Source organism: Rutidosis leptorrhynchoides, chromosome 1 (genome assembly GCF_046630445.1).
Source record: "Rutidosis leptorrhynchoides isolate AG116_Rl617_1_P2 chromosome 1, CSIRO_AGI_Rlap_v1, whole genome shotgun sequence".
NCBI lineage: Eukaryota > Viridiplantae > Streptophyta > Magnoliopsida > Asterales > Asteraceae > Rutidosis > Rutidosis leptorrhynchoides.
The window spans coordinates 184,541,220-184,613,308 of NC_092333.1; the positions used below are offsets into that span (position 1 = coordinate 184,541,220).

At 33.7% G+C, this 72,089-nt stretch overlaps 1 protein-coding gene across 1 annotated transcript; it reads left to right on the top strand.

Moving 5' to 3' along the window:
• Positions 1–15,486: 15,486 nt before the first annotated feature.
• On the top strand, positions 15,487–40,412 carry LOC139867481 (MLO-like protein 3). The gene is given in 15 exon segments (XM_071855849.1): positions 15,487–15,618; positions 15,805–15,862; positions 16,363–16,640; positions 16,764–16,880; positions 37,147–37,207; positions 37,364–37,452; positions 37,579–37,653; positions 37,777–37,865; positions 38,011–38,060; positions 38,144–38,184; positions 38,717–38,890; positions 38,992–39,027; positions 39,140–39,207; positions 39,804–39,864; positions 39,965–40,412. Coding segments are annotated over 15 exon segments (1,584 nt in total). The 3' UTR covers positions 40,220–40,412.
• The last annotated feature ends 31,677 nt before the right edge of the window (positions 40,413–72,089 follow it).

The following is a 72,089-nucleotide window of genomic DNA, read 5'->3' on the forward strand; positions in this document are numbered from 1 at the left end:
AAAGTATTGTGTGAAGAATTGTTGTGTAGTATAGAATTAAATGATTGGGTAGCTAGTTTAACCGATCGATCTTTTATTAGATTTTTGTTAGGAGGTTCGATGCGCCACATGTCTTTACTAGACATGGCTCAGGCTTTACGTATATATACGCCTGAGGAGTTAGCATCTGCCGATTGTAGAGGGTTGATACTAAATGGTAGAAAGATAGATGAAAATTTTGATACACACGGTGTGTGGAGTCAAATGACAAGCCATCACCGATTCAAAGGGGGAAATTACTCTTATTTGGATATAGATAGAGATGAATTAAGAGTGATTCATAGGTTTTTAGCTAATTCGATTACACAAAGAGGTAAGAACAAGGAAAAGGTAAATGAACAGGATTTGTTTTACCATATGTGTATTCGAGACCCACAAAGTGCTGTAAGTATACCTTATTGTGTGGGTTATTATTTATCAGCTATGGTTAGGGGGATGAGACCGCATAGCATAATAGGAGGTGGTATTTTTATTACTTTGATTGCTGAATATCTCGGTGTGGATATAAGTCGGGGGGGATTATTAGTCGAAGAACCAGAACCCCGCGATACTATAGGTTTAAATGTATATCATGGTGCGAAAGTTTTGAAGAGGCGAAATAACGCCGCAGTACAATACCATGGTAGACATCCACAGGTTGAGAGAAACCAACAGCAAGGTAATGTAGGAGGGGGAAATGAGATGCAAGAAATGCAAAGGTTTATAGCTGCACAGGAGTACGAAAATGCTAGACAGAGAGCATTTGAAGATTGGCAAGTTCATCAAAACCAAATCATAGCTCATTGCCAACATATAGGTAGAAACTATATTCCTACACCAAAACCCATATTCCCTCCCTGGTCTATAGAGATGCAACCACCGTATCCTACGTATAACCCTGCCGAAGCATTCTATAGCACCTATGGTTATGCCTGGAACCCCTATTGGTATCAATATCATCCCTAGTCTACTTAGTTTTATTTATTTTGTAATTTGTAATGTTGATACGTTTAATACTTATGTTAATATTGTAATAGTTTTTATAATTTTCTAACTTTTATTCTTAGATTTTAATAATTTTTGAATGTGGGGTAATATACCAAACTTCAAAAATATGTATATATGTTTGCAGTTTATCTTATGTACACAACAGGGTAAAACAACGCATTTTTAAAGACTGGCATTAAGTTCAGCAAAAGCAACTAATTTTGACGACAAGATGCAAAATATATGTGAAATAACAACAAGACGGAATGAACAAATGATGTGCACCATTTATCATTCAGCAAACAAACGCCAATATATTTGGAAACTTAGGTAAAAATTTAATCATTTTCACACAAATCACCATCAATAATTTAAACTGTTACTGATTTCTTGCAAATGAGGGCATTGCAAGATCTTAAGTGTGGGAAGGGGTTAAATTCTTTCGGATTTTAAAATTTTTACTTTATACACTTGGTTACCATTAGAAATACTAGTAAAGTAGTAGTTGTATTAGAATCTAGTGCTCTCTGATAATAAAGAACAGCCCTAGTCTTATATACTGACTACCCAATTCTAGTAAAAATTTTCAAAATTTTCAATTAAATGAACTCAAAATCATGTTTATACATATTTATGAACAATAAAACTAGGTTTTAACACCGAAATTATTGTAACCTCGGAAAGGACATAAATTGAGAAACAAACCAAAATGTTAAAATTCATTTAAAATGGAATAGAGGACTATAAAAAGGAAAATAAAAGCCAAGTGTGGGAAAATTTACCAAGTTATCTTAAACATATGTCACATATATCTTTAACAAATAACTGAAAATACTTTTGCTTTGGACTAAACTAAACTGTTTTACCCGATGAAATAAAAGAAGAGATGGATCTACACGATGAATCAATTCCATCATTAAAAGGAAGTAAAGTCTTCCGAAAAAGACACGCGCTTCTTGATTTAGGTCAAGAAGTTGTCGTCCAGACCAGCTGTAGGTTGACGAAAAACCTAGAAAAGTCATCTCTAAAATCAGCAGGAAATCCACGGACCTCAGCATCAAACAGGGTCGCCATGTGGTCAGATTTATCCTAACCATGAGAAGGATTTATCTCGTAAAATGGGGGGCACCGTGCAAATTAGCTGGATAAGACTAATGAATCAGATCCCCAGAAAGGATAATCTCCTTAAAGATTAAAAATCAGCTTTTAAGCCTGATATTACTAAATCCTTGAGATTGACCTTAAAGATTGAGAATTACAAACTCATGGAATTCAATGATATCTAAACTCGAGCTTGAACGAGAAAATATTTTGATCAAAATTACAAACCGATTTGTTTTCTGAAAACCCATTTTCAATGCGTTCATTACCTTTGAACGTAAAATCCTAGGAATTCACCTGGAATTCATTAGGTCACCTGAACCAAATCGGATGTCAACCGTAAGAACGGTGGTTGCATAGTGGTCAAAGACAGGACCTTGTGCCAGACCGAAAAATCATAAGGGTGAGCTTTACTATTGCTCCTACCAAGGATAGTAATTGCGTCCGACACGTTATAGACCATAATTAAAAGCATGTCAGGAGACATTGCCTTAACAGTTGCTTGTTCAACGCTTTCCTTTACAACCGGACGGTAGTTTACCGAAAGGTAATATACGGGACAAGTAAACTGGACGTGTTGCTTTCCAAATACAAGGTTAGCAAGTGGGTGACACAAAACCGCAAGTTTTGAGCTAAAATTTTCAAATCTGAAACCCACCAAACCCACAAAAATATTTTGCAAACACCGGTAAAGGGTTATTCCGGAAAACTTATCTAGGGTAAAAACTAGATTTAATTTTCAAAAAAATCAAATGTTTTCATAAAGATCCAATTTCCTTAATGGATCTAAATTTTTATAGTCATGTGGGACTGTAAACCATATCGTTACTACCATTGTTTATACCGCCGTATAGAAATCACTGATGTACAAAGTGTGAAGAATAAAGAAGTGATTCTAGTATTTCAAGACGATATTGCTTGAGGACAAGCAACGCCCAAGTGTGGGAATATTTGATAATGCTAAAAACGAACATATATTTCATAGCATTATTCCTCAAGAAAGACAAGCTTTTAGTTGCAATTGTTCTATTTACAAGTGATATTCGTTTAAATAATAAAAGGTGAAGACAAAAGACAGATTCGACGAATTGAAGACGCAAACAACCAAAAAGCTCAAAAGTACAAAAGATAATCAAAGAGGTTCCAATTATTGATAAGAAACGTCTCAAAATTACAAGAGTACAAGATTCAAAACGCAAAGTACAAAATATAAAATTTTACGCAAGGACGTTCGAAAATCCGGAACCGGGACCAGAGTCAACTCTCAACGCTCGACGCAACGGACTAAAATTACAAGTCAACTATGCACATAAATATAATATAATATTTAAATAATTCTTATAATTATTTAATATATTATATTTATTTATAAAACCGTCGGTAAACAAAGAGCCAAACTTGTGTGAGCTGTAAAAGCAAACTCCGCGACTCGCGGAGTTTGAAGGCCAAAAGGGCCGCGAGTCGCGGAGCCCCAAACTCTGAAAATCCCTATAAAAGCAAACGAATTCTGATCGCAAAAATCATCTTTTTTTCCTTCTTCTCTCAATATATACGTAATATATATTTATAATTTATATTTTAATTTTAATTTTAATTTTAATTCTAATAATAAGGGTATGTTAGCGAATATTGTAAGGGTGTAAGTCGAAATTCTGTCCGTGTAACTCTACGCTATTTTTAATCATTGTAAGTTATGTTCAACCTTTTTAATTTAATGTCTCGTAGCTAAGTAATTATTATGCTTATTTAATCCGAAGTAATCATGATGTTGGGCTAATTACTAAAATTGGGTAATTGGGCTTTGTACCATAATTGGGGTTTGGATAAAAGAAAGACACTTGTGGAAATTAGACTATGGGCTATTAATGGGTTTTATATTAACTAAACAATACCTTGTTAATTTAATATACAAACTTATAATTCGACGTATTTATATATAACCACATACGCTTGACTGGGTATGGTGGGCGGGATATCTATAAATACCAATAATTATTCATTTTACCGGATACGGAACTAGATTAATAGTTAATAGACTTGTTGAAACAGGGGTGAATTACATTCAAGGGTAATTGGTATAATTGTTAACAAAGTAGTAAAACCTTGGTTTACACGCAGTCGATAACCTGGTGTATTCATTAAACAAAGTATTAAAACCTTGTTACAATTCGAATCCCCAATTAGTTGGAATATTTGACTTCGGGAATAAGAATAATTTGACAAAGGCTTTCGCTCTTTATATTTATGACTGATGGACTATTATGGACAAATCCGTATGGACATATTAAATAATCCAGGACAAAGGACAATTAACCCATGGGCATAAAACTAAAATCAACACGTCAAACATCATGATTACGGAAGTTTAAATAAGCATAATTCTTTTATTTCATATTTAATTTCCTTTATTTTATATTTAATTGCACTTCTAATTATCGCATTTTTATTGTTATTGTATTTAATTGCACTTTTAATTATCGTACTTTTTAATTATCGCAAGTTTATTTTATCGCACTTTTATTATTCGCAATTTCATTATTTTTATTTACTTTACGCTTTAATTTAAGTCTTGTATTTATATTTATTATTTTACATTTGGTTTTAACTGCGACTAAAGTTTTAAAATCGACAAACCGGTCATTAAACGGTAAAAATCCCCCTTTATAATAATAATATTACTTATATATATATTTGTATTTTTATAAAAGTAAACTAATATAGCGTTAAGCTTTGTTTAAAAAGATTCCCTGTGGAACGAACCGGACTTACTAAAAACTACACTACTGTACGATTAGATACACTGCCTATAAGTGTTGTAGCAAAGTTTAAGTATATCCATTCAATAAATAAATAAATATCTTGTGTAAAATTGTATCGTATTTAATAGTATTTCCTGTAAAAATATAAGCTATTTTATATACTACTCTGCTAAAACATCAAGGTCCATGAACACGGCAGGTGCATTTGTTAAGCCGAATGGCATCACGAGAAACTCATAATGACCATAACGGGTCCTGAATGCAGTTTTCATCACGTCACTTTCCTTCACCCTCAACTGGTGATAACCGGATCGCAAATCGATCTTTGAGTAGACACTCGATCCTTGTAGTTAGTCAAAAAGATCGTCAATTCGTGGAAGAGGATACCGATTCTTGATAGTCAATTTGTTGAGCTCACGGTAGTCGATACACATACGAAAGGATCCATCCTTCTTCTTCACAAACAGAACCGGTGCGCCCCAAGGCGAGAAACTTGGTTGGATAAATCCTCGGTCTAACAGCTCTTGTAGTTGACTCTGTAATTCTTGCATCTCGGAAGGTGCGAGTCTATAAGGTGCGCGAGCTACAGGTGCAGCTCCTGGCACTAAGTCAATCTGAAACTCTACTGCTCTCTGCGGCGGCAATCCAGGAAATTCCTCTGGGAAGACATCGGAAAATTCGTTCACTATTCGAACGTCGTTCACGCTCTTCACCTCAGTTTCTACCGCTTTCACATGTGCTAGGACAGCAAAACGTCCTTCATCATAATCTTTTGCGCTTTCACGCAACTAATGAGGTTCAACTTCGAGGTACATCTCTCTCCATAGATAACCAGTGGTTCGCCATTTCCTTGTGGTATGCGAAGTGCTTTATCTCCACAGATAATATCGGCCCTTATCTTACTCAACCAATCCATACCGACGATCACGTCAAAACTTCCCAGTTTGATAGGTATCAAATCAATTTTGAAATCTGCACCAGCTATGTTGATAATAACTCCACGACTAATATGGTCGACCTTTTCAAGTTTTCCATTTGCGACCTCGAAAAGCATACTTTCTTTTAACGGGAGTAATGACCAATTAATCTTATCGCAAAAATGTCTACATACATAACTTCTATCCGCACCAGTATCAAACAAGACAGAAGCTAAAAGATTGTTGATTGTGAATATACCTGTCACCAAGTCGGGGTTATCGCGTGCATTCATTGCATTAACATTGAAGGCTCTACCTCGGGGTGGTCCGCCGTCTTTTCTCTTGTTTGGGCATGCATTTCTAAAATGGCCCATCTGCCCACATTCGTAGCACTTCTTCGGTCCATTGGTGTTTAGCTTCCCATTCAAAGTGGTGACCTTGCAGTCTTTCCCGATATGCCCAGCCCATTGGCATTTCTCACAGACAACATTGCAATATCCAGTATGGTGCTTGTAGCACTGCTTGCATTGTGGTAAGGTTCCTTTGTAGTTCGGGTTGGTGTTGGTGTTGTTGTTGGGATTAGGGTTTCCACCGTTGTTGTGCCTCTTGGCTGGGGTTTGATCGTAGTTTCTCCCCCTGTTGTTGTTGTTGTTGTTGTTGTTGTTGTGGTTGTTGTGGTTGTTATCCCATTTCCTCTTTTCGCTACTACCAGCTTCAAACTTAGCCTTCTCCGGCTCATCAAGGATGATTTGATTCAATAGAGTATGTGCCATGCGCATTGCTTCGGGAACATTCGGTGGTTTGGATGAGGTGACATTTCCTTTGATGGACTTAGGGAGTCCCGAGAAGTATTTCTCCATACGCTTGAATTCGGGGGTGACCATGGTCGGACACATCAGTGCTAACTCCAAAAACCTACGATTGTAACTGTTAAGGTCGTTCCCTACGGCCTTCAACTGCATGAATTCAATTTCCATCTTCTGAATTTCAGTTCTCGGACAATACTCATCAATCATAGCCGCCTTGAATTCCTCCCATGGCGTAGCATACGCCTCATCGATACCTTTCGCTTGAGCTAACGTGTTCCACCACGTTAGCGCGCCATAAGATAGCGTGCAAGATGCAAACTTGGTCTTATTGTCCTCCGAACAGTTGCTAACTCGGAATACTGATTCAAGTTTCTCGAACCATCTGGTGAGACCAACTGGTCCCTCGGTGCCGCTGAAGTTATGCGGTTTGCAGCTCTGGAATTCCTTGTATGTACACCCATTTCGAACGGGTGGAATAACCGGTGGTGGTGGCGGTGGAGCTTTGAGATTTCTTTCTCCTAGGGCTGAAGCGACCCGTTCGTTGATCATGTCCTCAATCTGGGCGGCGGTAGGTGTGGATCTTCCGTTAGCCATGATATTCTAAACAAAAATTTTGACCCAAGTCAAAATCCAGAATTCAATATAGTAATAATATAGTATATAGCAACCAATATGGAATCAATACATCTCATGTTATTAAATAACGCATCTAGGTACAAATACCACAGAATCATCGTACAGTAATGTAAATAGAACATCGCGCAAGAATTTAATAACGCAAAGTTCCATTCATTAATAATAATAAGTTTCATACATCTGAAAAAGTTCGTACAATACATATGAAATACATGAAACTATATCTAGATTACATCATGAAATCTAAATACAAGGTCCTACGGTGAAGGCGGGTGAACTGCTACTCGAGCCAACTGCTCCTCGAGCTCAGTGACTCGAGCTCGGAGGATCTCAACCTCCCTCATCAGTTCCTCGTTAGAGGGAGCTGGTGGGGCAGGCGGTGCAGGTGGGGCGGGTGGTGCCGGTGGTGCTGATGTAGATGGTCCAGCTCCGGATGTAGACGGTACGTCCCTAGATGTAAGTGGTCCGTATCTAAATCTAGGTGGTACGGTTCCAGGAATAGTCAATACGTAACGGGGAACCTTACGTATCTATGGGTCGGCAGGGTATGGCACAACTCGTTTACGAGCAGTAACCCTACGACGATGGCCAAATGCGTCAGTAAAAGCATGACCTCCATTCAACCCTGGAATGACGGTGCCGTCGAAACGGTACCGCTTCTTCGGCGGGGTGGAGGGTGCCTGAATAGGTCTATCAGCAGGATCCTCATCATCGCTGGAGTCGTCTGATGATGAAGAATCGGCTGATGATGAGTCATCCGAATCGTGTGGTGGTGACACTGGTGGCTGAGCTGGTAATCCGAAGTGTCCGAAGGCGGCCAACATCTGTCTGTGTCTGCCTGGCGGAATCACGACTTAACGTCCATCGGGAGTGCGTCGGCAAGGCGTGCGCATGTGGTTACGAAACGGCCCTTCCCCGAACTCCGCGGGGATCTCAATACCACCAATGCGGGGCTGTGACCTCGAGGGTCCGGGAGCAGACACTGGGGCAGGTGCACTAGTACCAGCTCCGGAAGTGGAAGCGTCGGGATCACTAGTGGGTGTCGGGGCCGGTGTATCGGCAGTAGCAGCAGCAGGTGTAGCAGTAGGTAGGGCGACGGGGTCTGAGTCTGTACTGCCCGAAATGCCAGCAGGTGGAACATCCGACATCTGAACAAGTAAAAATAAATTTTCCATGTCAGTATGTCATAAAGCAAGCAAATAATAGGCCAACAATTTAAATCATGTATAACGGTAACTAGCATGGCAATAACAGTAATTCGTATGAAAGTAGCATGCAATCGAAAGCAAGTAGCATCATGCAGTAGTGAAATCATGTGGTAGCATACGGCATATAGCGGAAAAAGTAAGCAGTAGCATGCAGTAAATTCAGCGGAAACAAATAAACTAGCAAGTTGTAGATTAGTCCTATTAGTGAATCCTACTCGGGTCGGTCTTAGACTCACTAATGCAACCTAATTCCCTACAACCAATGCTCTGATACCAAATGTGATGCCCCGTACAAAACCATCATGTACGAATCATCAACAACAGGATCATTTCAAGGTTAAGTACTATATACTGTAATTAAAGAAGTTGCATTCACGATAAAAAGGTGATGTCATAACTGACATCAAATGTTTTACATTTCAAAAGCATGCTTCACTAAGTAGAAGCAAATAATAAGTGTATGTGACCACAATGGTCGTTACAAGTCATAGTTCAAAAGTAATAAAGTTTGAATGCAAGGTAAAGTAGTTCATGCGATGACAACTCTAAGCAGCGGGTGTCTACAGCACGACTAGTACACAGCGGAAGCTAACCTCAAGCACCTGAGAAAAACATGCTTAAAAACGTCAACACAAAGGTTGGTGAGCTATAGTTTAAGTATAACAGTATGTAAGGTAGGCCACGAGATTTCAGTGCTTCAAACAAGCGTTTCAAATCAGTAATTCAAATCAGTATGATAAAGTATATGTATAACCGTGGGCACTCGGTAACTAACTTAACGTTTATACCCCCTGAAAGTACACTTGGCAAGTGCGTATGTCTACGAAGTATTAAACACTCGTTAAATGCTAGCGCGACTAGCCCGAGTGGAGATGTCAAACCCTATGGATCCATATCTAAGATTCGCGTTCACGGTTCAAAAACCAATGATTAAACGTTACCGAGCTAAAGGGAATGTTTATGCCGTTGTATAACCCACACATATATAAGTTTAAGTACTCGTGCTAGTATGCCGTTGTATAACCCACACATATATAAGTTTAAGTACTCGTGCTAGTATGTAAAACATAAAATCCGCATGTATTCTCAGTTCCCAAAATAAGTTAAAGTAAAAAGGGAATGCTATACCTCACAATGATAATGTAGTCGTAAAGTCGGTTCGGAAAAGGTGTGCAAGTAAATGGTCCGAAGTCCTCAACCTAAGTCAAATAGTACTAAGTCAGTAAATCGTCTTAATAAGTTTAAAAGTATGTATTTAATGTCTTAAGGGTCATCATCATTCATCATTAAACAAAAGGCGTAAAGTAAGTTTCGTTTATGAAAGTAGTTTTCAACGAAGTCTGACTTCAGTCAGTCACCACGGCCTCTAACCTTACTGAATTAAGGTGAGACCAGTGGCCATGGATCCGTCTATGAGTCCCTTAAGTGTGGTAAAATTTACAGAAGCAAACTCGTCTTGGTTTGACCGTGGCGATGGTCTAAGTGCGAGTAGGTCAGAAATTTCTGCACAACGTTAATGGACATAGTAACGATCGGAGGGCCATAAATCCTAAACCGTAACTCGGATTAAGACGAGTCCTATATAAAAAGTTATCTAATCGAAAAGATCTATCTAAAAATCAAGGTTAGAACAGCCCAGGTCTACTGGTCTGTTCCAGAAGCATCAGGTCAGAAAGTTTTGGACAGAAACAGTAAGTTTAAAAGGGTTCCGGTGGTCTTGGTGTTTGATGTTCATCATGGTTCTCATCCTTGATGCATATAGCTTCAATTGTACAACTCATGGGTGTGTTTACGTCATCTTAACCAAGTCTTGACCATCATAACACTAGTGCAAGTCTAAGACATGAAGCACAACTCACTTAAGAGTTGCATGTAGTTTGATGAACCAAAGTTACATCAAAGTCTTAGATCTAACACATACATGGACTTTAAAGCTAATAACAAGTTACAAACTTGAAAGTAAACTAACTAATCAAGATCATAAGTAGTAGAACATAGTTCTTAGTTTGATCTTGAAGATCCAAGACTCAAAAGTCTAGATCCAAAGTTATATTTAAAGAAAACTTATTTGTGTGTTCTTGAACTTTCAAGGTTAACTTAATTTGTTCAAGAGATATGAGATCAAGACTAACTTGTAGTACTTGACCATATAAACTAACTACATGAAATTAAAGTGCATAAAATGAAGGTAAACATGTAATTTGTTCATGGTTGTTCATACTTTAAAGATTCAAACCAAAGTTTGATCTTTAGAAAGTAAACTTTAAAGTTTACTTCATGAACTTCAAGTATGTTTTCCACAACACATGAACTTAAGTCTTTGAAACTTTAAAAGTAGAACATAAACTAGTAAGTTTATGTTCTTAAATGTTCTTGTAAATACAAGATGAATGAAGAATCAAACTAGTAAGTTTGATCATGTAACTAGTAAAGAACAACTAACAATTACATGTAACAAACTAACAACAAGTAATCAAACTATAAATAACAAAAGATGATGATGATTAAGGGTGTATGGTATTCGGTTTTGTTTAAGAAAAAGGAGAGAAGAATGCTTCAAGTTACTTACAAAAGTTAGAGAGAAAGGAGAGAAAATTGGAAACTAGTAAGTGTGTGTTTTGAATGAGAGATTACAAAATGAAGAAGTGAATGAAAAGTGAAACAAAACTCCCCATATGCTTGAGGGAAACCGACGGTTTGCTTAGTAGGGGAGGGAGGATGGCTTTGTTCTTTGGTCACTTGCAAGTAAAGCTTCAAAAGTGTGGTTAAAATGGGTGATTACATGGGGATTACATGCAACTAGATTCCTAGTCTTTCAAACTAACTAGTTAAACATGAAACTAATACTTACAAGTCTAAGTGGACTAGTTAATCCATTTAAATGGGTAGGGTGGGCTTGTAAGCCCAAAGTCATAAGTCTATTAACTTAAAACAAGCCCAAGTTCCAATAATAACAAGTTAAGCCCAACAAAGCCCAAGTAACTAACTAATAACCATAGTTAATCAAAATGATTAATAAAACTTAATCATGAATGCAAATAATATCTAAAAATATTATTCGTGAAGTTTCGTGTGTCACAAAGACGTTTCGGGCACTTAAAAGTCAAGTACGGGCAATCAAGGCAACATGTAAACGTAATAACATGCATTCATTTAATCACACGTATTAATAATAATTATTATTAATAAATACGTGTTGGAAAATCCAGGGTCGTTACATATAACAAATGAATATAGTGATATATGTATATTAGATGTACATATTGTTTTTGTATTCATATATGAATGTCGTATTCTTTGTAAAAATAGTGTTCTTTCAAAACAATATTTAACAGATATTGTTTTTTAGCAATATAATAAGTAATATTACGAGTAACTTTCTATAATAAAAATTAGTAATATTTTTCGGTAACAATAGAAAAGAATATTAATTTTTTAGGGCAAAATTTATTCGTACAGATGAACGTTGAAGAAGACATAACCACTTCATGTTTAATTCAATTATATATCCTTACATATCCAAAAATTGTTTATAGATTTGTACATCCCAAAGTAACAAATGTAGTAAAATTGTAGATGACATAACCAAGTAATTTTGTGTGTATACTTTCCTAAAATAATAGTGATATTTTTAGGAAAAAAAATATTATTCTTTGAAAAGGATATTAATTTTGTGGTGGCTCGTGGTGGTTTTGTGGTCGGTCGGTAGTGATGGTGGCGGTGGTGGATGAATTTCATTTTTTTGAAAGGATAATAGGGTGAAATTGATTAACATTCTTCATAAATGTTATTTTTCTAGGAAAAAAAATAATGAACATTAATCGAAATTATTAAATATTCTTTTGAAACAATAGTATTCTTTTGAAACAATAGTATTCTTTGAAAGAATAGTATTCTTTTGAAACAATAGTATTCTTCTAAAAGAATAGTATTGTTGGTGGTTAGTGGTGGTGGAAGGTGGTGGGAGGTGGTGGTGGTTGATGGTGGTGGTAGTAGGTGGTGGGTGGTGGTGGTGGGTGGTGATGGTTGGTGGTGGTTAGTTGGTGGTTGTGGTAGGCGGTGGTTGGTGGTAGTGGGTGTTGATGGTGGTTGGTTGTAGTGTGTGGTAGTGGGTGTTGATGGTGGTTGGTTGTAATGGTGGTTGGTGGTGGTGGTGGTGGTTGTTGGTGGTGGTTGGTGGTGGTTGTTTATGGTGGTGGTTGGTGGTGGTGCTAGGTGGTGGGTGGTGGAGGTTGTGGTAGGTGGTGGTGGTTGTGGGTGGTTGTTGGTGGTGGTAGGTGGTGGTAGTAGGTGGTGGTAGGTGGTTTGTGGTGGTGATAGGTGGTTTGTGGTGGTAGGTTGTAACACCCTAGGCAAATCCCACATCGCCTACGAACATGAGTGATCATGGGATTATAAGGTAATACTCAAGCTTAAATGACACAACGCGTTTTGGGATCACAGGCTGAGTAGAAGTGCGAGTACGTTGTGGTTAAGCGTGCTCGGGCGAGAGCACTACCAGGATGGGTGACCTCCTGGGAAAGTGCTTCTCGTGTGTGGTCGCCAAGAAAAAGCCGTGCGTCTGCGGGCAAAGCGGACAATATTGTGGTCATGTTAAGCTGGGGTGTTACAGAATGGTATCAGAGCCACTCATGTGCCGTTGGGGGTGGTGGGGCAAACCTCATCGAGGACGATGAGTCCCTAAGGGGGGGTGAATGTAACACCCTAGGCAAATCCCACATCGCCCACGAACATGAGTGATCATGGGATTATAAGGTAATACTCAAGCTTAAATGACACAACGCGTTTTGGGATCACAGGCTGAGTAGAAGTGCGAGTACGTTGTGGTTAAGCGTGCTCGGGCGAGAGCACTACCAGGATGGGTGACCTCCTGGGAAAGTGCTTCTCGTGTGTGGTCGCCAAGAAAAAGCCGTGCGCCTGCGGGCAAAGCGGACAATATTGTGGTCATGTTAAGCTGGGTGTTACATAGGTGGTGGTAGTAAGTGGTTGATGGTGGTGGTTAGTAGTGGTTGATGGTTATGGTTGGTGGTGGTTGGTGGTAGTGGGTGGTGGTGGTTGATGGTGGTCGGTTGTAGTTGGTGGTGGTGAGTGGTGGTGGTAGTGGTGATGGGTGGTGGTGGTTGGTAGTGGCGGTGGGTGGTGGAGGTTGTGGTATGTGGTGGTGGTTGTGGGTGGTTGGTGGTAGTGGTAGGTGGTGGTGGTTGGTGGTGGTGGTTGGTAGTGGTAGCTGGTTGGTGGTGGTGGTAGGTGTTGGTGGTGGTGGTTGGTGGTGGTGATGGGTGGTGGTGGTTGGTGGTTGGTGGTGGTGGTTGGTGGTGGAGGTTGTGGTAGGTGGTGGTGGTTGTGGGTGGTTGGTGATGGTAGTTGGTGGTTGGTGGTAATGGTAGATGGTGGTGGTAGGTGGTGGCAGGTAGTGGTGGGTGGTTGTGGTAAGGGGTGGGTGGTGGTAGTTGGTGGTGGTGGTGGTTGATGGTGGTGGATGGTGGTGGTAGTGAGTGATGGTGGTGGTTGGTGGTGGTGGTGGGTGGTGGGTGGTGGTGGTAGGTGGTGGTGGGTGGTGGTGGGTAGTGGTGGGTGGTGGTGGTAGGTGGTGGTTGGTGGTGGTGGTTGGTGGTGGTGGTGGTGGTTGATGGTGGTGGATGGTGGTGGTAGTGAGTGATGTTGGTTGTTGGTGGTTGGTGGTAGTAGGTGGGTGGGTGGTGGTGGTAGTGGTTGGTGGTGATAGGTGGGTGGGTGGTCGGTTGTGGTAGTGAGTGATGGTGGTGGTTGGTGGTGGTGGTGGGTGGTGGTGGTGGTAGGTAGTGGTGGGTGGTGGTGGTAGGTGGTGGTGGTTGGTGTGGTGGTGGTTGATGGTGGTGGATGGTAGTGGTGGTTGGTGGTAGTAGGTGGGTGGGTGGTGGTGGTAGTGATTGGTGGTGATAGGTGGGTGGGTGGGTGGTTGGTGGTGGTGGTGGTGGTGGGTGGGTGGTGGGTGGTGGTGGTGGTGGTAGGTGGTGGTGGGTGGTAATTGGTGGTGGTGGTAGGTGATGGTGGTAGGTGGTGGGTGGTTGTGGTGGTGGTGGTGGGTGGTGAGTGGTGGTGGATGGTGGTGTTAAGTTATTAAATATGTAAATGTAAATTAATATGTGTAATCTTTATTAAATGTTAAAGGACAATAATACCCTTATTAATTTCCAACAATATAAATCGCGGAACATGGGAATATGATGGACTAGCACTTGATTTTTAAAATGAATGGTTGAGATCGCTTCCCCTCGCTTCCCCCCAAAGTGTTACATCCCCATTGATCCTATATATATATATATATATATATATATATATATATATATATATATATATATATATATATATCAAATGATCCGGTGGTTACAAACAATTGCAGATTTGATGATCTGTAGTACAAACACATTGAACCGAGCCTAAATACATTGACGCTCGCACTACACGTCTCAATACATTGTTTAATTAAGCTAAAAATAACGTTAAGCTATCTTGCGGGCATAGCTCAACGGTTCTCTCCATGTACTTCGTGTCATGGGATAGGGAGAAGTCATGAGTTCGATCATTAAGGATGACATGATTTTCTTTAAAACAATTGAGCACCAATAATGGTGGTATATATTGACCATGTAGAGAGGTTTTACCGGATTCTTTCACGGAACTCTACTCACGAACACTGCCTGAATGGATGTGTTCCCAGGTACCATCGATCGGGTTCGGGTTTCCGCCCGAACGTGTGTAATACGTGCAAATGATGAGGGTCGTTGAAATAAATGATCTATTGATGCCAAAAAAATCGCCGTTAAAAAAAATTAACGTTAAGCTATTGAACCTCTAATTCAATGTCTATTAAGTTGCGGTCTTCCTTGGTCAATATCACCCTCAATATATAGTCCCTACAATTAATTAAAACTTGTACATTGACTTCCTTGAACTTGTCTAAATTCTTCTTTTTAAGGTCCTATTATACTTCACTATGTATGTCATATTTTCTTCTCAATCAATTTCTAAAATCATCTCCAACATTTTAGTTTTTTCCTTTCACACAAAAATGGTAACAGGAGGAGGAGCAACCTCAACCCACACGCTACAAAACACGCCCACTTGGGCATTGGCAACCGTTTGCTTCATCTTCATCTTTTTAGGACTTCTCATCGAACATCTATTCCATATTGCCTCACGGGTTCGTATCCATCTAGGATTAAATTCTAGTTTGTAAATTCATCTTTCATAAGATTAAGTCTTGTGTACGATTGTTGAACTTTATATTAGCGACGTCGTTAGCTTTATTTCAATTTAGAGTTCTTAGTTATGTATATTAGCTAATGACTTATGACTTATGTCTACTATTTTTGGTACGGTGTTGCAGTGGCTGAAGGCACATAGAAAAACTGCATTATATGAGGCAGTAGAGAAGCTCAAATCAGGTGAAAATATACTACTCCGTATTAGTTATTCAAATGAGTTTGATTAGTCGAATTCATAACATGAAAAATAATATGATGCTGTATACTACAAAAAAGTTCCATTTTTTTGGAAAGCAGACTCCTTCATTATTTTTGACGCATTAAAATATAAATAATTAACATGTTTTTGACACATTTAAGTGTCACAAATTTTTTTGACACTTAAAAGATCATAAAGAAAAACTTAATGACACTTAAAAGTGACAAAAGTTAATAATACGAAAAAACTTTGACATTATATTTTTTTTTTCACGGTTTAAATTTTTAACATCGTATTTTTCCATGTTTCCAACTTACATGTCGCATTTATAAGCTGTCATAAATATATTTAAAGATGTTAAAAACTACAAACTTGTAGTGCTAGTAGAACAAGAAAAACAGAAGGTTAGCCTATATGAAAACTATATATTAACTGAAGCTGATTCAACCTAGTAAAACGTATAACGGTGTCTATATATCAGGTTTGATGCAGTTGGGATTAATGTCATTGATACTAGTAGTTACTCAAAGATCAATTGCCAAAATTTGCATACCAAACAAAGTAGCAAATTTAATGCTTCCATGTCACAAAATCTCGGATTACACGTATCAAACAACTCAAGCGTATGAACTTCATTATGACTTGTCACCCCGATTTGAGCGACAAGCATCTGAAGACAACAACATGGTGCAACAACAACAACAACATAGACTACTAGCTTCGGTTTCCACAAACACGTCTGATCATTGTGCTTCAAAGGTAATATTTGGTTTTTGACTAATTTTTTTTATTTGATACTCCGTATAGTATCTTTAAAGGTAGCGAATTCTGATTTTTTTTTTTTTTATTTAATTCTTTTGGGAATATGTCTTGTGTGCACAGGGGATGACATCTTTTATATCAGAACAAGGGATTAACCAACTCAACACCTTCATATGTGTTCTAGCTATCATGCAAATAGTACATAGTGTGGCAACAATGTGTTTGGGAAGCGCCAAGGTACTCATTGTGCCTTTTTGTTCATTTCTAAAAACAAAGGTGCTAATTTGGAAAATGTTTAAAAGTTAAGTGCTGATGTTGAATAAAATAGAATGCTAAAAGTTTAAAATTACATTCAGCTCCTTAAGTATACTAAAGTATATATAGTAGTCCCTCTCTCTCGTATATAATGTCTAGTATACTCTTTCATCCCAAACTAATCATTCACGTCCATAAATATATAAAAATAAAAGGATAAAGTTTATTTATACCCTTAAAATATGGAAAGGGATAAAATTAAAAGGTAAACATATTAGTTCACAGTATTCAACTATGAACACCAGACTCTCAATAGAACAATGAATATGAATTATAAGAACAGACAATTGAGAGAACACGAATTGAAAATATATGAAAGACAAAGTATTTCGTGCAAAGATACATCATCATAATGAACCGTACCCCTATTTATACAGAGTTAAACCAAATCTTGAAGATTTGGTTTCCTAAACTACTTGACTAAAACTTAGGAAAAGATAAACATAAAACTAACAAATATTCTAAACAATACAAAGTTTATCTTCTAGAGATAACACAGAATCAAAACACAATCTTCTTAATATTTAAACAAATCTCCAGAATTTTCCATAGCTTAATCATCAAGTAATCAAAACGTTGACTTTATCAAAATCTGCAACTTCAGACTCTAGGACTCCAGACTCTAACTCCTGCAAAACACTTTGAGTCATCAGATCATTTTTCCAACAATCTCTCCCTATCTGATGATGTCAAAATCACCTGTTCACCTATTCCTTCAGTTTTGCGAACTCCCTTTCAATCAATTTGCACTTGCTCTTCATAGACTTGAAACTCTTCAACATAGAAAGCTTACTGTACAAGTTCTTCACCAATTTAACTCTGAAGGGATGAGTCTGCTCTGTCACACATCTAGTCAACAAGCCAAGCAACAATTCAATACCTGCTCCTTCAAATTGATCAACTCTTATCATCATTCTTTGATTACCAGTTGTTTTGAACATTAAAGCATCTAAATACTCGACATAACTATCATCAACAAACTCTAGATGCTCTGGAACAGAATACCTTTCTACATGACCTTTAACTCTCCTCTCCATCATCTCTAACTCAAACATACCACAAAATACTTCATAATCTTTGAACCTTATAAACCCTTCTTCAAATACTAAGTGTACCAAACTAGATACCCTCTTCAATACTTCTTGCACTATAGCTTGATCATCTGCACACTCCTGGATACACACAGCTAACCCTTTCCATTCACAGAACCCTAAACGAACAATTTGGTTCAACTTAACTCTTAACCTTCTATCAGAAAAATGTGTCATAGTTAACAACAAAGTTACATCTTCAAGCTCTGATTTATCAATCTCAACCTTGACCACATCCCCTGCATACCTTCTGAATTTAAATCTTTTATTCATCTGAACCCTTAATTTATCTTGCATAGCAGCAACAACAGTAGCATTCTCCTGATCATTACCAATACCACCTGTTTGAACACCACCTGTTTGAGTATGACTAGCAACCACCTGAGTTTCAACCATTTGAGTATCATCACAAACAATCACTTGAGTTTCAACTCTATCAGCATCCTCCCCCTGAATCTGTTGCTCCCCCTCAACCTGAGCTGTCTTTGATGACTCCCCCTCAATACCTTCACCATCTAACCTTTTCCTTTTCTCCTCCTTTTTGACATCATCCACAGAGAGAGTAGACAAAAAATTCCAAATTTCAGCTTGTTGTTCTTGGAGTGTCTTAACATCAGAAGCAAAACCTGTAAAACATTGCCTGATTTCATCAACACCTTCCAACCTCTTCTCTAAAGCATTCAATCTATCACCAATATCTGTTACACCCATTGTATCATTAGAACCACCCAAACCCTGCATATCCCCTACCATCCTCCTGACCTCCATCAACTCATGTTTAGAAACAAAATTATTATTCAAGTGGAGATTAATTTTATCAAATTGAGACTGCACACCCAAAAGTTTGTCATCAAACTTCTTAGTCAGAGTAGTCAAAGCCTGATGCAGGCCAACCACATTGACTGGTGCCTCAGCCTGTGAAGTGGAGCCAATGTTTAGGGGTAAAGTTTTCATGTCCTCACAACCTTTCTGGTGATAAGTAAGTCGATCCCTGGACATAGAAGGGTTTGAGTCCTGTATTTCATCCTGTGACATGGATGAAACATTGGCAGCCTGTGCTAGCAAGTGTAAGGATTGGATATTTGGAGAGAGGAGTGGCAGACTTGTGTCTGAGGTAACTGTAGGTTTAGCCATTGAAACTGGAGTATGAATTTGGTTTGATGAGTCCAGGATTGGGACTTCTTGAATTAAGTTAACTGAGGGGGTTTTCTCAGCAACTGTAATGTGGGAATCCAAGCTTACTGTAACAACCCTTCCTTATCCACCTGAACGAAATCATCAACATTTGGTCACATTGCGAGGTATTGTCCTAAAAATGCAGGAATGGCTCCAAGTAATATGAGCAAATGCACAGCGGAAGACTTTTTTCATACCTGAGAATAAACATGCTTAAAAGTGTCGACCAAAAGGTTGGTGAGTTCATAGGTTTATCATAACAATCATTTCAATATTTTAATAGACCACAAGATTTCATAATCATAAACATAATACACTCGCAAGTGTATGTAAAGCATTCTAAGTGGTTGAGCACTTGGTAACCATACTTAACATTTAATCACGTCGCATATTCCCTTTATTATGAAATCTCACTACACCGTACCAAGTGTAGTCACCGAAATGAAGTATTGTGCAACCGTTGAATACTGGTCGTCCAGTCCGGTTGGGGTTGTCAGGCCCGATAGATCTATCAACAGGATTCGCGTTTACAATACCCATGTAAATAGTAGTTACCAAGCTACAGGGAAATATGCCAGTGGTACAACTCAACGTAGAATATATTTTTAAGTACTTGTGTCTATTTTGTAAACATTTATAAAAGCAGCGCATGTATTCTCAGCCCAAAAATATATATTGCAAAAGCAATTAAAAAGGGAGCAAATGAAACTCACCGTATGTATTTTGTAGTAAAAATACATATGACTTTATGGAATTATGCAGGGTTGGCCTCGGATTCACGAATCTATATCATTTGTGTATATATTAATACATATATCCGTAGTCGAACAACTATGTATATTATCAGTAGTTTAAATTTTAATATCAATAACCTATATGTTTCATTATATTCATTTTATTTATTTTAATAAATAAGATATTGATATAGTTTACTTTTGTGTATTATATATATTGTTATATGAATATTATTTGTTAGTTAATTTAATGAAAAATATTAAGATATGGATAATAATAATATTAGATTTGATAATAATAATAATAATACAAATTTTATATAATATGATAAGTTTAACAATATTTATAATATTAATGATAATGATACTACTTAGTTTTTGATAAAGTTATAACAATGATACCTATAATGTTAATAATAATGATTATCTTTAATATTAATGATAACAGTAATAATTCTGATATTAATAATAACTATATAAAAATAACTCTTTTGTTACTAAAGAAAATAATTTTTAGTAGTAGTTCATTAAATGATACATATGTTAATAATAATAATAATAATAATAATAATAATAATAATAATAATAATAATAATAATAATAATAATAATAATAATAATAATAATAATAATAATAATAATAATAATAATAATAATAATAATTTTGAATTTATAAAAGAAATTATAACCATTATCATGACAATAATATTAACTAATAAAAATAATAAAAATCAAATTAAAATTTGAAATCTACCTCCAATATTAGAAATAAAAAAAAGAATGCCTCGGCTGGGTTTTGAACCCGTGACCTCTCGACCTACACCATCATCCTTAACCGTTGGGCTGATGCCCTTTTTCTGTTTCATATCTCATCCGTATACTATATAACTCGTATAACAGGATCCCTAACTTCCTCTTCTTCCTCAATTCCCATTTTCATTCGATTCATCCTCTAAACTTCCAATATCATTATTATTTGATATAACATAGAATATCTAATTGCTATGTCATCTAATCAGATAAAATAAATAAATAAAGAAATTGTACAGCAGAGTGGTTACGGCCGCTGCTATGATCTTGAAAAAAAATTTATCTTGCAAAAGGTTACGATTTATATGATGGTTATAACACAAATTAGTTTGTAAAATGTTTATAAAAAATAATGGAATCATAAATTTTATCTTAATCATAACATATAACACTAATTTAAGTGAAGAACAATAGTTGACTTTTTTTAACAAAACTTTGACTCGAAAATTAACAATCGATAAGAAGAATTGGAAACTAATATTTTGCAGAAAGATTGAACACATGATTCCTAACTAAACTGCATTTAAGGATTTTGATAATTGCATCGATTCTTAATTTTGGCAAAAAAGTAGATATATAGAGAACCGTGGGTAAAAAAAAAAATTTCTTCCTCTCTTTTTTTTCAATTGCAGACAAGGTGTAACAGAGTATAAATGGGTTTACAGCTGCCACAGATTCGTTTCAATTTGTTTTGTAGTCTTGATTGGTACAAACGATTTAAAAGAAGGAACAGCGAGTGAAGAAAAATTAGATAAAGTGATAGTGAGATTTAACTGCACTTGTTTTTATCTGTACAATATATTCAATATCATTAAATAATAAATATAAACATATTATTAATAATAAAAGAATAATAATAATAATAATAATAATAATAATAATAATAATAATAATAATAATAATAATAATATTAATAAAATAATAATAATAATACGAATTTATAATAATTTTATTAATGATATGATTTTATTAGTAATAACATTAATAATATTGTTAAGGATTTTAATATTAAAAGTGGTAATATTATCATAATAATATTAGTAACTTTAATAACAATATTAATAATTACATTAATGTTAATAATATTAGTCATAATAATAATAATATAACAAATTAACTGTGTTAAATTTCATATCCATATTATTTATAATAAAGCATATAATACTTAACATTTATCTTAACATTAGTATTAATAATAATAATGAAGGTAATAATATTACTATAATTACCATATTCTTAACATATAATATATTAACTTTATATTTTATTACTTATATGTCACTTATAACAATATATTTGGATTGTTAACATTTATATATATTATATATATTACAATATAATAATTATTGTTGACGACCATATATATATGTATGTATATCTATATAAATTCATTTTAAATCATTTATTTATTTTGTATCTTATTATTTTAATTTATTGTGTGTGTCTATATTTATATTATATACCTATTGAGTTACAAATATTTGTTCTTGAATCGTCAGAAACAGTCAAAGAATAATTGATTATATAAAATAGTTCAAAATTTCCGAGACTCAACATTACCGACTTCGTTCATCGTGTCAAAGATATTAAATCGTATCGAGAGTTTGGTTTAAAATTAGTCGAAATTTTCCGGGTCGTTACAGTACCTACACATTAAAGAAATTTCGTCCCGAAATTTGAGTGAGGTGGTCATGGCTAACAATAAAAATGTTTTTATGACGACTATGAGTTGATAAATAGAGTTTTATCATTATTGATTTATATAGATAAAACGATTCGATTATGCGAAGAGTACAAATGAAGCTATCACAAAAAGATGAAATGAGTAATTATAGGTTTGTCGTAACCGGTGACGTAATCACGATTGATTTTTCCGAAATTCCAGGGATTTAAAGATAATCTTCGAAATCTAAAAGATTTGATTCTTCGGTGAATAAGGTAATTAAGATCTCTATAATTAAATACGGTGATCTGCCTCGATTACTCTGTATAATATTTCCATTATAAATTAAGCTTCTCCTGTTCCAATGTTTTTCACGTCTCCCACTTTCTATACTTTAATTCATATTTCAAAATCATCAGTCAATATGCTTCATCCAGTTTTAATTCTGGATATATTCATGACTTTCATATCTGTCATTCTCCTTTTTCATCTACCACCAGAGGAATCTGTCTACTTCTACTATGCTCTTGGGTTTATAGTGTTTTTAGTTCTCCCGAGTCTTTATATTGCTATTCGTATTAATATCCACGGTTTGTGACCTCCACCTTGTTATTGGGCTTTGTATTTTCTCTTATATTTTGGAGCTCTTTGTCTTTTTATTTTCTTCCCGACCTCTAATAAAGCGAGTAATGGTCCAGAATTTGTATGTATTAAGTTTCAAATGAACTTAATGTTCTAAACAAGAGAGAATGTAATAGCATGATTTGATTTGTCAGAATACCAGAATCACTGAAAATAGAACTATCAAGAATATACTTTCTTGATATGTTCAGAAATTAAGCATAATGAAAGAGTTATGTAACATGGCACATGATGACGTTATGTTCTGTGAATCATCACGTCCCATTAGGAACTCAGCATGACTTACTGTAATATAACCACGCTGGCCAAGCGACATTATATTATACTAACTCATGCTTCAATTCCCAACATTTCTCCACAATTCATTCATAATTTATACTTAGCTCTCATAGAAGTTTCCAATATAATGGAATACAGAAAACACGAAGAGGTAGATAATTTCGGACAAGAATATTTATGAAACTTTCCTCAGAAATATCGAAGATATTTTATGATGATATTTTGGAATTTCTAAGTTCGAAGGTTGATAAAGAAGATTTTATCATGACTTTGGAGCAAGATATTCTCTAAAGATTTCATCGAATAAAGAATTACCTGGATTCTTTGAAATCAAACTTATTCTTCGTGATTTGTCCACGGCTTCCTTCATAGTTTCACATAATCCTCTTTTCGGCACTAAATTTTCTATTGAGTGTTCCCAACACTCCATTCCTTATCACCAACTCTTGGCCATTTATACCATTTACAACATGCTGCTTCGTTAGCATTTTCAGGAGAATTGTGTTTTTAAATGATTAAACGCTGATGGTAATATGGTGGAATATAAAAGGTTTCGCGGTAACAATAAAAGAGCACGTATATATATATATCACAGTTATAATAGGTTGTCTCGAATGAAAAGTCGGAGTTGACTTGTTGGAGCTGTGATAAAATTTGCTACTTTGAAAGGGTTTACCAAATTATTTTGGGTAATAATAACACTAAAGGAATTAGCACAGCTACGTGTTAAATGTTTACTCAATTTTCGAGGGTTTTTCAGGTGCATAACTATATGCATCAATCTTTTCTTTCGTAGATGAAGTGCGGCTGGTTCATCCTCTCGATCGAGGTGTTTTTAAGAATCATGAATGATTTAAACATGGATTGGAATCGTCAAGATTCAAATGAGGTTTAAGAAGAAATCAAGTGGCAAACTTGAAGAATTGTTTAGTTTCATATGTTATAATCAATATTTTAATTCATTTTAATTGTCCAATATTATTAGTCCATAGTCGATAGTCCACAGTTACAGTTCAACAATTCATATATAGTTTAATATATAATATTCAAATTAATTAATATGTATCATGACCCGTATACGTCTCAGACTCGATCACAACTCAAACTATATATATTATTGTAGAATCAACCTCAACCCTGTATAGCTAACTCCCGCATTACTGCATATAGAGTGTCTATGGTTATTCCAAATAATATAAATAGATGCGTCGATATGATATGTCAAAACCTTGTATACGTGTCCTGATATTTAAAGTGCGTAAAAATAAATAACAGAAATTAAATGACGATAAATAAAATTGCGAGAATGTAAATTGCGAGAATGTAAATTGCGAGAATGTAAATTGCGATAAATAAAATGTAACCAGTTAGCTAGGAACAGTTAGCGTGGATTCTTAACAAATTCATCTTAGTTAATTTGTTTGTTTCTAACACTTTTTATTTTGTCCAATGTTTTCTTCATTATGCCACTTGTTGGATTCTGAGAAGTCAAAATCCAATATGAAAATAGTTGTTCTTTGGCGAACGGATACGTATATATGCGGATTTGAGCAGTATTGTTAATGACTGCCGAATCAGAACTGAAGAGTGTACAGTGTAACTTATTAATGTGAAATCTAAATATTTCTCGGGTATTACCTACCCGTTAAAATATTTTCACCATTAACAGTTTGTACGAGAGAATTTTTAATTACAATCTTTATGAAAATATACTTGCATATATATTTTCTTCAGATGTAATCATGGATTTAATAAGTCAATAAGATATTAAACTCATTTGATTTATCGTTAGTACTAGATTACATAATCTCTAAAACATTAGAGATTACATAATCGTCATGTCGAACGAAGATAAATGAGGTAGAACGATACGTAAATCGTAGATAATCGATGTAGAACGATATGTAGAATGAAGATAAAGTAGATAGAACAATACGTAGAACGATGATTATGCTAGAGGTACAGAATGAGATATTGAGGCATGGATTGTTGATGATACTGGTGCTGTTATTGATGGTACTGTTGGTGCCGGTGATGTTGCTGAAGCTGGTAAATTTTTACACCATATTCTCCAGATTGATTACTCGAGCGCGAAGTTCGTTGACTTCTTCTATTATTCCGGGATGATTGTCGATCGAAACGAGCGGATGAATAAGGTTTAAAATTTTAGATAGATTATAAACGTGACGAGATATTCGGGAACTGAAGGTGAAAATGGTGTTTCGAACAGGTTCTCCTGTAAGTGTTTCGGGTTCTTCGCCGAGGGTGCAGGTTGGTGGGTGAAAAGGATCGCCTTCTTCTCGTCTCCATTGGTTAAGTCGACTACGAACCCATCAGATAAATTGGGGATGGCTGATTGATTGATTCATTCTGGTGACGCTGCTTTCGGAGCTTAGGTGGGACTCCATATCGGAATTCGAGAGGCTTGAACTAATGGTGAGTTCCATTGCGTACGATTGAATAAAGGATTTTTCGATATGAAAAGATTTTTCGATATTGGATGATATTCTAATTGTATAGAATACCTAAATATAGTACAGAAGATGCCGTAGATTACGAAAGGATTTAAGGAAACGTGTCAGATAAAGTCTACAGTAACAGATACGCTAAGATATGTATTTATCTATAAACTATCTATCAAATAAGTGCAGAAAGTCGTGTCTAGACTTAGGAATGAGAAGCAGGTAATTTTCCACTAGGAATGATAAACAATACTTATAATATGCAGCTAAGGTCGAAGTCCAGACTCGCTAATGCATCCTAACAACTATCAGTTAGACACACTAATGCAAGACCTGGTTCACGACGACCACCTCTCTGATACCAACTGTAACAACCCGTCCTTATCCACCTGAACGAAATCATCAACATTTGGTCACATTGCGAGGTACTGTCCTAAATATGCAGGAATGACTCCAAGTAATATGAGCAAATGCACAGCGGAAGACTTTTTTCATACCTGAGAATAAACATGCTTAAAAGTGTCAACCAAAAGGTTGGTGAGTTAATAGGTTTATCATAACAATCATTTCAATATTTTAATAGACCACAAGATTTCATAATCATAAATATAATACACTCGCAAGTGTATGTAAAGCATTCTAAGTGGTTGAGCACTTGGTAACCATACTTAACATTTAATCACGTCGCATATTCCCTTTATTATGAAATCTCACTACACCGTACCAAGTGTAGTCACCGAAACGAAGTACTGTGCAACCGTTGAATACTGGTCGTCCAGTCCGGTTGGGGTTGTCAGGCCCGATAGATCTATCAACAGGATTCGCGTTTACAATACCCATGTAAATAGTAGTTACCAAGCTACAGGGAAATATGCCAGTGGTACAACTCAACGTAGAATATATTTTTAAGTACTTGTGTCTATTTTGTAAACATTTATAAAAGCAGCGCATGTATTCTCAGCCCAAAAATATATATTGCAAAAGCAATTAAAAAGGGAGCAAATGAAACTCACCGAATGTATTTTGTAGTAAAAATACATATGACTTTATTGAATTATGCAGGGTTGGCCTCGAATTCACGAACCTATATCATTTGTGTATATATTAATACATATATCCGTAGTCGAACAACTATGTATATTATCAGTAGTTTAAATTTTAATATCAATAACCTATATGTTTCATTATATTCATTTTATTTATTTTAATAAATAAGATATTGATATAGTTTACTTTTGTGTATTATATATATTGTTATATGAATATTATTTGTTAGTTAATTTAATGAAAAATATTAAGATATGGATAATAATAATATTAGATTTGATAATAATAATAATAATAATACAAATTTTATATAATATGATAAGTTTAACAATATTTATAATATTAATGATAATGATACTACTTAGTTTTTGATAAAGTTATAACAATGATACCTATAATGTTAATAATAATGATTATCTTTAATATTAATGATAACAGTAATAATTCTGATATTAATAATAACTATATAAAAATAACTCTTTTGTTACTAAAGAAAATAATTTTTAGTAGTAGTTCATTAAATGATACATATGTTAATAATAATAATAATAATAATAATAATTTTGAATTTATAAAAGAAATTATAACCATTATCATGACAATAATATTAACTAATAAAAATAATAAAAATCAAATTAAAATTTGAAATCTACCTCCAATATTAGAAATAAAAAAAAGAATGCCTCGGCTGGGTTTTGAACCCGTGACCTCTCGACCTACACCATCATCCTTAACCGTTGGGCTGATGCCCTTTTTCCGTTTCATATCTCATCCGTATACTATATAACTCGTATAACAGGATCCCTAACTTCCTCTTCTTCCTCAATTCCCATTTTCATTCGATTCATCCTCTAAACTTCCAATATCATTATTATTTGATATAACATAGAATATCTAATTGCTATGTCATCTAATCAAATAAAATAAATAAATAAAGAAATTGTACAGCAGAGTGGTTACGGCCGCTGCTATGATCTTGAAAAAAAAAATTTATCTTGCAAAAGGTTACGATTTATATGATGGTTATAACACAAATTAGTTTGTAAAATGTTTATAATAACTAATGGAATCATAAATTTTATTTTAATCATAATATCTAACACTAATTTAAGTGAAGAACAATAGTTGACTTTTTTTAAACAAAACTTTGACTCAAAAATTAACAATCGATAAGAAGAATTGGAAACTAATATTTTGCAGAAAGATTGAACACATGATTCCTAACTAAACTGCATTTAAGGATTTTGATAATTGCATCGATTCTTAATTTTGGCCAAAAAGTAGATATATAGAGAACCGTGGGTAAAAAAAAATATTTCTTCCTCTCTTTTTTTTTCAATTGCAGACAAGGTGTAACAGAGTATAAATGGGTTTACAGCTGCCACAGATTCGTTTCAATTTGTTTTGTAGTCTTGATTGGTACAAACGATTTAAAAGAAGGAACAGCGAGTGAAGAAAAATTAGATAAAGTGATAGTGAGATTTAACTGCACTTGTTTTTATCTGTACAATATATTCAATATCATTAAATAATAAATATAAACATATTATTAATAATAAAAGAATAATAATAATAATAATTAATAATAATAATAATAATAATAATAATAATAATAATAATAATAATAATATTAATAAAATAATAATAATAATAATACGAATTTATAATAATTTTATTAATGATATGATTTTATTAGTAATAACATTAATAATATTGTTAAGGATTTTAATATTAAAAGTGGTAATATATTATAATAATACTAGTAACTTTAATATCAATATTAATAATTACATTAATGTTAATAATATTAGTCATAATAATAATAATATAACAAATTAACTGTGTTAAATTTCATATCCATATTATTTATAATAAAGCATATAATACTTAACATTTATCTTAACATTAGTATTAATAATAATAATGAAGGTAATAATATTACTATAATTACCATATTCTTAACATATAATATATTAACTTTATATTTTATTACTTATATGTCACTTATAACAATATATTTGGATTGTTAACATTTATATATATTATATATATTACAATATAATAATTATTGTTGACGACCATATATATATGTATGTATATCTATATAAATTCATTTTAAATCATTTATTTATTTTGTATCTTATTATTTTAATTTATTGTGTGTGTCTATATTTATATTATATACCTATTGAGTTACAAATATTTGTTCTTGAATCGTCGGAAACAGTCAAAGAATAATTGATTATATAAAATAGTTCAAAATTTCTGAGACTCAACATTACCGACTTCGTTCATCGTGTCAAAGATATTAAATTATATCGAGAGTTTGGTTTAAAATTAGTCGAAATTTTCTGGGTCGTTACACTTACTAACCTAGTTGGTTCAGGTTGGGTCAAAGTACTCCCCTCACCAACCTCTAGCAGAGGTGATGGAGTTGTACTTGTAGCACCTTGCCTAATAGATTTTTGATGTGAATCCATGGGTGCTGAATCAACTAAGTGTTCAAGTATGTGAACATTCTCATTATGAGCTGGTGAGCTCATAAGGTTGGTTGATGGAGTAATTTGTTCAAGAGCAGTGGGAGAAGGTGGGTTTGAATTAAGTGGGATTTCCTTATTCATCCCTTCAGCCTGCTCAGTTTGTTGAACATCATGGGGTGGAGTAACTGGGGGGTAGAATCTGATTGCTCAGACTCTATGATTGGTTGATCAATGTTGTGATCTTCTGCAGATCCTGATTGCTCAGACCCTGCAGGAGATGCCCCTTCAGATCCTGATTACTCAGGAGCTATAGGTTGATCAGGTTGGTCAGGTTGACCAATGTTGACCCATTGCAGCATTGCTGGAGTGAGAGCAACTTCATTATCAATGTTGATATGACTATGAAACATTCTTGAACTGCATTCAGGAAAAGCTGTATACTCGTACACTCTTAACACCTTTAGACCATCATACAAATCTCGATGCATAGCTTGTTCAATCATTAGACTCAAAATCCTTATAAAAGGAACATTATGATCCCTAGGTGTTTTCTCAGTAAGAACCAACAACTCATTAAAATACAAGCGAGCAAAATCAATGTTTCTGCCTGTCACTATGACATGAAACAAACAAGCTTCAAAATCATTGATCTCTGTCAAGCTTCCACTCTTAAAACTCAAACTTCTCACAACATTAGATAACATAAACATCCACCTAGGTGTAAACATGCTAGTCTTAACAGTTGAATCAGTCAACGGTTGACCAACTAAATTAAAACTTAACCTTGCAGCAGACTTAGAAGGTGTTCTAACAAAATTGTCACGCATAGGTAAATTCAAAGCTAACCTCAAGTGATTCTCAGTAAGAACAAGAGTATTGTTACCATTACGATATGTGCCTGTGAGTGTTCATGCCTCCCTGTCACCAACACATGTATACCAAAATTCAGCAAGCAATTCTGGAAACATCGTTGTTGTTTTGAAGAATGCGTCCTTCAATGGATGATTGTGCATAAACTGAGTTAACTCCTCGTATCCTTCGTTAGCAAAATTCTCTGGAATTGAATCACAAGCAACTCGGTTATTAGCAGAAACCATAACATCCTTATTACCTTTAATCTCTGTAGCACGAATCATGTTTGCTGTGGGGACAAGGACGAAGGGAATGTACTTTGATCGAGCCATTACGTTTGATGAAACAAAGGGTTTTGAAAATTGAGGGAATTTTGAAGAAGATGATCGAAAGAGGGATTAGGGTTTGAAAACTTAAAATCGATTTGAAGAGGAGGAAGGATATTTATATCCTGACAAAATTTCAAAAAATTTACTTTTAACCCTCAAAATAAATTACCGATTACCCCCTTGTAAAATAATCCTTTTTACTAAAGAAAAGAAATATTTTAAGAATTAAATAAGGAAACAAATATACACCAAAAATACACTAGGAGAGTAAATCTTTCCAGACTCTGAATAATTTGATGTTACCCAGACTCTGAAAACAACGTAATCCAGACTCTATTTTTTTTTATTTTTTTTACAACAATAGTTTAGAGAGTATCTTCACTTGTCAACATTTCAGTTGATGGATTTAACATTCCAAGTTGTTCGAGAAGATAAAAATGCCTCTCCTCAGGAAGTGACTTAGTAAAAATATCTGCCAATTGATCTTTAGTACCAATATGCTTTAAAACCACTTTGCCTTTCTCAACACAATCCCTTATAAAATGATGCCTGATCTCTATGTGCTTGGTCCTGGAGTGAAACACTGGATTCTCTGTAATAGCAATAGCACTCTCATTATCACACATTATTGGAGTTTTGGTCAATGTTAACCCAAAATCCAAAAGTTGATGTTGCATCCAAAGTAATTGAGCACAACAACTCCCTGCTGCTACATATTCAGCTTCTGCTGCGGAAGTGGCCACTGAATTTTGCTTTTTACTGGACCAGCTCACCAATTTTCCACCTAATAATTGACATCCACCAGAACTGCTTTTTCTATCTAACTTACAACCTGCATAGTCTGCATCTGTGTAACCAATTAGATCAAACCCTGAGTCTTTAGCATACCAAAGACCCAGGTTAGGGGTAACTTTTAAGTACCTAAAAATTCTTTTCACAGCTTTATAATGAGACTCCTTAGGATCTGACTGATAACGTGCACACATACATGTAGCAAACATTATATCAGGTCTACTAGCAGTTAAATATAACAAAGATCCAATCATACCTCTATAGGTTGATTGACAAGTGGGTTTTCCAGATTCATCTTTATCAAGTTTTTCAGAAACACTCATTGGAGTTCTTAAAGAGGAGCAATTTTTAAAACCATATTTAGTTAACATATCAGAAATGTAATTACTTTGGTTAATAAAAATACCCTCATGACTCTTCTTTATTTGTAGTCCAAGAAAATAGTTTAGAATACATAAATTACTCATTCTATATTCTTTAGACATTATGTCTGAAAACCATTTTCTCAAAAGTGGATTAGTAGACCCAAAAATAATGTCATCAACATAAATTTGAACAAGTAACACATCACCTTTCTCCTTTTTGATGAATAAAGTTTTGTCAATAGCCCCTCTAGAAAATTTCTTTTCTAGAAGAAATGTTGACAAAGTATCATACCAGGCTCTGGGAGCTTGTTTCAGACCATACAAAGCTTTCTTCAACTTGAAGACATGCTTGGGAAACTTCTTACTCTTGAAACCGGGAGGTTGCTTCACATAAACCTCTTCTTGCAATTTACCATTTAGAAAAGCACTCTTTACATCCATTTGGAACACCACAAAATCTTTATCTGAAGCATATGCCAGAAACAATCTAATAGCTTCAATTCTAGAAACAGGAGCAAATGTCTCATCATAGTCTATACCTTCTTCTTGTCTATACCCTTGAGCCACTAACCTTGCTTTATTCCTAACCACAATACCATCTTTGTCAACCTTGTTTCTGTAAACCCATTTAGTACCAATTGCAGTTTTACCATCAGATTTTGGAACCAATTCCCATACATCATTCCTTTCAAACTCTGTCAACTCTTCAGTCATAGATTCAACCCAATCATTGTCAGCCAATGCTTCATCTACTTCTTTGGGTTCAATGAGTGAAAGAAAATTAGAAAAGAAACAATAGTTTGCAATGGCAAAGTCAGACACAGTTGTCTGAGAAGAACCAGGTTTAGGCAACCCAGTAGGATCTGCAACATAATCTTCAAGATGCTTTGGAGGAACTATGTTTCTAGAATATTTTCTGATATGAACAACAGAAACCAAGGTGTTATTAGGTGATTGATCACCTTCTTGAATAACAACAGGCTCATCTTCTTGTTGAACTTCTTCTGTATGAGAATTATCTGCAGAATCATTTCTCAACCCAGACAAATCAGGTTCATCTGACTCAGACTCTGAATCCAGAGTCTGAACACTGTTTCCAGAAATTAAATTTGACAATTCACCAAGTGCAGATTGCTCAGAGCTGGATGACTGATCCATTTCTATGGGACTTTCATCAAAAGAAACATTAATGGATTCTTCAATCTTCATTCTCCTCTGATTATATACTCTATAAGCTTTAGATACAGAAGAATATCCCATAAACACACCTTCATCAGATTTTGGCCTCATCTTTTCAAGCTAATCTCTTTGATTCAAAATATAACACTTACATCCAAATACATGGAAGCAATGAATAGTAGGTATCTTTTTATGATATAGCTCATAGGGAGTTTTGCCATGTTTCTTCACAATCAAGGACCTGTTTTGAGTATAACAAGCTGTATTAACAGCTTCTGCCCAGAATCCGAGTGCAACATTTGATTGGCATAGCATAGTTCTGGCTGCTTCGATAAGTGTTCTATTTCTTCTTTCAGCAACTCCATTTTGTTGTGGAGTTCTAACAGGAGAGAAATTTTGACCAATTCCAGACTCTTCATAAAAGTCAATTAAAGTAACATTTTTGAACTCAGTGCCATGATCACTTCTCAATTGCTTAACAAGAACACCTTTTTGAACCTGCTCTCTCTTGATTAAATTGATGATTTCTTCAGGAGCATCACTTTTTGCAGCTAAGAAAATAACCCAAGTAAACCTAGAATACTCATCAACAATTACCAGAGTATATCTTTTTCCACCCAGACTACTAGTGTTCATTGGACCAAACAGATCCATGTGTAGCATATGAAGTGGATCACTAATAGTAGCTAGAGTTTTTGAGGAAAACTTTGTTTTGGTCTGTTTACCCATAATACAAGCAGAACAAGGTTTATCTTTCTTGAAAGATTGTTGAGGCAAACCTCTAACAAGCTTCTTTTTGGAAAGCTCATTAATGTTTTTGAAATTGAGATGAGACAACCTTTTGTGCCAGAGCCAATTAAGTTCAGGAACAGTCTGAGAATACAGACATGTTTCAATTCCAACATCAACAGAATCTAGATCCAGCATATACACATTTTGAACTCTCCAGGCTACAGGTGTTGGCCTTCCTTTTGGATCATAAATAATACCAGCTTTCTTTCTTATTCTAATCTCACAATCTTCATCAGCAATCTGACTCACACTTAGCAGATTATGCTTCAACCCTTCAACTAAAGCAACTTTCTTAAATGAAACACTTCCAGCTTTAACAGTACCATAATCAATAGTCTTTGCAACAGAATTATCACCATATCTTACAGAAGGACCTTTTTCTTCAACAAACCCTACAAGATGCTCTTTGCATCCAGTCATGTGTCTTGAGCAGCCACTGTCCAAATACCACAAATTACCCTGCTACACAAGACACAAAACAAAATAAAATGGTTAGTTTTTAAGGGGAACCCACTTTTCAGTGGGTTCAGTTGGAGTGCTCTTCACTCTCCAAACAAAAGCTTTGTTCCCAATCCAAATCAACTTGTCCTTAACTGTTTTCAAAACACTTTCACAAACTTTAGGTTTCCATACCTTTTCAATTTTCTCAGGAAAACAAGATGTTCTTTTAACTAAAGGTTTTTCTTGACTCTTGATTTTTTTATTGAGTTTTGAAATTTTCCTTTTGAGTTTTTGGATAGTCTTTGCTTGTTTTGACCTTCTTTTAGTTGACCTTATTAGATCTGGACAAGTGTCACTATCAGAGGATGATTCAGAATCACTTTTGCTACTTGACTCTTGGGTGTCAGACTCTAGGTCAGAACATACACTTTCACTTTTAGAGACTAAACTGTTAGAGTCTGAGGATTTCAAGAGTTCAGACTCTAGTGAATTTCTGCATTCTAGTATTATAGCCTCTGAGGGTTCAACAAGATCTAATGATCTTACAAATGCATTAGTTAAAATCTTTTTATCACCATCAAATTTTACAAAAGTGTCAGGTAAAATGTCAGGTTTGAATACACTAGGATCAACTTCCACATTATTGTTTAATATGTAGTTTTCACCTAGTATAGCCTTGACATCATTTGGAATTTGTTTGGCAATAGCATCAGAATTCTTTTTGGAAGATACACACCAAGATTTACAAATTGTTTCATAATATTTTGACCTTTTAATTGATCTTCCTAATTCAGTATTTAACCTTTTTGTTTCTTCTGTGTATGCCATTTTATAGGTGTCAAGTTCTGCCTCACATTCTTTTAATTCTTTAATTTTAGCATCTTTGTTTTCGATGATGTTTTTAAGATCAAAAATTTGTGTTCTTAACCTATCAATATCTTCTAAGCACCACTTAAAGTCAAGTAACAAATACTGAAACATTCTCACTTTTTCATTATCAAGATAGTTTACAAAATTTTGTACCTTATAGGCCGAAACTTTATTACAAGTAGAGTCTTTATCCATCTTTTTAATAGCTTTCAAATCTTCCTCAAACTTGCTAGAACCACTATCACTTTCAATTATAGCCATAAGACACTTATCCTCTTCCTCATCAGATGATGAATCTTCATCCTCCCATGCTTCTGCATACAAAGCCTTCTCCTGATCTTTGTTCTTTGACTTTTCTGCTTCACTCTTCAACTTCATGTACTTGAGCTTATACTTTCTTGCCTTGTCAACAGACTTGTTGGTATTTGAACCTCCTTCACTCTTAGACCAGCAATCTGCAGCTATGTGACCTATCTTGCCACACTTAAAACATTTAGCTTTCTTTGGATCAAAAGTACTCTTACCTTTACCCTTCTTATAACCAAACCTTTTCTGCTCAATCCTTTGAGTCAAAAGAGCCACCTGCCCTTCCAGATCTTGAATCTCCTCATCTTCATCAGAAGTTTCATCACTTTCAGATTCAACCTTGCTAGAATAACTGGAGAATAGTTGCTTATTCTTCTTTGTGGTAGCCACCAATGCAGCTTATGGATCTTTAACAACCTTCTTAGCATTAATCTTGTTCTTTAATTGTGTTTCTTTAAAATTTGATAGTATTCCAAACAGCTCACTTAATTCATAGTTGTCTATCTTCTCACTGATTACCATGGATGTAATCACAGACTCAAATTTTGAAGGTAACAATTCAATGAACTTTTGACACAATACCTGTTGTGTTTTCTCTACGCCAACACTTCCAAGATCATTAATTAGAACCTGAAATCTTGAATGGAGATCACTCAAAGATTCTTTAGGCTGAGCAGCAAAGTTTTCATAACATCTTATCAGATTCTTCTTCTTCTGAGTCTTAACAACTGTGACTCCTTCATAGTCATTAAGCAAAAGATCACACATAGCTTTTGCAGTTTTGGCATGACTTATCTTTCTAAGAATCGGAACAGTAACAGCATTGCCTATAATACTCCTTATCTTACTATCAAGCTTGAATTTTATGGCTTGTGCTTCAGTCCATCTATCTCTTGGAGTTTCACGAAAATAAGCAGGTTGTGCAGCAACAGTATCTGTGGCAGGAACAGCTTCAACCATTGCACCAGGTATAATAGGTCCTGTTGTGAGGACTTGCTCAGCATCTTCATGAATGGAACCCAGAAACCAAAGAACTTTCAGTTTCCATGTTGCAAAGTCTGTGCCATCGAATATTGGCACACCTTTTCCAGCCATAACTGGGGTTGGAATGGTACTGGTAGACATCTTGATCAATATATGGATCGTTTTAAAAGATTATCAAGTTGGATTTACACCTTTCCCGCTCTGATACCAGTTATTAGTTCACAGTATTCAACTATGAACACCAGACTCTCAATCGAACAATGAATATGAATTATAAGAACATACAATTGAGAGAACACGAATTGAAAATATATGAAAGACAAAGTATTTCGTGCAAAGATACATCATCATAATGAACCGTACCCCTATTTATACAGAGTTAAACCAAATCTTGAAGATTTGGTTTCCTTAACTACTTGACTAAAACTTAGGAAAAGATAAACTTAAAACTAACAAATATTCTAAGCAATGCAAAGTTTATCTTCTAGAGATAACACAGAATCAAAACACAATCTTCTTAATATTTAAACAAATCTCCAGAATTTTCCATAGCTTAATCATCAAGTAATCAAAAGGTTGACTTTATCAAAATCTGCAACTTCAGACTCTAGGACTCCAGACTCTAACTCCTGCAAAACACTTTGACTCATCAGATCATTTTTCCAACAAAACAAAAACTAGTGTGTAATACTGATATTTCTTAAACTGCGTATTTTATTGTCTAGAGCCAATGTAATTAGAACGGATGGGTCTTGGGTTTGGGTGCTAGAGAAAGGGTCTGAAATAGTTGTGAGATAACTCTATTAGACTACATACATCTGACTAAAAATATAAGTCTTTCCAGTAAGCTGAACATCGAAAACCATTATTATTGTTTCTGAAATTATGTACATAGATGAGGAGTTGGAAAGCTTGGGAGGAAGAGACTCAAACAATTGCATATTCTGTGGCCAATGGTACCACAACTAATTGCATATAAATTTCTTATGCTATGTTTAATTTTATTCATAATTACAATACAATGTTGATTGAGAGAGTTGTATTTATATACTCGGACAGGAGTATATCAATCATAATGATACATACTGAATAGATATTGGTGTTTGATATAGATCCTGGCAGGTTTCGATTTACACGACAGACGACATTTGGACAACGACACATGAATGATCCAATCGACACGCCCGTTTTATTGTGGACTGTGAGTTTAACAAATTCTGCTTTTTTTATTTAAGTTGATTATCTGTTAGCTACGTATTGAATACAGTAGATGATAATAAACAGTCTAATTTATTGCTAATAAATAGAATTACATGTTTTAAAACAGAAATGTTTCTTTAGGCAATTCTTTAATTCAGTAGCTAAAGTCGACTATTTCACTCTTCGTCATGGATTTATTTCGGTGAGTCATCTATAAAAATACCTTTATTTTTATTTTCATCGTTAACGTTACGTTATTAATTTGAAGAAGAAGCTAAAGTATGTAACTATTCAAAGCTATTTTTTGTTTTTATACAAACTTTAGGCTCATTTGTCTACAAACAACACTTTCAACTTCCGCAAGTATATACAACGGACTTTGGAAGATGACTTCAAAGTTGTGGTTGGCGTAAGGTAAAAATGTGCACCATCTCCACCCTAAACTTTACTTAATAAGCATAACAAGCCCCTATACTTTGTTTTTATCATTATTGGTCTCTGTAATTGGAAACTTGACTGTAATATATTGACATGGTTTAGCTTTTCATTATTTGGACAGTCCTCCGATGTGGTTTCTTCTCGTTATTTTCATGCTTCTCGATGTTCACGGTATGAATGAGCTTCAACCTAGTTTTGTTTCGTAAATTGGTAGTTTTATGACTACAATAACAAAAACTGGTGTTGGCATTTAGGTTGGCATATGTATCTTTAGTTATCTTTGCTTCCACTCGTTGTAAGTTTTAAATTATTAATTGTCTTTCGAATTAAACTTTCTTTCGTTGTCATAAAGTTCGATATATTTTAGGTATTATGCGAGATAAGGTTAGTTGTCATATTTTTTGTGGGGTTTTGCTAACGCGCATTTACTTAATTCGAAATTTACTTAATTATTGGAATTTACATTCAATACACGCATAAACATGGTAATTATTAGATTGATTAATGAGTATTGATACAAACAAGCCAGACTGCATGACGGATGTATACCTAATGTAATTATACAAATACGCTAAAAAAGAGGTTGATTAAAGTAATAAAAAAATCGAATGAACAGTAATGGCAAGTGTGTTAATGATATAATTATAATTATGATATTTAAGAAATTTTCGAGTTATTCAAAAGCAAACTTATACACAAACACGAATTTATACTACGAAGTTGTCATATTATACTTTGTATTCTTCGGCACAAGGTAACTTTTTTTTAGCAGTTTTGGCACAAGCTAACTAATTCGTCTAATATTTCATGTCATATAAATACGATAGATCGTTTTGGTCCTTGGAACCAAACTACTAGTGATCGTAGCGAAAATGGCATTGCAACTCAAGGAGCAAAATAAAGTAATTATTGGAGCCCCCTTAGTTACACCTAATGACGATTTGTTCTGGTTTAGCAACCCTCAGTTCGTCCTTACTCTATTGCATTACACACTGTTTATGGTAATTGGCATATATATTAGTCGAATTTCAAATTGGTATATCGTATATGTTAGTCTCACAACCTTGATCTCACTTGCATTTTCTGTATCAATATTTTGCAGAATGCATTTGAGTTTGCTTTTTTCGTATGGACAACGGTACTGTATTTTTTATATATTAATTTATGAAAAAATCACTTTGTACTTTTTCTTGTTGCAGTATCTCCTTGTTCATACAGTTGCAATTAATAAAATCGTTGCTTTTTCGCAGTTACAATATGAGATACACTCATGCTTTCATGAAACTACAACAATCCTTGTTACAAGGGTTGTGTTAGCGTAAGTTACACAAACACTTTAGTACCTCATAAACGACATGTAATCACTTTGGCCGGGTCAGGTTTGGGGTTAACATAGTTATATGCTTATACATCAGATAATCAATACGAAATATTCAACCAGGGTCGGATACCGGCATGTGCAATGTCTGCACGGTACAAGGCCCATAATCCAAAGGGTCAATAATTTATTTAATTATTTTAGTCTGTATGTAACTTTTTTGTCCCAAAATTCAATATATGCAAAACTTTCGTATACCTTACTTTTTATTTATTAAAAATGACCCATTAAATTTTCGAATATCAAATTGACAACCCATAAAAAAAATTATATAAAATTGACGGCCTATAAAACAACATCGACATATTATTTTTAAACATATAGTAAGCGCTTTAACATATGTCAAAGATATTTTCACTTTCAGTTTTGATATATCCTGGCAAGGTGTACATCTATTTATGCATAAAGTACAAATACACATTTCATAAGAAAAGTAGATCTATCAAACTAATGAGTGGAAATATCATACGCCTTTAAAATATGATACGCATTCAATAATCAAGACAAAAACTACAATCTGACATTTTTGTTTCAAGGGTGATGGTTCAAGTCATATGTAGCTACATTACACTACCACTCTATGCTCTCGTCACTCAGGTTCGTGCATATTGTATAATCCTCATATGATTAAATGAGATCGATATGATCCTTAACGTCACAATTTGTTTAGTACTTCACTTTTTACATTTACGTACAGATGGGTTCAAAGTATAAAAGTTCGGTACTTGAAAATCAAATGAGGGAAGTGATAAAGCAATGGCACGAAGAAGTTAAACAGAGGCGAAAAAAACAATCCCAAACACCCATTAATAGTCCAATCTCGAACATGGCTACTCAAATAAGCTCCAAGGAGATTGTTCAATATCGTCCCACGCCAATAATTTCTGACTTCATTTCACGTAAGATTAAGGATGCTAGTGAAATCGCCGAAGAGATCCAAGAGGCGTCATAAGTATAATTTAGTTAACGCCTTATATGAGGAAGTTCTCTAGCATTATTTGTTTATTAATTATTAATATTAGTGTGATTATTTTCGTATATATTACATCATTAGTACCTAATCACACTAATACTTCTTATGATTTATGTAATTAAGGATTCATCTTGCTATATTATACCCCATCCAGTTATCATCAATCAATTTCAATTACTCCGTACAATATATAAAATAAAATTATTATATTAGAGTATATGTTATGGGGGATGATTCTCACACACACTTTTTTTATCCTCACACACCAATTGAGTATTATTAGAAGGGTAAAAGGTTAAAATAGGTGTGTGAGGATCAAAAAAGTGTGTGTGAGAATCATCCCCCATATGTTATATGTATATTAAATATTAAAGTTAATATAGGATTTATTTTTAAATTTTTTTTTTTTATCCAATGGCCTAATGTCATACATCTTGCTCGAGTGACGAAATCAAGAATTTTTTTACCGGGGCGAATTTTTTTAAAACGTTCGCATTCACTACACTTTTTTTAGTCATGGACATTTGAGTTGGGGGCAAAATTTGAAGTTTTTTGGTGCAAAATATGAAGTTTTATGGGGCAAAATACAAAAATCTAAAATTTTAAGACTGAAAAATGCAATTACAGAGGCGGACGCCCCACCCCGTCCTACACTAGTTTCGCACATGCTTGCAAACGACACACACTGATGCCTTTATATGCTTAGCTCTGCCAATTTACATTTACAATTTCATAAACGCATACCATAAAAACAACTAGATGGAAACAATAAAGAACTTAATATGGAGATGCGGTTTCCTGTTATATAACATAATTCATATCAAGTTCAAAACCCTAGCTGAGCTTAATGATTAGTACAGCGAATTAAACAACAATAACTGATTAATTGATACAATCAACTCATGAAACCTTAATTATTTATGTGAAAAAGATGAAACTAACCTGCAAATGAAGTGATTCGGCGAAACTATGACTGACGTGAAATAGAGAACATATTTACTTGATGCGTATGAAGTCGTATGATCTATTTGCGTATAAAATTCAATTTGTAAGGAGTGAACAAGTGGATCTTCGAACCCTAATTTTATCCTTGCGCTCTTGGATCGTCGCCTCCTAATGCACCGAAACTTAATTTGTGAAAAGAGTCTCCAATTTTATTCTGTCAAATAGGAGACTAAATTTGATTTTCAATTTCTGACGCTGTTGGTTGTTTATTTTATTTTTTGTTATAGTAACACCCTTAGGTGTCAAGAGATTTTTTAGCTTTTAACAGATTAAAATGTTAATAAGTTTTTGACACTTCTATTTGTTAAAAGTATCTCATTAATTTTATAACTTACATAAGCGTTGAATTTTTAAAATATTTTTAACGCTTTCATCAAGTGTTAAAATATAAGTGTTAAAAACTTAAATTTTTTTTTTTTTTTTTTTTTTTTTTTTTTTTTGTAGTGTTAACAGGTGCCTAATCCCATGTTTGTTTTAACGATGCCTAATTTTATGTAGTATCAAATTAAGTCATTATATACCTATATCTAAAAGGTAAAGTGTAAATGAATAGTACTATTTTTTTTCAATTTTTACAAATTTAACCCTCTAACTTTCATTAAAATACAAATCGAACCTCCACTTTATACGTATATTTTTTCTCAAATTTCACAAGCTTAACCCCTAACTTTTATTAAAATACAAATCGAACCCCCACTTTACTAACTTTTTTTTTACTAATATTCAATTTTCACAAACTTAACCCCCTAACTTTTATTAAAATACAAATCGAACCCCCACTTTATACGTAAATTTTTTTCAAATTTCACAAACTTAACCCACTAACTTTTATTAAAATACAAATCGAACCCTCACTTTACTAACTTTTTTTTTTAAATAAAACCCGAACGCTAAAAGAAGCAACTTTCACAAAAGGAACAACCCTTCAATGTTATGTCGAAACTTTCATTAAAATACAAATCGAACCCCCACTTTATACGTATATTTTTTCCCAAATTTCACAAGCTTAACCCCCTAACTTTTATTAAAATACAAATCGAACCCCCACTTTACTAACTTTTTTTTTTTTACTAATATTCAATTTTCACAAACTTAACCCCCTAACTTTTATTAAAATACAAATCGAACCCACACTTTATACGTAAATTTTTTTCAAATTTCACAAACTTAACCCACTAACTTTTATTAAAATACAAATCGAACCCCCACTTTACTAACTTTTTTTTAAAATCAAACCCGAACGCTAAAAGAAGCAACTTTCACAAAAGGAACAACCCTTCAAAGTTATGTCGAAAAAAATTCTTTTTTACAAAATAGATCAAAACTTTTTTTTTTAACTCGCATTCAAAACGGAGCCCCCGGCGCGAAGCGAGGCTCCACAACTAGTTTAGTTCTATATATAAACACCATTAGATTGATCGATAAAGAAAAAAAAAAGTAGAAATATATTCAAGTTATCTAGGAATACATTTATACATGTACATTAGTACATTCATATCCTCAAAAGAAAGAAAAAAAAAATGCTATTTTTCGTAGTGGTCACTCAACTTTTCTTTCGTTGATTAATTTAGCAGAAATATGACACAAACATCTCAAACTTATCGATCAATACTTGATACTCGTATGAGATTTATGGTTTTTGAAGATCTAAACTAACCAAATTTCAGTAGTTTTCAAGATTCGGGAGCCACACTATGATATTGAGAGTTAAAGGTCAACATTTGGAGATTTGCTCTCATTCGATAAGACATCACACGTTTTGTGGGGCTATTTAGTTTTTTTGAAAAGCCAAAGAATTTATTAAAATCAAAATTAGAGTACTGTGGGGCTATTTAGTACACAAAGGGTTGTTTACTCTTTTTTTTTTTTTTTTTTTTGGTATTAAATCCTCACAATAAGTTTATTATGAGACAACGGTAAGCGTCAATTTATTGTTGACTTAACGGCCTCTTAGAGCCTATGTTGAATTGCAGGCTGGCTTTAAAACTTATGAAAATTTGATTCCACCATTTTCATAGCGTGTCATTTTTAATTTATATTTTATTTTTGTTTATCAAATTTTTTTTAACCGGAGGTCCTCACGGAAACAATCTCTCTACCCTGAAGTAGAGAGGGGGATGACTTTCTCTTCCTGTAGGTGGAGAATTCTTTTCTTGACTCATGGTTAGAGAAACGACTTCTCTTCTATTTTAAGGTAGAGGAAAGATTGTTTACATCTCACCTCTCTCATAATTTTTGTTGTTGTTGTAATAAGTTTATTGTGAGGATGTGTCCTCAGAGTCCCGCTAAAAACACGACGTAATAAGTTTATTGTAAGGATGATGTTCATGCGATAACATTTTAATAGAAAAATGAAAAAAAAAAAAAAAAAAAAAAAAACACGACAGATAACCTATTGTGAGGACAATGTACTCACTTTAAATTATATATTTAAATTTTTTTAATTAATGTCATATAATATATAAATATAATATACTATACAAAAGACTTGCTGTAAATAACTTATAATAATATGACTTATTGATCATTGATATTGATATTGATTATTGATATAAAATAAGAATATACAAAAGACTTAACGTTCATATCTAGTCTCGACATAAGAATTGGAGCCATGATTACTCGTGTACAGTTAAAGACTTCTATCCTCGCATTCGTCGTTGATATTGGAACGTTATCTTCCATACAGTAGAAGTCAACTAGGACATTAGACTCGTCAGAGTTCATGTTAGGTGGTAGGAGCTAGCGAATGTTGATAATGCGCAATTCACCCGGTACCAGGACTCGCGCTCGGGTGTAGTGACCCGAACTTTTCCATGTTTATATATATTAAATGAGATTGTTATTTACATGATTAAGTGTTTCCAACATGTTAAGCAATCAAACTTGTTAAGACTTGATTAATTTAAATAGGTTTCATATAGACAATTGACCACTCAAGTTGACCGGTGATTTACGAACGTTAAAACTTATAAAAACTATATGATGACATATATATGATTATATATATAGTTAACATGATATTATGATAAGTAAGTATCTCATTAGGTATTTTAACAATGAGTTATATACATAAAATTGAGTTTATTGAATTAAGAAACTCGAAACGATATATATAACAATTATCTTTATAACAACGTCTTACTAAATACATATGAATCATATTAAGATATTGATACACTATGTTTAATCATGATAAATGAAAAGTAAACATGTCATTAAGTGTATTAACAATGAACTACATATGTAAAAACAAGACTACTAACTTAATGATTTCGAAACGAGACATATATGTAGCGATTATCGTTGTAACAACATTTAACTGTATATATATCATACTAAGATATATTAATATATCATAATATCATGATAATGTAATAATTTAACATCTCTTTAGATATAATAAACAATGGGTTAACAACATTTAACAAGATCGTTAACCTAAAGGTTTCAAAACAACATTTACATGTAACGACTAACGATGACTTAACGACTCAGTTAAAATGTATATACATGTAGTGTTTTAATATGTATTCATACACTTTTGAAAGACTTCAAGACACTTAGCAAAATACTTCTACTTAACAAAAATGCTTACAATTACATCCTCGTTCGGTTTCATCAACAATTCTACTCGTATGCACCCGTATTCGTACTCGTACAATATACAGCTTTTAAATGTATGTACTATTGCTATATATACTCCAATGATCAGCTCTTAGCAGCCCATGTGAGTCACCTAACACATGTGGGAACCCTCATTTGGCAATTAGCATGAAATATCTTATAAAATTACAAAAATATTAGTAATCATTCATGACTTATTTACTTGTAAAAAAAATTACACATCCTTTATATCTAATCCATATACCAACGACCAAAAACACCTACAAACACTTTCATTCTTCAATTTTCTTCATCTAATTGATCTCTCTCAAGTTCTATCTTCAAGTTCTAAGTGTTCTTCATAAATTCTATAAGTTCTAGTTTCATAAAATCAAGAATACTTCCAAGTTTGCTAGCTTACTTCCAATCTTGTAAAGTGATCATCCAACCTCAAGAAATCTTTCTTATTTACAGTAAGATATCTTTCTAATACAAGGTAATACTCATATTCAAACTTTGATTCAATTTCTATAACTATAACAATCTTATTTCGAGTGGAAATCTTACTTGAACTTGTTTTCGTGTCATGATCTGCTTCAAGAAGTTTCAAGCCATCCAAGGATCCTTTGAAGCTAGATCTATTTTTCTCATTTCCAGTAGGTTTATCCATAAAATCTGAGATAGTAATGATGTTCATAACATCATTCGATTCATATATATAAAACTACCTTATTCGAAGGTTTAAACTTGAAATCACTAGAACATAGTTTAGTTAATTCTAAACTTGTTCGCAAACAAAAGTTAATCCTTCTAACTTGACTTTTAAAATCAACTAAACACATGTTCTATATCTATATGATATGCTAACTTAATGATTTAAAACCTGGAAACACGAAAAACACCGTAAAACCGGACATACGCCGTCGTAGTAACACCACGGGCTGTTTTGGGTTTGATAATTAAAAACTATGATAAACTTTGATTTAAAAGTTGTTCTTCTGGGAAATGATTTTTCTTATGAACATGAAACTATATCCAAAAATCATGGTTAAACTCAAAGTGAAAGTATGTTTTTCAAAATGGTCATCAAGACGTCGTTCTTTCGACTGAAATGACTACCTCTTACAAAAACGACTTATAACTTATATTTCTGACTATAAATCTTTACTTTTTCTATTTAGATTCATAAAATAGAGTTCAATATGAAACCATAGCAATTTGATTCACTCAAAACGGATTTAAAACGAAAAGTTATGGGTAAAACAAGATTGGATATTTTTTGATTGTTGTAGCTACAGGGAAATATTGTAACAATTCTATACAAATCATATCTGTGATGCCCCGTACTAAATCATCATGTACGGACCATCAACAACAGGATCATTACAAGGTTAAGTACTATATGCGATTTCAAAAAGAGTTTGCATTCGTAATAAAAGTGACGTCATAACCAACGTCGAATGTTTTACATCAAAAGTATGCTTCACTAAGTAGAAGCAATTAACAAATGAATGTGACCCCAATGGTCGTTACAAATCATCGTTTCAAAAGTACTAAAGTTTGAATGCAAAAGTAAGCGTTCATGCAGTGACATCTCTAAAGCAGCGGGTGTCTACAGCAAGACTAGTATAACAGCGGAAACAACCTTAAGCACCTGAGAAAAACATGCTTAAAAACGTCAACACAAAGGTTGGTGAGCTATAGTTTAAGTATAACATTAATGTAAGGTAGGCCACGAGATTTCAGTGCTACAAAGAGCGTTTCAAACAGTAATCCAAATCAGTATGATAAAGTATATGTTTAACCGTGGGCACTTGGTAACTAACTTAACGTTTATACCCCCTGAAAGTACACTTGACAAGTGCGTATGTTTACGAAGTATTAAACACTCGTTAAATGCTAGCGCGACTAGCCCGAGTGGGGATGTCAAACCCTATGGATCCATATCTAAGATTCGCGTTCACCGGTTCAAAAACCAATGACTAAACGTTACCGAGCTAAAGGGAATGTTTATGCCGTTGTATAACCCACACATATATAAGTTTAAGTACTCGTGCCTAGTATGTAAAATATAAAATGCGCATGTATTCTCAGTTCCCAAAATAGTTAAAGTAAAAAGGGAATGCTATAACTCACAATGATAAAGTAGCGGTAAAGTATGGCTCGAGAAATAAGCAAGTGTGTAGGTCCGGGAAGTCCTCAACCTAAGTCAAATAGTACTAAGTCAGTAAATCATCCAAATAGGTTTAAAAGTATGTAAATAAGGTCTTAAAGGTCATCATCATTCATCATCAACAAAAGGCGTAAAGTAAGTTTCGTTTATGAAAGTAGTTTAAAACAAAGGCTGACTTCGGTCAGTCACCACGGCCTCTACCCTTACTGAAATAAGGTGAGACTAGTGTCCAAGGATCCGTATATGAGTCCTTTAGTTGTGGTAAAAATTCCAGAAGCAAGCTCGTCTTCGTTTGACCGTGTTGACGGTTTAAGTTCGAGTAGGTCAGAATTTTCTGCACAACGTTAAAAGGACATAGTAACGATCGGAGGGCCATAAATCCTAAACCGTAACTCGGATTAAGACGAGTCCTAAATAAAAAGTTATCTACTCGAACTGAGCTAACTGAAAATCAAGGTTACAGCAGCCCAAGTCATACGGGTCAGACACAGAAATAGTAAAACAGTAGGGTCAGTAGGTTCCGGTGGTTCTTGGTGCTCGATGCTTATCATGGTTCTCATCCTTGATGCATATAGCTTCAAGTGTACAACTCGTTGATGTGTTTGCATCATTTTAACCAAGGTCTGACCATCATAATCCAAGTGTAAGTCTAAGACATGAAGCACAACTCACTTAAGTGTTGCAAGTGTTTTGATGAACCAAAGTTACATCAAAGTCTTAGATTTAACACATACATGAACTATAAAAGTAATATTGAACTACAAACTAGAAAGTAAACTAACTAATCAAGATCTTAAGATGTAGAACATAGTTCTTAGTTAGATCTTGAAGATCCAAGACCCAAAAGTCTAGATCTAAAGTTATTAAGTTAAATCTAACACAAGTGTATGAAGTCATAACTAAAGAGTTACACTTCCATGTTCTTGAAATCTTAAAGTTAACTTTTAGTTTCAAGAAGTATGAGATCAAGACTAACTTGTAATACTTGACCATTTAAACCAACAAATATGAAATTAAAGTACATAATATAAAGAAATAAACCAAGTAACCAAGTTAATAAGTTCATGGGTTTCATACTTTAAAGATTCAAGCCTAAGTCTTGATCTTTAAGAAAGTAAACTTTTAAGTTTACAAACATGATTCCCAAGTATGATTTTTACAACCATGAACTTACAATCTTTAAGACTTTAAAGGTAGAACATAAACTAGTAAGTTTATGTTCTTGAGTGTTCTTGTAAATACAAGATAAATAAAGAACAAACTAGCAAGTTTGATTCTTGATAATTAGTAAGTAATAACAACAAGTAAGTAACTACAACAAAGAACTAGTAATAAACAACAAACAAAGATGATGATGAAGAGTGACTTGGGCTACGGTTTTAATAAAAAAAAAGAAATATGAAGCTTGCTACTTACAAGTATTTGAGAGAAAAAAAAAGAGAGAAAGAAAGGTAGTAAATGAAGTGTGTGTAAGTATGTGTGAAGTGAATGAAATATGCAAGATAATACTAGTAGAATAAGTTGACAAAATTTGAAAACAAAAACATCCTCCAAGGCACTATGGCCGTTGGTTTCTACAAGGGGAAAGGAGGAGAGAAAAGTCCACAAGGTTACTTCATGTATTTGACTAAAAAGATGGTTAATAAGGGTGTTTACATGGGAAAGGTACAAGTAACTAGATTCTTACAAGTTAATCCATCTAGTTTGTTTCTAAAATAATACTTACATGTGTAATGGGCTAATAAGTCCATTAAAGAAGTAGGGTGGGCTTCTTAAGTTCATTAACACTAATAAAGGCCCAAGTTCCATTAATTGACAAATTAATCCAACAAAGCCCAAGTAATTAACTAGTAACCATAGTTAATTAAAATGATTAATAAAAATTAATCATGAATGTAAATAATATCTGAAAATATTATTCGTGAAAGTTCGTGTGTCACAAAGACGTTTCGGGAATTTAAAAGTCAAGTATGGTAACAAGTAAATGTATATAACAATACATTCGTTTAATCACAAGTATTAATAATAACCATTATTAATTAAAGATGGAAAAGTCAGGGTCGTTACAATATCCTAGCTAACTTATATTGTTTTATACATATATTCTAATATATTATGTAATCTTGGGATACCATAGACACGTATGCAAATGTTTTGACATATCATATCGACCCATGTATATATATTATTTGGAACAACCATAGACACTCTATATGCAGTAATGTTTGAGTTAGCTATACAGGGTTGAGGCTGATTCCAAAAATATATATACTTTGAGTTGTGATCTAGCCTGAGACGTGTATACACTGGGTCGTGGATTGATTCAAGATAATATATATCAATTTATTTCTGTACATCTAACTATGGACAACTAGTTGTAGGTTACTAACAAGGACAGCTGACTTAATAAACTTAAAACATCAAAATGTATTAAAAATGTTGTAAATATATTTTGAACATACTTTGATATATATATGTATATATTTGTTATAGGTTCGTGAATCGACCAGTGGCCAAGTCTTACTCCCGACGAAGTAAAAATCTGTGAAAGTGAGTTATAGTCCCACTTTTAAAATCTAATATTTTGGGATGAGAATACATGCAGTTTTATAAATATTTTACGAAATAGACACAAGTAAATGAAACTACATTATATGGGTGAATGATCGAAGCCGAATATGCCCCTTTTGCTTGGTAGCCTAAGAATTAGTAAACCGATCTACTAATTGACGCGAATCCTAGAGATAGATCTATTGGGCCTAACGAACCCCATCCAAAGTACCGGATGCTTTAGTACTTCGAATTCGTTTTTATCATGTCCGAATGATTTCCCGGAATGATAGGGGATATTCTTATATGCATCTTATTAATGTCGGTTACCAGGTGTTCACCATATGAATGATTTTTATCTCTATGTATGGGATGTATATTGAAATATGAAATCTTGTGGTCTATTATTATGATTTGATAATATATAGGTTAAACCTATAACTCACCAACATTTTTGTTGACGTTTTAAGCATGTTTATTCTCAGGTGTGATTATTAAGAGCTTCCGCTGTTGTATACTAAAATAAGGACAAGATTTGGAGTCCATGCTTGTATGATATTATGTAAAAACTGCATTCAAGAAACTTGTTTTTGATGTAATATATTCTTATTGTAAACCATTATGCAATGGTCGTGTGTAAACGGTATATTTTAGATTATCATTATTTGATAATCTACGTAATGCTTTTTAAACCTTTATAGATAAAATAAAGGTTATGGTTGTTTTAAAAATGAATGCAGTCTTTGAAAAACGTCTCATATAGAGGTCAAAACCTCGCAACGAAATCAATTAATATGGAACGTTTATAATCAATATGAACGGGACATTTCAATTGGTATCCGAGCGTTGGTCTTAGAGAACCAGAAATTTACATTAGTGTGTCTTATCGAGTTTGTTAGGATACATTAGTGAGTCTGGACTTCGACTGTGTTTTCTTTAAAAATGATTGCTTAACACTTTTGTTGAAAACTATATATTATTAACATGTAAATATTATGTGATATATTAACCTCTTAATGTGTTTGATATTGTGTGACTGATGTCTACCACTAGTACAAATCCCATCGATTCACCTAATAATAATGAAGAGTCGAATATATTTTGGGAAGATTCACAAATTCCCGAAGAGTAACCGGAAGAAGAGGAACCGGAAGAGGAGGAACCAGAAGAAGAGGAACCGGTAGAGGAGGAACCGGAAGATGAGGAACCGGAAGAAGAAGAGGTACCGGAGGAAGAAATATTGATACCTATAGTAAATCGATTAAATAAAAGAAAATCCTCAACCAACGGACCAAAGTTAATAATGGTCAATGGTGTTTCCGGCGAGGAAGCAAAATATTGGAAAGATTATCAATTTTCTGATGAATCGGATCCCGATGAGGATTCCGATGATGTTATAGAAATTACCTCGACCCAATTTAATAAAACGAAAGAAAATAATAAGGGAAAAGGTATAAAAATAGAGAAACCCGATTCCAACCCCGATGAACTTTATATGTATCGGCAACATTCGTATTTTCTAAAATGTAACAATGACCCGGGAACCTCTAAACCACCAGGTTTTTCTAAACCATTGTGGAAAATGACGGCTCGTATTAGAGGAACACCATATATTCCTAGAAAATTAGGAAAATGAACCAAGTCCGAAGAAGAAGAAACCAGTGATTCAGATTAGAGGGTTGTAATCATGTTGTGTATTATATGTATTGTAGTGTGCTTGTACTTTTATGTTCTATGTAAAAATTGCTTGTATTATTTGTTAATTATCTTTTACGAATCTAATCCTTGTCTATTTTACAGTATAAAAACAAAATTGACGTTAAGGGTAAACAACCGAAAATTATAGAAGATCTACCAGAGGATATGATTGAGGAAATCTTGTCTAGAGTCGGTCAGAATTCATCAGCACAATTAATTATGGCAAAATTAACTTGTCAAACATTTGAAAGACATTCCAGAAATGCCTTAGTTTATAAAAGGCTTTCCTTTGATAGGTGAGGTATATCACATTGGGGAGACCGTAAGTTATGCCGTGTTTTCTTTAAAGCGTTAAATGAGGGGAACTCAAATGCAATTTTACGCTACGGGTTAAGAACCTATTTTGACTCAACATTTCCCAACATAGGATTTCGTGAATTAGAAAGAGCTTCTAACATGCAACATAAAGAAGCATGTTATGCTTACGGGTTAGTGATGTTCGCTTCTTACCAAAGTGAGAAAAAGAACATCGGATTACAGCTTTTAAATAAAACCTTCCCACAAGTGACGGATTCAGTAGTTGGGGTGAGAAAAAAGGTTTTTAGATTATTACGGGGCTGTTGGACATTACGAAACCCTCGTCCTTTTGACGACATTACAACATGCTGCCTAGCTGATGTTAAAGCAAAGGGTATACGAAATAGCTTATATTTTTATAGGAAATACTATTAATTACGATACAATTTTACACAAGATATTTATTTATTTAGAGAATGGATATACTTAAACCTTGCTACAACACTTATAGGCAGTGTACCTAATCGTACAGTAGTGTAGTTTTTAGTAAGTCCGGTTCGTTCCACAGGGAAATCTTTAAACAAAGCTTAACGCTATATTAGTTTACTTTTATAAAAATACAAATATATATATATATATAAGTAATATTATTATTATAAAGGGGGGTTTTTACCGTTTAATGACCGGTTTGTCGATTTTAAAACTTTAGTCGCAGTTAAAACCAAATGTAAAATAATAAATAAATACAAGACTTAATTTAAAGCGTAAAGTAAATAACGATAATGAAATTGCGAATAATAAAAGTGCGATAAAATAAACTTGCGATAATTAAAAAATGCGATAATTAGAAGTGCAATTAAATATAAAATAAAGGAAATTAAATATGAAATAAAATAATTATGCTTATTTAAACTTCCGTAATCATGATGTTTGACGTGTTGATTTTAGTTTTATGCCCATGGGTTAATTGTCCTTTGTCCTGGATTATTTAATAAGTCCGTCTGGTTTTTGTCCATAACAGTCCATCAGTCATAAATATAAAGTGCGAGTATCCTCGTCAAATTATCCTTATACCCGAAGTTAAATATTCCAACTAATTGGGGACTTAAACTGTAACAAGATTTTCATACTTTGTTTAATAATTACACCAGGATGTCGACTGAGTGTAATCCAAGGTTTTAATATTTTGTTATCAATTAATGCCAAGTGTCCTTTTACATAATTTCACCCCTGTTTTAATTATTCTAGTGGCTATTAATCCATTCCCGTGTCCAGTTAAATGAACGATTATTTGTACATATAAATACCCCGCCCATCGTGTCCGATCGAGTGTAAATGGTTATTTATAGGGACGCCCAATTGTAAATATTTATATTAACATTAACAAACTATCATTTAGTTAAACAAATATAAAGCCCATTAATAGCCCATAGTCTAATTTCCACAAGTGTCGTTCTTTTGTCCAAACCCCAATTATGGTACAAAGCCCAATTACCCAATTTTAGTAATTAGCCCAACATCATGATTACTTCGGATTAAATAAGCATAATAATAACTTAGCTATGAGACATTAAATTAAAAAGGTTGAACATAACTTACAATGATTAAAAATAGCGTAGCGTTACACGGACAGAATTTCGACTTACACCCTTACAACATTCGCTAACATACCCTTATTATTAGGATTTAAAATTAAAATTAAAATTAAAATTAAAATTATAATATATATATATATATATATTACGTATATATTGAGAGAAGAAGGAAAAAAGATGATAAAAATGATCAGAATTCGGTTTGCTTTATAGGGAGTTTCAAAACTTGGGGCTCCGCGACTCGCGGCCCTTTTGGCCTTCAAACTCCGCGAGTCGCGGAGATTGAAATTACAGCTCAGTCCCTTTTGGAGTCTTTCTTGCCGACGGTTTTAAATATTAATATAATATATAAATAATTATAAGAATTATTTAAATATTATATTATATTTATGTGCATAGTTGCCTTGTAATTTTTAGTCCGTTGCGTCGAGCGTTGAGAGTTGACTCTGGTCCCGGTTTCGGATTTTCGAACGTCCTTGCGTACAATTTAATATCTTGTACTTTGCGTTTTGAATCTTGTACTCTTGTAATTTCAAGACGTTTCTTATCAATAATTGGAACCTCTTTGATTGTCTTTTGTACTTTTGAGCTTTTTGGTCGTTTGCGTCTTCAATTCGTCGAATCTGTCTTTTGTCTTCACCTTTTATTATTTAAACGAATATTACTTTTAAATAGAACAATTGCAACTAAAAGCTTGTCTTTCTTGAGGAATAATGCTATGAAATATATGTTCGTTTTTAGCATTATCAAATATTCCCACACTTGAGCGTTGCTTGTCCTCAAGCAATATCGTCTTTAAATACTAGAATCACTTCTTTATTCTTCACACTTTGTACATCAGTGATTTCTATACGGCGGTATAAACAATGGTAGTAACGATATGGTTTACAGTCCCACATGACTATAAAAATTTAGATCCATTAAGGAAATTGGATCTTTATGAAAACATTTGATCTTTTGAAAATTAAATCTAGTTTTTACCCTAGATAAGTTTTCCGAAATAACCCTTCACCGGTGTTTGCAAAATATTTTTGTGGTTTTGGTGGGTTTCAGATTTGAAAATTTTAGCTCAAAACTTATGGTTTTGTGTCACCCACTTGCTAACCTTGTATTTGGAAAGCAACACGTCCAGTTTACTTGTCCCGTATATTACCTTTCGGTAAACTACCGTCCGGTTGTAAAGGAAACCGTTGAACAAGCAACTGTTAAGGCAATGTCTAATGACATGCATTTGATTATGGTCTATAACGTGTCGGACGCAATTACTATCCTTGGTAGGAGCAATAGTAAAGCTTACCCTTATGATTTTTCGGTCTGGCACAAGGTCCCGTCTTTGACCACTATGCAACCACCGTTCTTACTGTTGACACCCGATTTAGTTCAGGTGACCTAATGAATTCCAAGTGAATTCCTAGGATTTTACATTCAATGGTAATGAACGCATTGAAAATAAGGTTTTCAGAAAACAAATCGGTTTTATTTTTGATCAAAATATTTTCTCGTTCAAGCTCGAGTTTAGATATCATTGAATTCCATGAGTTTGTAATTCTCAATCTTTAAGGTCAATCTCAAGGATTGAGTAATATCAGGCTTAAAAGCTGATTTTTGATCTTTTAAGGAGATTATCCTTTCTGGGGATCTGATTCATTAGTCTTATCCAGCTAATTTGCATGGTGCCCCCCATTTTACGAGATAAATCCTTCTCATGGTTAGGATAAATCTGACCACTTGTCGACCCTGTTTAATGCTGAGGTCCGTGGATTTCCTGCTGATTTTAGTGATGACTTTTCTAGATTTTTCGTCAACCTACAGCTGGTCTGGACGACAACTTCATGACCTAAATCAAGAAGCGCGTGTCTTTTTCGGAAGACTTTACTTCCTTTTAATGATGGAATTGATTCATCGTGTAGATCCATCTTTCTTACAGTAAATCAGGTAAAACTTTTTAGTTTAGTCCAAAGCAAAAGTATTTTCAGTTATTTGTACAAAAATATGTGACATATGTTTAAGATAACTTGGTAAATTTTCCCACACTTGGCTTTTATTTTTCTTTTTATCGTCCTCCATTCCATTTTAAATGAATTTTAACATTTTGGTTTGTTTCACAATTTATGTCCTTTTCTGAGGTAACAATAATTTCGGTGTTAAAACCTAGTTTTATTGTTCATAAATATGTATAAACATGATTTTGAGTTCATTTAATTGAAAATTTTTAAAAATTTTACTAGAATTGGGTAGTCAGTATATAAGACTAGGGCTGTTCTTTATTATCAGAGAGCACTAGATTCTAATACAACTACTGCTTTACTAGTATTTTTAATGGTAACCAAGTGTATAAAGTAAAAAATTTTAAAATCTGAAAGAATTTAACCCCTTCCCACACTTAAGATCTTGCAATGCCCTCATTTGCAAGAAATCAGTAACACTTTAAATTATTGAGGGTGATTTGTGTGAAATTGATTAAATTTTACCAAAGTTTCCAAACATATTGGCGTTTGTTTGCTGAATGATAAATGGTGCACATCATTTGTTCATTCCGTCTTGTTGTTATTTCACATATATTTTGCATCTTGTCGTCAAAATTAGTTGCTTTTTGCTGAACTTAATGCCAGTCTTTGAAAATGCGTTGTTTTACCCTGTTGTGTACATAAGATAAACTGCAAACATATATACATATTTTTGAAGTTTGGTATATTACCCCACATTCAAAAATTATTAAAATCTAGGAATAAAAGTTAGAAAATTATAAAAACTATTACAATATTAATATAAGTATTAAACGTATCAATATTACAAATTACAAAATAAATAAAACTAAGTAGACTAGGGATGATACTGGTACCAATAGGGGTTCCAAGCATAACCATAGGTGCTATAGAATGCTTCGGCAGGGTTATACGTAGGATACGGTGGTTGCATCTCTATAGACCAGGGAGGGAATATGGGTTTCGGAGTAGGAATATAGTTTCTACCTATATGTTGGCAATAAGCTATGATTTGGTTTTGATGAACTTGCCAATCTTCAAATGCTCTCTGTCTAGCATTTTCGTACTCCTGTGCGGCTATAAACCTTTGCATTTCTTGCATCTCATTTCCCCCTCCTACATTACCTTGCTGTTGGTTTCTCTCAACCTGTGGATGTCTACCATGATATTGTACTGCGGCGTTATTTCGCCTCTTCAAAACTTTCGCACCATGGTATACATTTAAACCTATAGTATCGCGGGATTCTGGTTCTTCTACTAATAATCACCCCCGACTTATATCCACACCGAGATATTCAGCAATCAAAGTAATAAAAATACCACCTCCTATTATGCTATGTGGTCTCATCCCCCTAACCATAGCTGATAAATAATAACCCACACAATAAGGTATACTTACAGTGCTTTATGGGTCTCGAATACACATATGGTAAAACAAATCCTGTTCATTTACCTTTTCCTTGTTCTTACCTCTTTGTGTAATCGAATTAGCTAAAAACCTATGAATCACTCTTAATTCAGCTCTATCTATATCCAAATAAGAGTAATTTCCCCCTTTGAATTGGTGATGGCTTGTCATTTGACTCCATACACCGTGTGTATCAAAATTTTCATCTATCTTTCTACCATTTAGTATCAACCCTCTACAATCGGCAGACGCTAACTCCTCAGGCGTATATATACGTAAAGCCTGAGCCATGTCTAGTAAAGACATGTGGCGCATCGAACCTCCTAACAAAAATCTAATAAAAGATCGATCGGTTAAACTAGCTACCCGATCATTCAACTCTATACTACACAACAATTCTTCACACCATACTTTATATACAGGTCTACGCATGGTGAATAAACGTACCCAGTCATTAAAAGTAGAATTACCATACCTCTGTACAAGTAATTCTCTAATTGGCCCGGCCAATTCTACAGCTTCTAAGGGTCCCCATTCTATAACCCTAGGTACCTCAACAACTTTGGAATGAAGAGTATGCAAACCCCTTTGATATTTTGGATAATCAATCCAAAGTCTGTCAAATCTCAGGTTCGGGTGCAACTCTTCCAAGTGCATATCAGAAAATGTCATGACTGGATGAGGTATATCCTGCTTGTAGTAGTTATCCACCTCCTGTTGTTCCGCATTCTCAGCAGGAGCATTGCAGGATTGGGATGAAGATTCACCCCTTTCAGTCTGCAAAACATATCAAACACAATTTTTGTGCATCCAAATATGCATTAGTGTCAGCAAAATCATCAATCAAAATAATTACAATGACTTGATCAATTTATATCAAACTTAAGCTCATTTTCATATTTTCATCAAATCTACACTTTTTCAAATAAGCATATACGAAAATGTTCGCCAAGTTCATAAGCATTCAACTCAAATAACATGTCAAAATAATCATTACTAGCAATTAAACAAGTTTCAAATGGCATTATCTTTCAAAAATCAAGTTCATGAATTTTAGACTTGAAAAAGTCCACTTTAATTCTCAAAATCATGTTTAGGCTCAAAGTTTGGATCATTTAACTACCTAAACATGTTACACTACTTAATTTAGCAACAATTCATGACAAAAATCGGCCATAACCTGTTTATATAAAAAAAGCCCCAAATTTGCTCAAGAACACAAACCCTAGATTACTCAAAATTTGAAGTTTAAGGCTTCTAATTATGTTAAACAGCATCAATCTAGGTTATACAAGCATAATACATAAACAATTTAAGTATAATTACACTAAAAAGCATCAAAATCAAATTGGGGGAAAAATTGCTCAAGAACACTAATTTCGGATTAAATGGTGTTTAGGTGTAGAAATTTACCTTTTTTCTTGAGTAATTCCTTGATAGCATCCTTCTCAACATGATTTTAGTAAAAGATTTGGTGATTAACGGTTAAAAATTGTGATTTTGGGGGTGTTTTTGGGGTTTTTTCGCAGTTTTTTTTTTCGGCTGTTCTTTGCTGTGTTTTACTTGTGGTGTGTGGACTGAGCTGTTTAGCTCGATTTTATTTTTTCTGTATTTCGATCCTCCCGCGACTCGCGGGATTTAAGCCTTCAAACTCCGCGAGTCACGGAGTTTGGTTTTTTTTTTTTTTTTAATCTTATACTAATTAAAACAATTAAGTAATTAATTTTAAAATTTTGTTTCCCTTGTTATTTAGGACGAGGTCGTTTCGGATCGATGTCCTAGTCCGTCCTTCGACAAAATTTTAAAATTTGTCTTTTTGTAGCGATTGTTTTAAAAGCTAAGATTTTTTGGGTTTTTTAATGTTTTTGGCATACTTTAATTCCATAAGATTAAAAATAATGATAATAAAAGTTCTCGTCCCTCCCTCGGGTAAAGCAATTTCGGTTCAAAGACCTAGTCTTCAACTTAATACGAATTTTAAAAATCATATTTTTAACTTAATGAGATAAAGTAAATTTTTGTTTTTTAAATTCACACAATTTAAATATAAAATTTAAAATTAATATTAAAAATTCACACCAAACTTACAATTTAAAATGCATAAAATTAAAAATTCATATTTTAAAAATTAAAAATTCACACCAAACTTAATTTAAAAATTTATATTATAAATTCACACCAAACTTATATTAATTTTTCAAATATTTACAATTTTAAATATATTGTTTTTACAAAGTTTACAATATTAATTTAAGATTTATATATTAATTTTAAAAACATGGTAAAAATAAAATTAAAAATCTTTTTGGCTTTTTATCCCACTTTAATCAATCAAATATTATCAAAAATATGCGCCCCTCTTTTCGGTAAAGTAATTTCGGTTCCAAAACCTAATTTAACTCATGACGAATTTTTGAAATATTTTGGGTTGATTGATTAAAGATATTTATACCTTAAGAATAAACGTTAAATTTCGCAGTGATGTAATAAATTTTTGAATGATATCAATAATTTCAGTCGCCAAACCTAATTTTATTCAATACCAATTTAATACTTTATAGCGAATAAATTAGCGTTTATTATCAAAAGGTTAAAAATAAAAAAATAAAAATAAAAACTGTACAGACATACCTGTGAAATAGATTTCTTAGTTATATGATCTATCCCATTCATAAGATAGTCGGTTTAATTGGTTTTCCATAGCTACATAGGCGTAACCTCGAGCATTCAGTGTCTTTTCTTCTAAACATATGAACGGTCCGTCTCTGCATAAAGTAACAAATTCGGTATTTGAATAGGTTTGATTATTTGAACATTTACCTCCATGTGACCATTTACCGCATTTGTAACATCTTTCTAGGTGTTGTGCTCTTCTTTTTGCTGCGGATTTTGATTTTCCTTTACCAAATTGTAACTTATTATCTTCGCATCTGGATTCTTTTCTAACTCCGTCCATTCTTTCTCTGATTACTGATACTATTTCACTCGGTAGTGTATCATTATTACGTTTAGTGATCAAAGCGTGTAGCATTAGACCATGGTTTAGTTCACAGGCAGTCTTCATTTTATAAAAATCTAAAAAAATAAAAATTCAGAATGGGAGGAGAAGACTAGTTCTTTAGGGTCTGCTAGGGAAAGACCATTCTGGTTCCATTTTTGAGAACTACATGAAAACAGACAATCTAACTCTAACAGAAATACATAAACCCCTTGATTCTCCCCACATTTAGTCAGCTGTGGTATCGAAATTGTGATTAACTTCGTTGTTGACTTCCATCGGACCATGTATGTAATGTTTAACTCTGTGACCATTAACTTTAAATTCAATCCCATTTGAATTTATTAATTCTATCGTTCAGTATGGGAAAACTCTTTTGACTATGAATGGTCCAGACCATCTTGATTTCAATTTTCCAGGAAATAGCTTGAATCGTGAATTGAAAAGAAGAACTCTGTCTCCTTCCTTAAATTCTTTTGAACTTCTGATTCTTTTATCATGCCATTTCTTCGTTCTTTCTTTATAGATTAACGAATTTTCGTATGCTTCATGTCTTAATTCTTCTAATTCGTTTAGTTGACTTAATCGTAGACGTCCGGCTTCATGTAAATCAAGATTACATGTCTTCAAAGCCCAAAACGCTTTGTGTTCAATTTCTACTGGAAGATGACATGCTTTTCCATAAACAAGTCTAAAAGGTGTGGTTCCAATTGGAGTTTTGTAGGCTGTTCTAAAAGCCGATAGTGCATCCTCCAATTTAATGGACCATTCCTTCGGATTTGATCCTACGGTTTTCTCTAGAATACGTTTTAAAGTTCGGTTGGTATTTTCAACTTGTCCACTTGTTTGTGGATGATATGCGGTGGAGATTTTATGAGTTACTCCATATCTTTTAAGAACTTTCTCAAGTTGATTATTACAGAAATGAGTACCCTGATCACTTATTAAAGCTTTCGGTGTTCCAAACCTTGCAAAAAGATGTTTTAAAAAGTTGACTACAACTCGTGCATCGTTAGTTGGGAGAGCTTGTGCTTCCACCCATTTAGATACATAATCAATGGCTACGAGTATATATAGATTATTATGAGATTTTGGAAATGGACCCATAAAGTCAATACCCCAAATGTCAAATACTTCACATACTTGTATGACATTTTGTGGCATTTCATCACGTTGACTTATTTTTCTGGCCCTTTGACAAGCATCACAGGATTTGCAAAGAAGGTGTGCGTCTTTGTAAATTGTAGGCTAATAGAATCCAGCATCATAAACTTTTCTTGCTGTTAGTTGAGGCCCATAATGCCCTCCTGTTGGTCCTGTGTGACAATAGTTTAATATTTTACTAGCTTCATCTCCAAATACACATCGGCGTATTATTCCATCGGGATAACTTTTAAATAGATGTGGATCTTCCCAAAAATAGTGTTTTATATCACTGAAGAATTTCTTTCGTCTTTGGTACGATAATCCTTTTTCAAGGAATCCACATACTAAGTAGTTTGCATAGTCTGCAAACCATGGAATTTCTTTATAATCTATCTTCAATAGATATTCATCAGGAAAGTTGTCTTGTATGGCCGATTCATTTAGAACTTCTAATTCGGGATTTTCAAGACGAGAAAGATGATCAGCGGCGAGATTTTCTGCTCCTCTTTTATCTCGGATTTCAATATCAAACTCTTGTAAGAGCAAGATCCAACGGATTAATCTTGGTTTAGCATCTTGTTTTGAAAATAGGTATCTAAGAGCAGAATGGTCGGTATAGACCACCGTTTTTGCTAGAACGAGATATGATCGAAATTTGTCAAAAGCAAAGACAATAGCAAGGAGTTCTTTTTCAGTAGTTGTATAGTTTGTTTGTGCTCCTTGTAACGTCTTACTAGCATAATATATAGGTTGAAATCATTTTTCAATCCTTTGTCCTAAAACGGCTCCCATTGCAAAATCACTTGCATCGCACATTAGTTCAAATGGTAGATTCCAATTTGGTGTTATCATGATCGGCGCATTAGTAAGTTTCTCTTTAAGAATATTAAAAGATTTGATACACTCATCTGAAAAGATGAATGGAGCATCCTTTTCTAGGAGTTTATTCATAGGAGTGGCAATTTTAGAAAAATCTTTTATGAAACGTCGGTAAAAACCGGCATGCCCTAGAAAACTCCTAACTCCTCTAACATTGGTGGGATGTGGAAGTTTAGCAATTACATCTACTTTAGCTCTATCCACTTCAATTCCTTCTTTTGAAATTTTATGACCAAGAACGATGCCTTCTTTAACCATGAAATGGCATTTCTCCCAATTAAGAACTAGATTTGATTGTTCGCATCTAATAAGCATTCGTTCAAGATTAACTAGACATGATTCAAATGTATCACCGAAGACTAAAAAGTCATCCATGAAAACTTCCATGCATTCTTCTATCATGTCGTGAAAAATCGCCATCATACACCTTTGAAAGGTTGCAGGGGCGTTACAAAGTCCAAATGGCATGCGTTTGTAAGCAAAAGTACCATAAGGGCACGTGAATGTGGTTTTCTCTTGGTCCTCGGGTGCTATTGGAATTTGAAAATATCCGGAAAATCCATCTAGAAAATAATAGTAACTATTTCCGGCTAATCTTTCCAACATTTGATCAATGAAAGGTAAGGGAAAGTGATCTTTTCTGGTGGCGTCATTTAATTTTCTATAATCAATACACACACGCCATCCTGTTACAGTCCTAGTAGGAATAAGCTCATTTTTCTCATTTGTAATGACAGTCATGCCACCCTTCTTAGGCACGCATTGAACTGGGCTTACCCATGGACTATCAGAGATTGGATAAATTAAACCTGCATCTAGCAGTTTAATAATCTCTTTCTTAACTACATCTTGCATATTAGGATTTAGTCTTCATTGGCGTTGCACATACGTTTTATGACCTTCTTCCATAAGGATTTTATGTGTGCAATACGAAGGACTTATTCCTTTAATATCATGAATCTTCCATGCAATGGCTGGTTTATGAGCTTTCAACACAGAAATGAGTTGTGATTTCTCATTTTCAGTAAGAGAAGACGATATTATTACAGGTAATTCAGATTCACCATGTAAATAAGCGTATTCCAAATGGTTTGTAAGTGGCTTTAACTCTAATTTCGGAGGTTCTTCTATCGATGATTTGTATCGATATCTGTCTTCTTCTTTTAGCATTTGAATTTCTTCTGTTGTTGGTTCATATCCATTAGCTATAAGTGTAGCTAACATTTCAGCTTCATCAATTGGTTCATTACCTTCTCCTAAAGAACATTCTCCTGTTCCTTGTAATTCTGGAAATTCTTCTAACAATTCTGCATGTGCATCTATAGTTTGAATATAGTAACATGTATCATCTGCAGATTGTGGTTGTTGCATTGCTCTATCAACTGAAAAGGTAACACTCTCATCCTCTATACTTAGGGTCAATTTCTTACCGAACACGTCTATCATTGCTTTAGCCGTGTTTAAGAATGGTCTTCCTAATATGAGAGGAACTTGAGAATCTTCTTCCATGTCCAGAACAACAAAATCTACTGGAAATACTAAAGTACCAACTTTAACTAGCATGTTCTCCATTATCCCTCTAGGATATTTTATTGATCTATCGGCTAGTTGTATGCTTATTCTTGTTGGTTTCAATTCTCCAAGGTCTAGTTTAGCGTATAGTGAATACGGCATTAAATTTATACTAGCACCTAAGTCTGCTAATGCTTTTATTGAACTAAGACTACCCAGAAAACATGGAATTGTGAAACTTCCTGGATCAGATAATTTTTCTGGTATCTTATTCAACAGCACTGCTGAACAATTAGCATTCATGGTAACGGCCGAGAGTTCTTCCATTTTCTTTCTATTTGAGATTAGATCTTTCAAGAATTTAGCATATCTAGGCATTCCTGAAATCACATCAATGAAAGGAAGATTTACATTTATCTGTTTAAACATATCCAAGAATTTGGATTGCTCGGCTTCAAGTTTCTCTTTCTTCATTTTACTCGGGTAAGGAAGTGGTGGTTGGTATGGTTTAACATAAGGTTTAGCCTTAGCTGTGTTATCTTCATTAACCTTTTCAACTACCGGTTCATTTTCCTTATCTTGATCAGGTTGTGGTTCTTGTGGAGTAGGAATAGCTTCATCAGAAGTTACAGGTATTTCAGGTGGTTTAAGTGTTGTACCACTTCTTGTGGTAATAGCTTTAGCTGTTTCATTCCGGGGGTTAGCATTTGTATCACTAGGTAGACTTCCCGGTTTTCTTTCACCTATTAACCTTGCTAGGTTACTTACTTCTTGTTCCAGATTTTGAATAGAAGCTTGTTGATTTCTAAATGCTTGAGCATTTTGTTCATTGGTTTGTTTCTGAGATGTGAAAAACTGCGTTTGAGTTTCAACTAGCTTCGTCATCATATCTTCTAAATTCAGCTTTTTATCATCGGTTTGTTGTGGTGGTTTGTTTTGAAAATTAGGTCTTTGCTGATTATAAGTATTATTGGATACTTGTTGATTGCTAGGACCTTGTTGGTTGTTGTATGGAATATTTCTGTTATAATTCTGGTTTTGATTGTAAATTGGTCTTGGCGGTTGATAATTATTCTGATAATTATTTCTTGGCCTTTGGTTTATGTATGAAATATTCTCTCTTTGTTCCATTGTTAATTCAATACTGAGACAATCTTTTGTCAAATGTGGTCCTCCACACTGCTCACAACTAATTCGTATTGAGTGAATATCTTTAGTCATCTTTTCCATTCGTCTCTCCACAGCATCTATCTTTGCGGAAATGGAATCTAAGTCATGGCTAGAATCGGCTCTAGCTGCTTTAGATGATCTAACGATATCTTTTTCTTGGTGCCACTCATGTGAGTGGGAAGCAGTGTTATCAATAATTTGGTAAGCATCAGTTTCAGTTTTCTTCATAATAGAACCACCAGCTGCTATATCTATGTCTTTCCTTGTAGTGATGTCGCATCCTTGGTAGAATATTTGTACTATTTGACAGGTGTCTAAACCATGTTGCGGACATCCTCTTAACAACTTTCCATATCTTGTCCACGCCTCATATAGAGTTTCATTTGGTTTCTGTGTGAACGTAACAATTTCTGCTTGAAGTCTTACGGTTTTAGATGCCGGAAAGAATGGTTTAAGAAAATTTTCAACTAAAACATCTCATGTATCAATCGCCCCTTCAGGTAACGATTCCAACCAATCTTTGGCTTCTCCCTTTAAAGTCCAGGGAAATAACATGAGATATATCTGTTCATCCTCCACTTCTCGGATTTTAAATAGTGTGCAGATCCTATTAAAGGTACATAGATGTTCATTTGGATCTTCCTTCGGCGCGCCACTAAATTGGCATTGATTAGTCACCATGTGTAGAATTTGTCCTTTGATTTCATAATCTGGCGCATTAATGTCTGGATGAGTAATTACGTGACCTTGGCCAGTGCGTTTAGCTCTCATTCGGTCTTCCATACTTAAAGGTTCCAGATTCTCCATAATTGAATTTGTTGAATCGGAATCACAAGAGGATTCTGATTTAATGGTTCGTTCCTCAACAATCTCTGTTTGAATGATTGTTGGTTCCGGAGGAAAGTTTAGTGGTTCAGGATCTACGAATCGTTCCTGAATATTCTCCGAATTCTCAATTGTGAGGTCGGGTTCAAAAAATGGATTATCGGAAATTTGAACTGGAGTACTTGGTCGACTGGATGACGATTCTAAAGAAAAATCAACGGTGGTAATATTTGCTAAATGTCTTGATCTAGTTACAGGTGGTGAACGTACAAAAGGTGGTGAACGTCTTGCTCGGTGCATTCACTGAATATCCTATTAGTTTTTTAAAAGGAAAGAAAAATTATAATAAGTTATCCAATCAATAGACTTTTCTGATTTTGCCCACGTTTCGAATAGCCAAAAGATGCAGCAGAGGGGCAAGATTTGTTTGGTCTCAATATAATTGAGGACTGTTTGGCTCCAATAACCCGGTCCACGTACAAATCCAACTATTACTACGAACCAGAAAATTTTGATGTCTATCAATTTAACCACTTAAAATAAATTTTCGTAATTTTAAGAAATTTAGATAAGAAGTAGAATAAAAATCTATATCCTAAAAACTAGAATAGCGAGAAATAAGAAAGAAAAAGAGTTCGTCGGAAAAAGGTCGAAAAATAAAAGGTGACGGAAAAATAAAAGAAACTTATAAAACTTAAAAATACTTGACTAACCTAACCTTATTACTACAACTAACTTAAAATTATAATCGCAAATTGAGATTACTAATTGGAATGATAATTGATACATAGGTAAAAGTCGTCTAAAATATTAAAGCTTACATGAAAAACTAAATCCCAAATGGAAATATCTTAAAAAGAAACTAAAATCTAAAAACTGCATCGCAAAATTCTAAAGCACTTAAATCTTAGTCTAAAGAAAAAGCACTTAAGGAATTCTACGGCAAAGCCTAAAAATCTAGAAGTAAAAATAACTATGGCAAAGACTATGAATTAAAACTAAATATGAGCGAAAAATACAAAAGTTACGCTAAAACGATTAAAAAGGGATAAAATATAAAAATATACTAAAAGTTGTAAAAAATACAATTTTTATAAAAATATTATTTTTATATTATTTATTTATTAAAACTATTAATTTTACAATTTAATTTAACTAATTTAACTAAATAAAACAAATTAAATAAAAAGTAACTAAACTAATTAATAAATAAATAAAACCTATTTAGGGTTTTTAATTAAATAATAATAATAATAATAATTACACCGTAATTAATGCCTGATTAGGGCTTCTGTCGCGTGTCAGAGTACCTCCGCGACTTGCGGTATTCAAAGCATCAAACCCCGCGAGTCGCGGGGTTCAAATTTCAACTCTGGTACAGTTTTAATTTTACGCATTTTTTTTTTATGTTTTCTAATTTTCTGTTTTTATATAAATAAAAGATATTTAAATAAAACTTATACTAAAATAAAAATAAAGAAACTTTATAAAACTTAAATATTTAACAAAATCTTAAAAATATTTATATTTTTGTTTTTCTTTTTATATTTTCGAATATTTAAAACGTATTTTTATAAAAACGACTTTTAATAAAAGTAAACTAAAAATCCTTTTTTTTATATTATATTAGCGTTGCGCTTCCGGCTTTTAAGAGATCCCCGGCAGCGGCGCCAAAAATACTTGATGTTAAAGCAAAGGGTATACGAAATAGCTTATATTTTTACAGGAAATACTATTAATTACGATACAATTTTACACAAGATATTTATTTATTTAGAGAATGGATATACTTAAACCTTGCTACAACACTTATAGGCAGTGTACCTAATCGTACAGTAGTGTAGTTTTTAGTAAGTCCGGTTCGTTCCACAGGGAAATCTTTAAACAAAGCTTAACGCTATATTAGTTTACTTTTATAAAAATACAAATATATATATAAGTAATATTATTATTATAAAGGGGTTTTTTTACCGTTTAATGACCGGTTTGTCGATTTTAAAACTTTAGTCGCAGTTAAAACCAAATATAAAATAATAAATAAATACAAGACTTAATTTAAAGCGTAAAGTAAATAACGATAATGAAATTGCGAATAATAAAAGTGCGATAAAATAAACTTGCGATAATTAAAAATGCGATAATTAGAAGTGCAATTAAATATAAAATAAAGGAAATTAAATATGAAATAAAATAATTATGCTTATTTAAACTTCCGTAATCATGATGTTTGACGTGTTGATTTTAGTTTTATGCCCATGGGTTAATTGTCCTTTGTCCTGGATTATTTAATATGTCCGTCTGGTTTTTGTCCATAACAGTCCATCAGTCATAAATATAAAGTGCGAGTATCCTCGTCAAATTATCCTTATACCCGAAGTTAAATATTCCAACTAATTGGGGACTTAAACTGTAACAAGATTTTAATACTTTGTTTAATAATTACACCAGGATGTCGACTGAGTGTAACCCAAGGTTTTAATATTTTGTTATCAATTAATGCCAAGTGTCCTTTTACATAATTTCACCCCTGTTTTAATTATTCTAGTGGCTATTAATCCATTCCCGTGTCCGGTTAAATGAACGATTATTTGTACATATAAATACCCCACCCATCGTGTCCGATCGAGTGTAAATGGTTATTTATAGGGACGCCCAATTGTAAATCTTTATATTAACATTAACAAACTATCATTTAGTTAAACAAATATAAAGCCCATTAATAGCCCATAGTCTAATTTCCACAAGTATCGTTCTTTTGTCCAAACCCCAATTATGGTACAAAGCCCAATTACCCAATTTTAGTAATTAGCCCAACATCATGATTACTTCGGATTAAATAAGCATAATAATAACTTAGCTACGAGACATTAAATTAAAAAGGTTGAACATAACTTACAATGATTAAAAATTGCGTAGCATTACACGGACAGAATTTCGACTTACACCCTTACAACATTCGCTAACATACCCTTATTATTAGGATTTAAAATTAAAATTAAAATTATAATATATATATATATATATATATATATATATATATATATATATATATATATATATATATATATATATATATATATATATATATATTACGTATATATTGAGAGAAGAAGGAAAAAAGATGATAAAAATGATCAGAATTCGGTTTGCTTTATAGGGAGTTTCAAAACTTGGGGCTCCGCGACTCGCGGCCCTTTTGGCCTTCAAACTCCGCGAGTCGCGGAGATTGAAATTACAGCTCAGTCCCTTTTGGAGTCTTTCTTGCCGACGGTTTTAAATATTAATATAATATATAAATAATTATAAGAATTATTTAAATATTATATTATATTTATGTGCATAGTTGCCTTGTAATTTTTAGTCCGTTGCGTCGAGCGTTGAGAGTTGACTCTGGTCCCGGTTCCGGATTTTCGAACGTCCTTGCGTACAATTTAATATCTTGTACTTTGCGTTTTGAATCTTGTACTCTTGTAATTTCGAGACGTTTCTTATCAATAATTGGAACCTCTTTGATTGTCTTTTGTAGTTTTGAGCTTTTTGGTCGTTTGCATCTTCAATTCGTCGAATCTGTCTTTTGTCTTCACCTTTTATTATTTAAACGAATATTACTTGTAAATAGAACAATTGCAACTAAAAGCTTGTCTTTCTTGAGGAATAATGCTATGAAATATATGTTCGTTTTTAGCATTATCACTAGCCAATGGTCATAACGGTTATTTTCCACAAAACCAAGGATGGGAAGTCGTCTTAGTAAAACAAGAATGCATGACTTGTTTCTGGACTTATGAATTACGTGTCTTTATTTCCTTTGCTGAACAACTTGCGTATTAACTAGATTTATCTTCAAAACTGTCCTGTATCAAAGTGTACTATATTTCATGTTATATGTAATATAGCGATGTTGTAAGTTTGAAGAATATTTATATGTGATATATTGTTATAATCAGTTTTTCATATGGAATTGTAGTAGTTGAATTGTATATTAGCTACTAAGTATGAACTTAACGGGTAGGTAGTACCCGAATTTAAACTTATAAAACGCTAATATGAAGAAAAAGCTTTTATAAATGAGTTCATACTATGCTACGAAATACTATTGACTACTCTTAATATTCTGCATGATTAACTCGATTCAGTTGGCTATTTTGAAGGAAATGGCACGGACTACTCGACACACCATGAATATGAGCGAAGAGGAATTTCGTACCTTTCTTGCTGCAAACATAGCCGCAGTACATACCAACAATAACTCTGAATCTAGCAATGCAGCTAACGGCGCAAGAAATCGTGTAGGATGTTCCTACAAAGAATTCACTGCCTGCAAACCTTTGGAATTTGATGGAACCGAAGGACCAATTGGATTGAAATGGTGGACCGAGAAAGTCGAATCGGTGTTTGCCATAAGTAAGTGTACTGAAGAGGACAAAGTTAAGTATGCTACGCATACCTTCACAGGTACTGCGTTAACGTGGTGGAACACCTATCTTGAACAGGTAGGACAAAATGCTGCTTACGCACTACCGTGGTCGGTATTCAACCAATTGATGAACGAGTAGTACCATTCTAGAAACGAAGTCAATAAGCTCAAGGTAGAGTTTAGAGAGTTACGAACACAAGGGTTCAACATTACCACGTATGAACGACGATTCACAGAGTTGTGCCTATTGTGTCCGGGAGCGTTCGAAGATGAAGAAGAGAAGATCGGCGCGTTTGTAAAAGGGTTGCCAGTAAGGATTCAAGAAGATGTGAGTTCACACGAGCCCGCTTCCATACAAAAGGCAAGTCGAATGGCTCATAAACTCATAAATCAGATTGAGGGAAGAATTAAAGAGCAGGTGGCCGAAGAAGCCAACACGAAACAACTCAAGAGGAAGTGGGAGGAAAACGGTGATAAGAGTCACCAGTACAACAACAATAACAATTACAACCACAATCGCAACAACTATCCCAACAACCGCAACAACAATCGCAACAATAACCGCAATCCTAACAATAACTACAACAAACATCCCAACAACAACAACTACAACAACCGTTTCAACAACAATAACAATCCCAACAACAACCTCAATAACAACAACGGCAACAAAAACCAAAAACAGCCATGTCATAGGTGTGAAGAACATCATCAGGGGTTTTGCACGACATTTTGAAACAGGTGTAAAAGAAATGGTCATAGCGCGACAAAATGTGAGGTCTACGGACCAAAGTTTAACAGAACTAAAGGAACAAATAGTGTCGGAACAAGTAATGCCGGAACGAATAGTGTCGGATCAAGTAATGTCATACCCCGTCCTAATCCGTTCGGACGAAGTCACCAACATCTGGTTCCATTGCGATGATCGACTCCAAATAATGTCTTTACAATGAGCAAATGCACAGCGGAATATTTCTTTCATACCTGAGAATAAACATGCTTTCAAGTGTCAACCAAAAGGTTGGTGAGTTCATAGGTTTATCATAAAACAATAAAATTCTGTAATTTTGATAGACCACAAGATTTAAATGCTGCATGGTAAAAATGGGCCCAAATCATATACCCAGCTGTAATGTACATGCGATATCTTTTAAATACAGTACACCTTTCTCGTGTACGCAATCCATTTTTCATAAATCTTAGTAACCGTACACATATCTCGTGTACAAAATATCATACACATAACCTGTGTATAAAAATCATTCTCTCGATACATAACATTCACTTCAATTGGTGAAAATTATCATGTCCACATAATTCAATGGTGGCAATTATCATATCCACATAATTCAATGGTGGCAATTATCATGTCCACATAATTCAATAATATTCCGCAGAACTTCTGTCTGTATAATGATTCATTCGAGGAATATTTTGCTTGTGTCTATCTCGTCAAACATTTATAAAAGCATTTCATGTATTCGCAGTTCAAAATATATTTCAAAAGCATTTAATAAAGCAGTTGTAAAAACAGCGCATGTATTCTCAGTCCCAAAAATGTAAAGAGTAAAAGGGAATCAAATGAACTCACCTATTGTATTTTGTAGTAAAAATACATATAACGACATTGAACAAGTATAGGGTGGGCCTCGGATTCACGAACCTATATCATTTGTATGTGTATATTAAAACATATAATCGTAACTGAACAAGTTTATATATTATTATTAGTGATGAAATCTTTATATCAACAACTTATTTACCTCATTATATTTTCATTTTATATATTTTAAATAAAAGTATTTATATATTTAATTGATGGTTATTATATATATTTTTATATGAAAAATCTTTTGTTTGCAAAATAATAGTTATAATAACACTAGAGTAATATTAATAATAGTAAAAATGATAATAAATATTATACTTAATATTATCAATAAAGATATTAATGTTAATAATTCTTTAATAATGATATTAATAATAGTTTGTGTAATTTTTATGTTTGATAATAATAATCATAATCATATTCATGATAATAATTATAATGATAATACTTACATTATTTATTATTATTAATAATAATAGTAATACTAATAATATTTAATGATATTGCTTAATAATAATTAAAATTATAATAATAATAATCATATCCTTAATTTTAACATAATAATAACAACAATCAATAATAAAAATAACAATAATAATAATAATAACGATAATATTCACTACCTCAAAGAATAGTCTAAAAATAATGCCACCGCCGGGGCTCGAACCCATGACCTCCCGAATAACGATAACATCTCTAACCACCCAACTGTTTCATGTTTTTCTGATTTAAGAAGACACCTAAATTTATTTAACCCGTAAACACTTGTTTCCTCCTCTATCTTCTTACATCGGACTACAACAGCAACCTTGCCCAACAACTTTACTAGTTCATTAAGTGAATAGATTTGCAAGCTCACTTAACCACTTCAAAATCTCGGTTGCTGTTTGAATCAAAGATACAGTGGGATTGAGCTGTAACAACATCATAACTTATCCTCATCCTCCACTATATCTATATCATTATTATAGGAAAA